This window comes from Diceros bicornis, chromosome 34 (genome assembly GCF_020826845.1).
Source record: "Diceros bicornis minor isolate mBicDic1 chromosome 34, mDicBic1.mat.cur, whole genome shotgun sequence".
NCBI classification, from domain to species: Eukaryota; Metazoa; Chordata; class Mammalia; order Perissodactyla; family Rhinocerotidae; genus Diceros; species Diceros bicornis.
This window is the reverse complement of record NC_080773.1, coordinates 25,787,504-25,856,120: the sequence shown is the minus strand read 5'-3', so window position 1 is coordinate 25,856,120 and position 68,617 is coordinate 25,787,504. Positions and strand designations below refer to the sequence as shown.

The window sequence follows — 68,617 nt, the reverse complement described above, 5'->3', positions numbered from 1 at the left end:
ATTTTTTTTGCAGTTGAGTGCCTTGAGTGTTTGTAAAATTTTTATTATGGAAAATTTCAAACACATAAAAAAGTAGTCAAAATAATGTAATGACCCTAGCATGGAACCATCACTCAACTTCAATGATCTTGCTACATCCATATTCCCACCCATTCTCCCCTAACCAGATTATTTGGAAGCAAATTCCAGATATATCTTTTTTTTTTTATTTTATTTATTTATTTTTCCCCCAAAGCCCCAGTAGATAGTTGTATGTCGTAGTTGCACATCCTTATAGTTGCTGTATGTGGGACGCGGCTTCAGCATGGCCAGAGAAGCGGTGCATGGGTGCACGCCCGGGATCCGAACCCGGGCCGCCAGCAGCGGAGCGCGCGCACTTAACCACTAAGCCACGGGGCCGGCCCCAGATATATCATTTTATTGCAAAGATTTCAACTTTTACCTCTAAAAGAAAGGACTCCTTTAAAAATTTATAATAGCATCGTCACACCTAAAAAATAACAATAATTCTTCAACACATACAAAATAAATTCTGTCAGTGTTTACATTTCCAATTGTCTTACAAATATTATAATGATTTGGGGGGAGACTCAACTCCTCTGAATCACTTTTTGACTCGGAATCATTCACGTCCATATACTTCTATACAATACCATCTCCCGGGCCACCTAGACAGAGCTGGGCAAACTTTTCCTGTAAAGTGCTGGAAAGCAAATATTTCTGGCTTCGTGGGCCACTCGAGTTGTGTGGCAAGGGCGCGACTCTGCGCTGTGAAGATCAGTTCCATAGACAACAGGTGAATGATTGCGGAGGGCCGTGTGCCAATAAAACTTTATTTATGGACACAGAGTTTTGAATTTCATGTAATTTTCATGCACCATGAACATTATTCTTTTGATTTTTTTCAATCATGTAAAAACTTCAAAACCACTCAACACACAGGCTGTACAAAAACAGGCAGTGGGCTATGGTTTTCCAACCCTTAGACTAGACCCTCATCTAGCTTTGGTGAGGTGGTGTTTCTTTAAGGACGACATGTGAAAATTAAAAATCATTACCACTGGCCTCTTGAGCCAGCTTTGCAATTCACGCACTGGCGTATTATTGATTTCTGATTCTAGAGCATTTCTGAACACAGCTTATTGACCACCAATCCCCCCACCCCCTACACACACCCAGTTGGTCCTCAGGGGCTCAGAGTGCCCCACTCTGTCTGCAGAGTTTTCTTCTAGGCTGCGACACCCCTTCTGCAGATATTCATTGCTCGCCAGCAGCAACTGTGGGGTGCCAGCCCTTGGAAGATGCCCTCCAGTTTCAGAGAGATCAAAATGTGGGAAAATGTGCTTCTAAGAATTGATAGAACGTGTTACCTTTATGATGCCCTCCTTTATCAGATCCAGTTCCTTTGTTTAGGGGGCACACTGGGGGCAGCTGGTAAGATGATAATTGTTCTCACCAGGCTGTGTTCTGGCTGGATACTGGGGTTGCTTCGTGCCATGGTGAAATCCTAAATACTATATTCAAGTGGGTAGGCTTGCTTTGTACAATTGGTTTTGAGAAGTATTTCCCCCTGCTGCTGTATATTCTTCCACCTTCTAAAAATTGTAGTACTCATGCCGAGACTGTGACATTTTTTTACGCAATTCCTTCTTGGCACCAATTTAAGTTGTCACCCCCCCTCCCCCCTACGTGTTTTGCTGTTATAAATAGCGCTGCAAATAACACCTTTGGGGATAAAGCTTTTTTCTATGTTTAGGATTATTTCTTTGGATTTCCAGAAATGGCCCCCAAAGAAGAAAAGATCTTGACTTTGTTATCCAAAAGGATGTAAGGAATACAACAGGGCAGGAGAGAATCTGATCCAGCCTCACCCACCAGCTCTGGGTCTCCTCGTTAAAATTTTCCCCCTGGTTATTGACTGATTGGAGTGATTTTGATTTCTTGTGCGATGGGATATCCTCCTGGAATGGTTGGTGACTCACTATAGTCCATCTTTCATGACCTGTCTCTTCGTGTCTTTTGCCCACTTGCCTCCTGAAATCCAAGGGTTTTGTTCCCTTTTCTGTCACTTGACATGATAAGATTATTAACGCTATTTCTGTCACATGAGGTACAACTTTTTTTTCAAGTCTATTTCTTCCCTGTTAATTTTAGTATGAGTTGTTTTTTATACACAGAGCTTTTAAATTTAAGGTTGTCAAATCTGTATCCTTAATATAAGAAAAACGGAAAAAATCGACTCCAAGTATTTTTTAAATTAAGGCATTATTTGCATACAGCGCAATTCACCCTCATAGGTACAGTTCTAGGGTTTTGACAAACGCATACGTGGTGTAACAACCACCCCAGCCAAGACACAGAAAGGTTCCAACACCCCAAAGTGCCCTTGCACCCCTTCATACTTTAAGTATTTTAAAACACAGGAAAGCTAAAAGAATAACATGATGAATAGGAAATTCTTTTCTCCTAGCCATTCTGTGTTTTTGTTGACTTGAAAAGCCTCAAAACAAGTTTACTCAGGAATAGCCAAAAGAATTGCAATTCCAGATGTGCATGCTGTGGAAAACCATAGGCAAATCCCACACACAAAGGGAGCTGCTTTTATAGAGGAAAAGGGGGAGTGGGGAGGGGCTGTTCTAAAGGAAAGTCCATTGGGGGACAGTAACAGTTCAGGGCGGCAATGGCTTCTCATTGGCTGAGCTGCGCATTTCTCATTGGCTGAGCTGTGGTGTTTCTTATTGGCCGAGCTGTCGCATTTCTCAGTGGCTGAGCTGTGGTGTTTCTTATTGGCTGAGCTGTAGTGTTTCTCATTGGCTGAACTGAAGCATTTCTCATTGGCTGAGCTGTGGCATTTCTCATTGGCTGGGCTGTTGCCAGGTAGGGAGAGAAATCTTCCTTCAGTTGTAACTAGTTTTACTTCCCGTCGAAGATGCGAGTACGTCTCTTCCCGTTTGGTGTAATTGACGGTGTATGATACTTTGTGAGAGCTCCCCCTACAGGCCTTCCCGACCCCAATTTAGTTAAGGTTTCTTTTATTAATTTCCACATTTTTAAATACTGAACCCAAATATAGATGGTCTCTAGTAGATGTGGTAAAAACTATGCTGTTATTGACACTATTAAGCAGACCAACATATGCATAACAGGAGTACCATCAGGAGAGGAGAGACAGAAAGGAATAGGAAAAAAATTGAATAAATAATGGCTGAAAACTTCCCAAGTTTATTACACTAACCTACACATCTAGGAAGCTCAATAAACTCAAATCGGGTAAATGTAAGGAGACCCACCATCACATACATCCTAGTAAAAATGTTGAAAGTCAAAGATGAGGAGAAAATCTTGAAAACACAAAGAGAAAAATGACTTGTCACATACAAAGAAACTCCAATAAGATTAATAGCTGACTTCTCAGCAGAAATGATGGAGGCCAGAAGGTGGTGGTACAGCACATTCGAAGTATGTACTCAAAGAATAAAACTGTCAACCAAAACTCCTATACACAGCAAAGCTATCTGTCAAAAGGGAAGGCAAAATAAAGACATTCCCACATAAACGAAAACTGGGAGAATTTGTTGCTAGCAGACCTGCTTTACAAGAAACACCAAAAGTTCTTCAGGCTGAAAGCAAATTGATTCCAGACGGTAATGGAAAAAAATAGTAAAGGTAATTATGTAACTATAAAAGAAGTATAAATGCATAGTTTTTCTCCTGTTTTCTCTTAACTGATTTTAAAAGCAACTGTATAAAATAAGATGTATATAATGTATTGTTGGGCCTATAACATATAAAAATGTAATATTTGTAGTATAGTTGCCCATAACAACACAAAGGAGGTGAGTGGGAGGAAAACTACATTGGGCTAAGGAAATGACTACAGATGGTAAAGCATTAATGGTAACAATGTACTGTTGGGCTGTAACATTAATATATATAAAATAATAATACTAAAAAAGAGAGAAATGGGAAAAAAGCTATGTAGGAGTAACCATTCTATATCTCACTGGAATTAAGCTACTATAAATCTGAAGCTTAATCTGATCAATTAAAATGTATATGGTAAGCCCCAAAGTAACAACTAAAAAAAAATAGAATATGTAGAGAACACAACTCAATAATAAAAAGACAAATAACCCAATTTTTAAATGGGCAAAGGATCTGAATAGACATTTCCCAAAGAAGATACGCAAATGGACAAAAAGCACCTGAAAATATTAACATCATTAGTCATCAGAGATATGCCATTCAAAACCACAACGGAGCACCGCTTCACATCCACTAGGATGGCTAGAATAAAACAAGTCAGATAGTAACAAGTGTTGGCGAGGATGTGGAGAAATCAGAACCCTCATACACTGCTGGCGGGAATGTAAAATGGTGCAGCCACATTAGAAAACAGCCTGGCAGTTCCTCAGACAGTTAAGCATAGAGGCACCATATGATCCAACAATTCCACTCCTAGGTGTATATCCAAGAGACAAGAATACAAACGTACACAGTGAAACTCATAGACTTGTTCATAGCAGCATTATTCATAAAAGCCAAAAGGTAGGAGCAACCCAAATGTCCGTCAACTGACGAATGATAAACAAAATGTAGTATATCCATACAATGAAATGTTATTCAGCCACAAAAAGGAATGAGGACTAATACACACCACAACTTGAATGAACCTCGAAAACATTGTGCTAAACCAAGTCAGTCGCAAAAGACTACATATTTATATGATTCCATTCATATGAAGTGTCCATAATAGGCAAATCTATACAGACAGAAAATAGATTAGTGATTTTTTAGGGCTGGGAGCAGATGGGGAGGTAGGGAGGTGATAGCTAAAACGTACAGGGTTTTTTTTTTGAGATGATGAAAATGTTCTAAAATTGACTGTGGCAATGGTTGCACGTATCTAAATACACTAAGAACCACTGAATTGTACATTTTGTGTGAACTGTATGGTATGTGGCTCTCAAGAAAGCTGTTCAAATAATCCAAGTAGAAATTTGCTTGAAATTGTATTAAATCTATAAATTATTTGGCGGTATTGACATCTGTATAACATTTAATCACCCTAACCAAGAGCATAGTGTGTCTTTGCTTTTATTTTATTTATTTATGTGTGTGTGTGTGTGTGTGAGGAGGATCAGCCCTGAGCTAACATCCATGCCAATCCTCCTCTTTTTGCTGAGGAAGACTGGCCCTGAGCTAACATCTGTGCCCATCTTCCTCCACTTTATATGGGATGCCGCCACAGCATGGCCTGACAAGTGATGCGTCGGTGTGCGCCCGGGATCCGAACCCGGGCCGCTGGCAGCGGAGTGCACACACTTAACCGCTACACCACAGGGCTGGCCCCTGTGTCTTTGCTTTTATTCAGAACATCTTTAGGGTCTTTTATTAGGCTTTAAGTTTTCTCCACAGAATCTTATGTTTTCGTATTTGCTAGGTCTGAGTTAATTGCTAGATTTTTGTTGGGATTGCGAGTGGTATTTTTAATTACATTTTGTTTGTTTATTGTTGGTGTAGAGAAATGGAATTGATTTTTGCAGGTTAATCTTGTAACTGGGGGCCTTGCTGATATCTTTTATTATTTGTTCTCAGAGTTTGTTAATTCTGTTTGTTTTACTGGGTATATAATTATATCATATTCAGATAATGACAGCTTTCTCTATTCTCTTCTAGTCTTCTCACCTCTTCTTTTTTTTTCTTTTTTTCATATAGCATTAGTCAGGACTTATGTACAGTACTATGTTAAGCAACAGCCATGATGAGGATATCCTAATGTTCTTAATATTAATAGGAAAACATCCAAAATTTCTATAGTGTTTGCTGGAAGCTTTAAGAGACTAAGAAAAGTCCATTCCCCCACCCCCCAGTTTACTAAGTGTTTTAATTTTTAATCATAAATAAATATAAAACCTTATCAAATTATTTTTCCACATTGATTGAAATCGTTACATTTTCTTCCTTGGTCTATTAATACGGTGAATTATATTGAAAGATTCTTTTTTTTTTAAATTTTGAACCATCCTTGCATTAGTAGAATAAATCCTACTTAATCGTGATGAATTATGATACAATATTGGATTTCATACGCTGTTATTTGAGTTAGGATTTTTACACCCGCATTCACAAGTGAAATGGACGTAAAGTTTTATTTTCTTGTATATGTTCCTTTTCTGGTGTTGGAATCAACACTGCATTAGCTTCCAAAACTGAGCTACGCAGATTGTACATGATTTCTATTTTCTGGAATAATGTGCATAAGATAAGAATTAAGCATTCTTGAATGTTTGGCATTACTCACCTAAAAAAAGATCTGTGCCTGTGGGTTGTTTTATTGTTGTTTTTTGTGTGTTTGTTTGTTTGTTTTTGAGAGAGAAAGAGAGGGGAGATCTTTGACTATGACATCAAATACTTTAGCACTTATTGATTTATTCACGTTCTCTATTTTTGTCTAATTTTTAGCGTTTTATATTTTTTTAGTATTTTGACCACTTCGTCTAGGTTTTTAAATGTTAGCCCCTAGTTAGTCACAGTATTATTTCATTACTTGTTATAATTCTGCCCTGGCTATATGTATTCACTTTTACACCTTGTATTTTTTTTGCAGTCTACCTCTTTTTTCTTATTCAGTTTTGTCAAAAGTCCGTCCATCTTAGGAACTTTTTCAAAAATTAAGATAGCTTTTGGTTTTCTTCATCTTCTTTCTCCTCCCATTCATTTCTTTGATTTCTGCCCATATTTTTTATCATTTATTTTGCTCTTCTTTCTGTGGATTTGCTTTATTGCTATTTTCCAACCATTTGAGTTAGATGCTTAGCTCATTCTAGAAAAAAATTGTTTTGGGGGGCCGGCCCAGCGGCACAAGTGGTTAAGTGTGCGCGCTCTGCTGCGGTGGCCCAGGGTTCACCGGTTTGGATCCCGGGTGTGCACCGATGCACGGCTTGTCAAGCCATGCTGTGGCGGCGTCCCATATAAAGTAGAGGAAGATGGACACGGATGTTAGCCCAGGGCCAGTCTTCCTCAGCAAAAAAAAAAAAGAGGAGGATTGGCATCGGATGTTAGTTCAGCGCTGGTCTTCCTCACAAAAAAAATATATATTTTTTGGATAAAGTTTTTATCAACTGCTTTTTCTCCATCTGTGAAGATTGTCATCTGGTTTTCCTCCATTGATCCGTTAATGTGGTGAATTAACTAACAGATTCTTCTAAGGCTAAACAACCTTACATATCTGGTGTAACCTCATCAGGAATTATATTTTTATGTATTGTTGAAGGCAGATGGTAATATTTTGCTTAAGAGTTTTTGATTCATGAGAGAAATAGAATGTGATTTTGCTTGCTTATTCTGTTCTTGACTAATTTTTGTATTAACATTGTAGCAACCTCATAAAATGAGTTGGGGAGTGTTACTTCTTTTCTAATCTCTGGGAGAGTTTATACAAAACTATATATGTTTGTGAAATTTTGTATAAAGCAATGATTACTGAGACAGTATGGTCTTGGTGCAGGCTTAGACAAATTAACTAATGTGCAGAATAGAGAGCTCTGAAAAAGACCCACAAATCCTAAAATATGACAGAACAGGGGCCACAGAGAACTTGGAAAATAATAAATATTCAACAAATGCTGTTGAAATAATTGATCATCCTTATAAGGAAAAATGAAATTGGATTTCTACATTACACTTCACAAAAATCAACCTCAGATGGATTGAAGGGAATGCAAAACTTTTAGAAGATAATGAAGGAGAATGTCCTTATCACCTTGGGGCAGGGAATAATTTCTTAAATGAGTCCCCCAAAGTACCAAGCATAATCATTCAGAAATTTGACATTAAAATTAACAACTTCTGATCAACAGACAATATCAAGAAAATAAAAGAACAAGCCACAGATTTGCAATGCATAACTGACAAAGGATTAGTATGCAGAATATATAAAGACTACCAATTAGTAAGAGAGAGACACCCCAAATAAATTTTTTTAATGTATTTAAAATTTTATATATAAAATATATGTAAAAGCTTACAACAGGTATTTTACGGAGAGGGGCATGAAAACACCAAATAAGCAGATGAAAAGATGCCCAGCCTCATTAGTAACTGAAGATATGCAACTTAAGACCACAGTGAGATAACATGTTCCACCTACCAGACCGGCAAAAATTTTATATCTGATGGTATTGAGTGTTGATGAGGATGTAGGGAATTGGAAGACAAGCATAGACCGGTGGTACCGTAATGGGTAGAACCACGTAAGGAAACATTTTATCCCATTCTCCCTGGCTAAGCAGTTGAACGCCTGGGTACAGATCCTAGAAAAACTTTTGCACATGTGTGGCAATGGGGAAAGTACAAACACCTTCATGGTAGCATTGTTCACAATAGCAGAAAATGGAACACAAGTGCCCACTTGTAAAATGCACAAATTTCAGCCAGAACAGAGTGAATGCATTGTGGTATCTCTCCCAGAGAATACCATACCACAGTGAAAATGCATGAACTATAGCTGTGGGCACCAACATAAACAAATCTATGTAATGTAAGTTTGCCTTTAAAAAGCAAGTTGCAACCTGCACATGGATGTTTATAACAACTTTATTCATAATTGCCAAAACTTGAAAGCAACCAAGATGTCCTTCGGCAGGTGAATGGATAAACTGTGGTACATCCAGACAATGGAATTTTATTCAGTGCTAAAAAGAAATGAACTATCAAGCCATGAAAAGACTTGGAGAGAGGCCAGACCAGTGGCATAATGGTTAAGTGCGTGCGCTTCACTTTGGTGGCCTGGGGTTCGTGGCTTTGGATCCTGGGCACGGACCGATGCACTGCTTATCAAGCCATGCTGTGGCGGCATCCCATATAAAGTAGAGGAAGATGGGCACGGATGTTAGCCCAGGGCCAGTCTTCCTCAGCAAAAAGAGGAGGACTGGCAACAGATGTTAGCTCAGGGCTAACTTCCTCAAAAAAAAAAAAAAAGAAAGAAAGAAAAGACATGGAGGAACTTTAAATGTGTATTACTAAGTGAAAGAAGCCAACCTGCAAAGGCTATCTATTGTGTGATTCCAACTTTATGACATTATGGAGAAAGCAAAACTATGCAGACATTAAAAAAATTAGTGGTTGCCAGGGGCTGGGGAGGGAGGGATGAACAGGGGGAGCACAGGGGATTTTTAGGGCAATAAAAATACTCTGTATGATGCTATAATTATGGATACATGTCATTATGCATTTGTCCAAATCCATACAGTGTACAACACTGTCAACTTAAAAAGCAAATTTGCTTGTTATTTTACCCTCAAAACGAGTTTATTGGGGAATAGCCAAAAGAATTGCAATTCAGGATGTGCGTGCTATGGCAAATCAAAGGCGAATCCAGAGAACAAAGGAGGGGAGCTGCTTTTATAGAGAAAAAGGGGGAGTGGGGAGGGGCTGTTCTAAAGGAAAGTCCATTGGGGGAAAGTGACAGTTCAGGGTGGAAACAGCTTCTCATTGGCTGAGCTGTGGCATTTCTCATTGGCTGAGCTGTGGCGTTTCTGATTGGCTGAGCTGTGGCGTTTCTCATTGGCTGAGCTGCGGCGTTTCTCATTGGTTGAGCTGTGGCATTTCTCATTGGCTGAGCTGTGGCGTTTCTCATTGGCTGGGCTGTTGCAGGTGGGGAGAGAAATCTTCCTCCAGTAGTAAAGTATTTTTGCTTCCTGTCCAAGATGCCAGCATCTGTCTCTTCCTATTTGGTCTAATTGACAGTATATGATCACGTGTGAGAGCTCCCCCACAGGCCTTCCCAACTCCAACTTAGTTGAGGTTTCTTTTATTAATTTCCGCAACACCAAGAGTGAACCCTAGTGTAAACTTTAGGTGATAATGATGTGTCAACGTAGGTTCATCAACCCTAGCAAATGTATCACTCTGTGGGGCACGTTGACAATGGGGGAGGCTGTGCATGTGTGGGGGCAGCAGGCTATGGGAAATCTCTGGACCTTCCTCTTAACTTTGTTGTGAACCTAAAATTGCTCTAAAAAGATAAAGACTTTAATAATAATAATAATAATAATAAACCGCCAGCTGCAGATACATACAGCAAGAAATGGTTATGGGCTGAATTGTGCCACTCCTATTTACATGTTGAAGCCCTAACCCCCAGTACCTTAGAAGGTGACCATATTTGGAAACAGGGCCTTTAAAGAGGTGATTAAGTTAAAATGAGGCCCTTACGGTGGGCCCTAATCCAAGCTGATTGGCGTCCTTACAAGAAGGGGACATTGAGACACAGACAGACACCAGGAATGCCCAAGCACAGAAGTCAGACCATGCGAGGACACAGAGAGAAGGCGGCCGTCTGCACGCCAAGGAGGGAGGCCTCAGAAGGGACCAGCCCTGCCAACCCCTTCGTGTTAGACTTCCAGCCTCCGGAACTGCGAGAAATAAATTTCTGCTGTTTACGCCCCCCAGTCTGTGGTACTTGGTTACAGCAGCCCTAGCAAACGAATACAGATATCATTGCTGTAAAGCTGAAAAACAAGCAAAACTAAATAACATGTTGTCTAAGGGCACACACAAACGTGCTAAAGTAATAATAGAAATCAAGCGAGGGATTAACACAATTCAGGATAGTGGTTACAGGTGAGGGGATAAGCGATGGGGGAAGAAAGAATAACTTAACAATAACGTCCTATTATTAAACAGAGTGGTGGGTTAATCGGGGGTCTTTTATGCCTCAGTATTGACACATAAATTATTTTACATGTATCGGATATTACAAAATTGCCAAAAAGATTGTTTTTAAGGCAAAAGTGGTATTCCACTTCCCGCCACCTCTGTCACCCAACTCCACCCCAGCTGTGGCTTCCTGCCCGAAAGGCTGCCAGGAGCTGTCACTGCTCAGGGTCAGAACCTCGCGTCCAGCTGTGTTTGGAACAGGTGGAAAGAGAGATTGAGAGGGGAACTACCTCCCCAGAGGAATTTCCAAAACCCATGCTCACACTGCCATCTGGCCTGGCTCACGCAAACCACCTGTACTTTGAAAAGAAGGTACTTGCTGCTGGAAAAGAGGCTGGCGTTTTAGAGGAGGTGAGGACTTGGGGCTGGAGCAGAGGACAAGTTGTGCAAAAGAATGAATGAAGAACATGGGGCTGGCACGGGAAAAACCTGCAGAAGTCATGTTTAAGGTGAACCACCGACAACAGAAAAAAGAAAACAAAATAAGCCATTCCATGCTTTGCACACTTCTCTCAACTGACCCTAAAAAGGAAGGACACACCTCACCTCATGTGTTCTGGTGGGGAATCAAATCATCATGACGAGACATCAGGCAAACTCAAGTGAGGAATTTCTATTTTAATAAAGGGATAGGGGGTGTTCTTCCAAAATGTCAGTATCATAAATATGGAAATATTCCAGATTCAAGGGGACATGACGTCTATATGCAGTACCTGACCCCTGAATGAATCCCGAACTGGAGGAGGAAAGTGCTAAGAAGGACGTTATTTGGGTCAACTGACAAAATTGGAATATCACCAATAAATTAAAGTATTATGTAAATGTTACATTTACGGAGGTTGATTACTGTGGTTACGTAAGAGAGTGTCTCTATTCTTAAGAAATACACACCGAAGCATGTAGGGGTAAATGTGTGTAACTCGCCCGTAAATGCTTCAGAAAATATATGGATATATTGAGAAACAAAAACTAGCTGTGACTATAAAAATCTGCCTCGCCATCTATCTATGGACACAGATAAAGCCAGCTGCAAAGTTAACAGAAACATTTCTCCCAGGGATACGCTGCAGCTGTCAAGTGTTCTAACCACCCTCTGTTGTGAACAACAACTGCTATCTCACTGAGAAACTTTGTTCTCTAAAATCCTATGCTTTTGGATACTTTGCTGTTTGAAAGTATATCCACAAAAATGAAACATCCTACTCTTGCCCACAAGATCTAAGTCACTTTGACAAAGACAAGTAGCCCCAATTTCCAGCCCTGATGCAGAGCCTTAGATAGGGTTTCTGGGCAGAAGTTGCCACACTCATCTTAACTTTGTAGTTTCCAAGGAAACAGGAGCTGAGTCCACTTTGCGGTCCAGACCTGCTGTTGACTCATTGATGCATCCATGCTTTGCTCTGAAGCCACCGAAACACAGTTTCACTTAAATTTCACCCAAATTCCTCTCTTCCCCTAAATCCTATAACTCGATCACAGTTCCTCCTCTGGAATATGGTCGTCTTCATTGCAATGGGTCAGTAAACCTGACTTCAGTTTGTCCCTGGTGATTGGATTAGGATGGACAGGTGGGTGATGAAAGGATGGACAGATACATCACGATAAAGCTAAAGCAGGGGGGTAAACTATTAACAATAGGATACATCTGAGTAAAGTGTATACACAAATACAATATTTGTATTTGTGCAGGTTATCTATAAGTTTGAAATTATTTCCAAATAAAAAGTTCTGCTGTTTTTTTTTTAAAGAAGAAGCTAAGTTGATTTGGACCAGTGTTTAGCAAACTTTCTGTAGGCAAATGAAGAATTTTTATGTTGTATTTTATATTGTAATTCAGTACCTACTCAAGACACTCAAATATTCAGAACTATGTCTTACCATTTTCTACGCATTCTGATATTTTCTATGAATTTATTTCACTTTTTAAAAAATGGTTATGATCCACCGTGGAATTCACCCATATTTTGAAAAACTTCTCGGAAAGATCTGAGAGCCTGTCACAGCCTAAGCGAAGGTTCGGCTCTGCGGCTTCAGGGTTTCCTATCCGTACACGCGTGACCAGACTACATTTCCCAAAGTGCCTCGGGGGAGGAGGGGTCTGAACTCTGATTGGAGACTGCCGAGCTCTGATCATACCTCAGGGGGCGCGTCCTAAGGCTTGCTGGGAAGTGTAGGCGAGCCCCACATGGAAGGAGGGGGCGGGGCTTGCAAGGGAACCTACGTAAGGCACCCGATGGCTGCTGGGAAACGTGGTTCTGGGAATGCAGCAGTGGGCCTGCCGCTCGGCCTCCTGGGATTTGTAGTTCCGGCAAGCCGTGCGGCCTCTGGTTCCTCCTCCGGCTGGGTTATCTCAGGTCTCGCGCCCTTCCTCCACCACTTCCCTGGGATCCCTTAATGCCTCGATACCAACCAGTTGCTCAGGCCTTCTCTGGTCCGCGGCTCTGAACTCTCAAGCCGCAGGTGCTCCGCAGAGAGCCGGGGAGGGGAGGCATTGGCAAACACCCAATGGGGAGACCTGGGAGGGCTTCTTGGAGGAAGGGACACGGTTCCCAAAGACAGAACTGAGTCACGAGTCAGCCCCGAATGCAGTGCACAGGCTAACTGATACGATGCATAAACAGTCATTGCAAATGCCATCCACTCCCCAAGTCGACCTCTCTGTGCGCCCACAACGCTTTGTCCCTGGGCTGATGAGGAAAGCCCCCAACCCTGTGGGAGCCCAGGGAGGCAACCAACCCAGGCCTGGGGGAGGCCAGGGAGGAAGAGAAGCAGTTAGAGATCCGACTCATCTCAGGGTCCCCAGCATGGCCCCACGCAAGCACCTTCATTCATCCAAAGGGCTCCCATGTGCCAGGGGATGCTGGGGACGCGGAGCTAGCCAGCCCCAGCCCTGCCCTGCAAGGGTCCCTCCCTCCGGCTGATCAGGGCCGGGTGAGAAGAGAAGTCTGGCTCAAGTTTGCCCAGCAGGTAAGCGGCCGAGGTAGAGCTAGAACTCAGGCCCTCTAGCTCCAGAATCGAGGCGGGTGTAACCATTGAACTGCCCCGCCCACTTACTTTCCAGAATGTGAGGTCTGTGGCGGTGGACCCCTCCGGCATTAACAGATACCCATCAATGTCTGCCAAATCTGCCCTCTGCCGTCCTGCTGCCCCGCCCCCACCCTGGGAACAAGCTCAGAGGGGTAAGAATTTTAAGATCTTCAGTCCCGTCTTTGAAGCCCCCCTAAACTAAGGCAGCCCCCCACCCCCCAGCCTCCCATTCTGTACCTCCGAGGGAGGCTATGGGGCTGAGAAGCGACTCCTGAAGGGAACGGGCGCATCGTGCTCTCCCCTCCTGGACATGACAGGGTGGCTCCTTCCTCCCACTGGTGGATCCATCGGTGACACTTTAGGCAGATGTGCAGTGGCTGGGGGAGGGGGAGGGGCAGGGATGTAAGGACAGATGGGGTGACACTCCGGTTCCTGGGCTTCATGAGGGTGTCAGGGTCAGGACCATGTGGCCAGTATTGGGGGACACCGGGGTGATTCCAAAAGAGGACCTCCCGCAAAGAGTGCTGTCCACAATGCTGAGGCCTGGGCTGGCCATCTCCTGGGCGTCCTCACTGCCCCAGGGAATAAAGGCACGAAAAATGGTGGGGAAGGAAAGGTATCGTGTGGCTCATGTTCCACCGTTTCCTAAACGCTCACTTCTCTGGGCTCACCTGAACATCCCAAGGGCCATGCAAGGTAGGGCTGATTGTGCCCATGTTCAGATGAGGAAACTGAGGCTCAGAGCGGGTAAGGGACTGTCTCATGGCCTCACAGGCAGGCAGTAGAGGAGGGAACATTGGCAGGGGGTCTACGCTTCCAGGCTGGGTAGGTCCTCAAGTTTGTGTCTCCACACATGCCCCAGGGGTGGGGGAAGGGGAAGGGAGTGGGGCAGGGCCTGATGTTATGGTACCATTTGGTGAAACAAGTTTGAAACACACTAAACAAAATTAAATGGGGTCTTTCCTTCAGAACTTGTCAAGGTCTTTAGCTCCTTTGGTTTCCCAGATCTCTCTGAGCAGGACCAAGGCCTGGGACAATGACTGACAGCTCCTGGGTCCCAAAGGCTGTGAGGCGGGCACGATGGGGGTGGAGGCGTCAGCAGCGTGTGCACGCATGTACTCCGGGCACCCGTGCGCAGGAGCGGAAGACCGTGTGTACATATGCACGTGTTCTCCATCACTCTTGATTCTGGAGTTCAAATCATAACTGTAAAAGCGGGGCAGGACAAGCATCCAAAAGCCACGGTCTGCTCTTCCCGCGGAGAGAGAAAGGCCCAAAGTGCCCCCATTGCCTGCGCAAGTCAGAACCCACAAGGCTTTATTGGCGCCGGACCTAGTCTGGTGCCCGCCGCTTCCAGAAAAGACACAGGCAAGGAAGGAGTCCCGGCCCCGCAGGAGCCCCCCTCACCCCCGGGATCGCCCAGCCAGGGGGACACACTTCCATGCACGCGCAGGGAGGGAGGGAAGGGAAGGGCGTTCTCGCAGGGCGCACGGCGCAGGCAAAGGGCAGGTGGCGGGATGGAGAGGCGGAAACCGGCCCCGCTAGAAGGGGAACTCGCAGACGTAGTAGAGGCGCCGCTCGCAGTCGTGGTCCCACCAGGAGCCGTCGTCCGAGGCCTGCGCCACGCAGTTTTCGAGCGCGCCCCCGTTGGGCTGGTTGGGGCTGAGCGGATGCGGCGCGGCGCTGGGCCCGGCGCCGGGCTCGGGGCGGGGCGTGCGGTGCCAGGCGAAGAAGGACACGCGCTGGCCGTTCTCGAAGAGGTACAGGCCTTCGGAGCGCCGGTCGTGCACGCCCAGCCACACGGGCCAGTTGTAGGGAGCCAGCGTCGCGCGCAGGTACCGGGTGAGCGTCTCCATCTGCTGGCGGTCGGCCGGCTGCGCCAGGCTCCCGCCCCGCGCCGCGCACCGCGCCTGCGCCGCCGCCTGCGCCTCGAAGTCGCGCGAGAGCAGGAAGCACTTGTGGCCCAGGCGCACTCCCTTCAGGCAGCCTGTGGGCGGGGAGGGGCGTGGTCAGAGCCTCGGGGGCGTGGTCAGAACCACAGGGAGCCAAGAGGCGGGGCGTCAGGGCCGCCGGGGGCGGGGCCAGACTGTCGGGACCGGACTGTAGGGGGCGTGGCGCCGCCAGAGTGGGGTCCGCTCCACCGCGGGGAGGGGATCGTGCCTCCCCCACTGCCCTCCTGCTCACGGTATCCACCTTCCCTGTCAGCCAACACGCCCCGAATCTCCAGGAACCCCCTCGCCCCTGACACCCAGGATCCTCACCTCTCCGGGCGCCTCCTCCCACCGTCCCCACACCCGCGTCGTCCCGCTCTCCCCGCCCGCCCGGCGCGGTGCGGACTCACCCTCCAAGCGGCCGTGCTCGCGCTCGGCGCGGCTCTGCGCCTCCTGCAGGGCTTGCACCGCGTCGCGGGTGTCGCCCGCCGCCTCCCGCAGCTGCCGCAGCCCCCGGGTCAGCTCGACCACGCGGGTGTCCAGCACATGCAGACGGACGTGCAGCTGGTGCAGGCCCGCGTCCAGGCCGGCCAGGCGGCCCACTGCGGACGGACAGGGCGCGCGTTGGACCGGGACCCTGGGGGCGGAGCCGGGAGACCCGAGGACCTGGGAGAGACGGGGACCTAGGGCTTCTGGGGGCGGAGTTGGGGTGGGGGGCACTCGGGACTCCTGGAAGGTAGGAGCCGGTGGCCCCGGGGCTTTTAGGAGGCAAGGCCGGGACTCGGGGCTCTTGGGGGTACGGAGCCTCCGGGCTGGGCAGTGGGCAATTGTGAAAATGACCGCGGAGGCCTGGGGGCAGGGCGGAGCTCACGATTACTCACGGATGTAAGTGACCGCGTCCTCAGGGGTGGGAGAGGGGCTGGGGCTGTAGGAGGGGGTTGGCGTTGCTTCCTCCTCCTCTGCCTCCTCCAGACCATCCTCATCAGCCCCCCAGACCCCTTCGCCTTCAGGGGTTCTCTCAGGATTTTCGTCCCCCCTCCCAGCAGGCAGTCTCAGGGCCTCCTGTATATGCTGAGGCAGAGGCAGAGAAGGGATGGTCAGAGCCAGCCTGTCAGCCCCATTCTGACTCCCCAGACGCTCAGCCAACCCCTCTCCAGCTGTAAGCTGGCTCTCTGGCCCTGAATCCCTTCTTTGAACCCATCACCCTCATCCTCTGAGTGTATCCCATCACCGCTCCCCTCGCCCATTTTCCTGACCCTGGAATACCCCCTCCCAAGCCCACAGTTTCCCCTCAGCGTCCCAGCAGGCCCCAACTCACCTTCAGCATCAGGGCCTCCCTCTCCCGCTCCTCCTCCTGGGCGCCTCCCCAGCCCCCCTCCCACTCCCTGTCAGCTCCCCGAGCACCATGGCTGAAGCCCAGGAGCTGGGGGACCACCAGGGCCCCCAGGAGCCAGGCTGCTTGCATCAGGCTGGGCTCACAGCACCCAAGGCTGCAGACAGGATGTCTCTGGGGAGGGGGGTGTCTCTAGGGACTGGCGTGTGCCCCCCACCCCGAGTGCGGATCACTAGCCCCCTGGTCCCTGCCTCTCGCAGCTTCTCGCAGAGGGAGAGTGTCCCTCTCCTCCCAACTCTGGTCTCTCTTCGTTGGTCTCTGCTCCCCTGTGTGTCTCTCTCCGCCTCTCTTGGCTCCCCGGAGGCCCTGCCTCTGTGGCCGGAAACCTCCAACGTTCCAAAGCCTGGATCCCGCCTTGGGTCTCCCCACACACCCCCCTCTTCCCACGTTCCAGAACTCACTTCCGCCCTGCTCTTTCCTTCTGCGGTGGCCAAAAGCTCCAATGGTGGGGAAGAGAATGGAGCCAGCTCTCCAAGGGATCCTGGGGACACAGCCTTTGCCCAGGAACCCCCTCAGGGAGTTGTTGGGGCTTGGCCCTATTCCACTCTCCTCCCACTTGCCACTCCTCGGGAGGGAGGTGACCACAGTGTCTCTCTCAGATTGTTATTATCCTGTGGCCACCATCGCCCACACACCCTGCTGGAGGAGTCCCTCCCACCAGTCTCAGGCTCTAAGGGCGTCTCCTGCCCCCAGAGGTCCCATCCCTCCCTCCAAGCCCTTGCCTGGACATGCGTGTCTGTCTATGGGGACACGTATGAAGCGCATGTGTGTGGCTGTGTGTGCAGCCCTGGGAGGTGGGGCTCCAAGATTCATTTGCCTACTTTCCTGGAAGCCTCCTGCAGGCCAGGCTCTGGGTGGGGCAAAGCTGGGGATTGCAGCTGCTCACAGACAAGCAGACAGACAGTCTCACAGGGTGAGCGGCTGGGCCAGAGGGGAGGGGGGAGGATGGGTGGGTGGGGGGTCAGGGAAGCTTTCTCCAGAAGGAGGAGTAGACAGACACCAAGCTGGGTTCGTAGAGAGCTCTGAGCATCCATCGAGGTGCCTGGACCCCTGTAGTCACCTCCTCCTGGCTCTCCCCCTCTTTCCCCGGAGCCCCTCCAATCCCGTGGCTTGCCGCAGCCAGAGCCACGCTTCCAAACCATAAATCAGGTCTTGTCACTCCCACTACCCTGTTTCCCATCATATGCAGGAGAGAAGCCAAGCTCTGTCCTCAGCCAGGCCTGGCCTGGCAGCGGGGGGTGGGCAGGGTGGGCCCTCTGCACCTCTGCAAGCTCGTCGCCCCATCCCCTCACCCCCCAGCTCCAGCCACACTGGTCTCTTCACTCTTTCCTGGATGCTAAGCTCCTTCCCACCTCATTTTGCACTAGCCTTTCCCTCCTTCTAGAAGACTCTTCCCCCAGCTCCTTCTCATCCTTGAGGTCTCAGCTCAGAGAGGCCTTCCATGACGGTCTTATCTGAAGAAAGTGTCCTTCCAAGTTTCTTTATTAAAACACTGCATTGTATCTTTTTGGTATAATCAAGACTGGCATTGTCTTGTTCATTTCTATACTTGTTTGTCGTCTGTCTCCTGCCAAGGGAGGCAAGGATTCTTGTTCACGGTGGTATCCCCAGAGCTAGAATGGGGCCGACCCAGCACACAGTAGGTGCTCAGTCAATCTGTTGTGTGAGGGAAGAAGTAGCCATTCCTGGAGGGGTAACGGCTTCGCCCAAAGACTGAAGGCTTGACGGCTGTGTTTAGGTGGTACCCTGAGTTCCCTGAGGCAGGGGCGTAGGGGCAAGGGTAGAGGTGGTGAGGGCAGTGGGAGAGAGGCTGCAGAGGCAAGGGAAGCGGGAGGCCAGGCCATGCCTGCTCTATGCCAGACCAGTGAGTCATGCAGGGCTTCCCCAGCCTCGGTCCGGCCAGTTGTGCCAACAAGCATGAAGCTCACCAGGCCGCGATTGCAGGGCCCACTCTTCAAGGGGGGAAATCAGGGCTCAGAGAGGGGACAGTGCAGCCTGCTGGATGTCACCAGCGTGGCGCCAGCTTCTGGCTCTAAGGAAGAGCAGAGCATCTGCCCTCAGCCTCTGGGAGCCCAAGGGGGGCCTTGGAAATCAACGCATCCAGCCTTCCGTTTTCCAAGAAAGCAGAGGGCAGTGTGACCTTGGGTGGGCTGCCTGCCACCTCAGAGCCCTGGCCCCTCAGCTGCCCTTTAGGGGCCTAGAGACCGCTCTCTAGTGGGTAGAGGCCCCGAGAGATAATGCACAGGCCGGGAAAGGCCTTGTAGACTGTAGAGAGGTGCACAGCCTCTCTCGCTGCTGGCACCAACACGGGCAGCTGTGCTCCCCCCGGGCCCAGCTGTTCACCACCTGGGCTGGTGGGTGTGCATCCAGAGGGGGGCCTTCCGAGGCTGGGCCAGCACCTGCTCCAGCTCACACTGTGGAAGCCCAGAGAGCCCACAGCTGGAGATGCACCCAGAGGCTGCCTAGAACTGCCCTCTGCGGGTGCCCGTGCTCCGGCTGGCGGCCCCACAGGCACTGGTGTAGCTGGAAGAAGGGTAGGGGCCTGGGCCATAGGGACGCTCTCCCTGCTGCCCTACGGGATTTGCCCTGTCTCTGTGGGTGTGTCCCGGGCACCAGTGAGCTGAGCTGTGAGGAGAAGGTTGGGCATGTCTGCATGTGATGAACGAGAATATGCAACTATGGTGTGCCCAGGAGTGAACAAGAGTAGTGTGAAGACTTTGAGCCAGCCGACTTGTCCCTGATCCTTGGCACCACGTCTTTAGAGCTGGGTGACCTTGGGCAAGTTACTTAGCCTCTCTGTGCCTCGGTTTCCCTCTCTGGAAAAAGGGGATGGTGAAAGTCCCTAGCTCATAGGGTTGGCGTGAGACGTGGATGAGTTAATCCAGAACATAGCCTGGCACACAGGAAGTGTTCAAGAAATGTCAGCTGTGATTATCATGGAGGGGAGCTATGGCGCCGTGCCGTGCATCTAAATAGGCGCGTGCACACCTGTGCGATGGATGGCGAGGGGGGTGCGTGAGAGGGGGACGCATGCATACATCTCCCTATAGTTGCGTGTCTCTGTTTCAGGCTTGCGTGTGAGCTGAAGATCCGAGCATGCACACTCTGGTTCACGCCCGTGTGTGTGGTGGGTAAACGCGTGTGCCGCGCTGCGTGGATGCTCCGGCACACGGGCGTGCTATGTCCCTGTTGTAGCTGAATGTGTCTGTGGTAATGTACACTCAGGTAGGTTGGGTCTGGGCGGTCACGCCCTGCAGACTGTGTCTGTGTGGGCATGTCTGCACGTGCAGGACCAGCTAGATTATGCACCTGTGCCTTGGGGGAAGGTGTGTGTGTGTGTGTCTGGGGGACAGGACAGGAATCTATAGCTCTCACAATCCAATTTGGGGGTGTGGAGTCTCGCAACGAATATTTATTGCGCCCCGCTGTGTGCAGAGGGGCTGCGGAGCCCTCTGGGAAGGGGCGGTCCTGGGGTGTGCAGTGGGGGGGTACCCTCAGGGGGGCGGGGCCCCATCGTCGGGGTTTGGGGGCAAGCAGGGGTGGAGTCAGGGTTCGGCGAGCTGGCGGCGGAGAGGAGTGGGGGGAGGGCAGGGGGAGGGGGCGGAGCCGGAGTCGGGGGGGATGGGCGAGGTTTGGGGGCGCGGGGAGGGGCTCTGTCTCCTCCGCCGGCTCCCGGAGGGAGGGGAGAGGGCGGAGGGAGGGGAGGGAGGGAGAGAGGGAGGGAGGGAGAGAGACAGGGTGAGGGAGAGACGGCGAGAGCGAGGGAGCGAGAAGGGAGGCAGAGGAGGCGCGGAGCGGGCGGCGGCCGCGGCCTGAGGAAGAGGAGGAGGAAGAGCGGGCGGAGACGCGGCGCCGGGAGCCGGCCGGACCGAGCCGGGGGCGGGCTAGCCAGGAGGGGCGCGGCGGCCGCGGCGGACGGGGGGGCGCTCTGCGGATGGCCAGGCCCGGCCCGCGGGGGGGGTGAGGTCCTCGGCCCCCCCGCCCTCCCCCCGGCCCCCGCCCGCCGCCTCCCCGGGCCCGCTCGCCCTCCGGGGCGGTGGGGCATGGCCTGAGGGTCCCCCGTCTCCGGGGGGGTGGGGGGTGGGGGGGAGGGGGGAGGGGCCGCGGGCGCCGCCGACCGGGACTCAGCAGCCCCGCCAGGCAGGTAAGGGGGCCGAGAACCGGGGGCTTTGGGGTCGCCGCGGGGCCGGGGCGGCGGGAGGGGGCGGGGGCGCCCCGGACGTCCTTGGCCGCGCGCCGGGCTCCCGGGCCGGGCGTGCGGTGGGGGTTGGGGGTGAGGTGGGGAGCGTTGCCCTGGGCGACGCCAAATTGGGTTACGCCCCGGTCCCCGGTGCCCCGTCCCAGATCGCGGACCGGATGCGAGGATGCGCCCCCCATCGCCCGCCAGCAGAGACCCCAGCCCCAACCCGCCTCCCCGCGCTCCTGGGCCAAGGGCTCGGTCGCTGTCCCCGCCTCCTGGCCCTGCCCGGCCACTCCCCCGCCTCGCCCGCCCTGGCCCACCTGGGCCCCTCGACCCCTCCTGCGGCCCCGCCTCTCGAGGCCCCTCCCCCAGGTCACCCTGGTGCCCACCCCCCTCCAGGGGGCTCTGGGCTTTGGCCTCCTTCGCCCCCTTCGACCCCCTCTAGCTCCTGCTTCTCCTTCCAGGCGCCTCCAGCCGCTTCCCGCCCCCTTCACAAGCTCCCCCCCTCCGCACCCGGTCTGCTCTCCCTTCCCCGCCGGCCGGCGCGCCCCCTCGGTTCCCGCCCCCGAGTGCGCTCCCGGGTGCCCCCGCCCCCTCTCCCCGGCCCGGGGCTCTCCCCCACCAGTTCCCCGGCCCCAGCGGGGCTCCCTCTCCCCGCCCCTCCCCGCCTCTCTCCGCCTCCATTCATTCTCCCGGGCCCCGCTCGCGGCCACGCCAGCCGCCCCCCGTCCCCCCGCTGCCTCCCAGGGCACCCCCTCTCTCCCCTTCTCCCCCCCCCCCCCGCCGACTCCTCAGCCCGTCTCGGTACCAGCTGCGTGCCAGCTATTCTTAGCCGTGGAGCGTTTGATTCATGCCGCCCCGGCGGAGTGTGCCCGCTCCCTCCCTCGGGGCCTGAGGGGGAGGGGTCAGAGCCGGTCCTGGGGGTTGGGGGCAGCCGCACGCGCGGGGGGACCCGGGCCAGCTTCGCTTTTATCCCCACTGGCCACCCCATTAGTGCCCGGTTGAGACTGGGGGTCAGCCAGGGTCAGCCGAGGGGGAGTGACCCCGGGGTCCCGGCTCCGGAGGTGGGATGTCGAGTCGCGTGGGTAGAGGCCGGGGTCTCCGCCCGGGCAAGGTGGGGCGGCGCTGCTGGGTACTGGAGGGGGAGGGGGCTTCGAAGCCCGGGTCACTCGTGGGGGAGGGGCTGGCCGGCCCGTGCTTAGATGCCGGCTCGCCCACAGCTCTTGGAACTCTCCTCCCCACACACACATTTTGTTTTCCCTCCCCCCACCCCCCAGCCCATCCCCACTCCCCCAAAGTCAGCAGTACCCTCCACTGCTTCCCATCTCCATGGCAACGGTGCAGGAGCCGGGCCTGGTGTGGGGGGGGAGGGACCAGACCAGACATTCTGGTTTCTGGTGCTGGGGTGGGAATGGGGGAGAAGATGAGGGAGGCCGACCCCTTTTGGGACCCACTCTTGTAAGGCCACCCCAGGGGTGAGAATAGTGGGGGTCTGGATATGATCTCCCACCCCAGTCCCCCAGACCCTCACCCCACTTCTTAGCCTCTCTCCCAGCCCCCCCGTCTCCCTCAGTACCAGGCAATGGGCTCCACCCACCCTGCAGTGGCCACAGGTCATCAGCAGCCACCCCACACTGGCCCAGGCCACCACACCACTGCCACCGGACAGCCCTCCCAGGCCGGCCTCCCCACTCAGCCACACACCCTCTCAAGATGCCCCGAGCAACCTGCAGAGGCCACCTCTTGTAGTTCCCTCGGGGGCACCCCGTGCATGATGCTCTGCCCCATGACACCCCCATCTCGGTGCCCCTGGGACACCGATTCCCCAGCAGCCCTCTGCACACATTGTCAGCCACACTTCGGTGAAGTCACTGGCTCCACCCGCTCCCAGGCACCACGCTGCCTCCGGCTCCTGCCGCCCCAGGCTCGCACATGGCACCTCCATCTCCCCCTTACTACATCTCAGCCTCTCACCCCCAGCCATCCAAGGGGAGGAAGGGAGGGCCTCCGGTGAAGGGCCAGGCTGGGGCAGGAGGGCAGGATGCTGGTGGGTCGTCCACCTGTGTGTCCTCGGCTAATTTTAGCTGCATCTTCCGTGGCCTGGCAAAGTGGGCCAGTAGCTCCCGCGGTGATTCTGTGGTTTCTGGGACACCGCCACGCTGGGTCAGCGGCAAAGTGGGGCGCAGGAGGGGTGGGGGGTGGCGAGCAGGGCCAAGGGCAGGGAAGGAGACGTGCTGGCAGCATGGCAGGGATGGGGGTGTGTGTGCACGTGCAGAGGCGGCAGGAGTGTCTGGGGGTGTGTCAAGCCTCCTTCCTGCCTACCACGGGTGTGTCGGAAGGCTACCCTTGTCCGCTGAGTGGTGCCTGTGGCCTCCGAGGGATCCCGGGCTCCTAGTCTGACAGCCGCCCTCGGCCCCCCGCAGCCGCCTGTGATGCTGCCGTCCCCCATCGCCCCGTGGCCCCACGATGACCCACAGCCCCGCGTCAAGCGAGGACGAAGAACGCCACAGTGCCAGCGAGTGTCCCGAGGGGGGCTCAGAGTCCGACAGCTCCCCAGACGGGCCCGGGAGAGGCCCCCAGGGGACCCGGGGCCGGGGCAGCAGGGCACCTGGTAGCCTGGCCTCCATCCGAGGCCCCCAGGGCCGCTCCATGTCTGTGCCGGACGACGCCCACTTCAGCATGATGGTCTTCAGGATTGGCATCCCGGACCTGCACCAGACAGTGAGTGACCGCCTGCTGGCTGATGGGGGACAGGGGCCCGAGCCGGCTCGAGGAGGCCTCTGGTGCTGAGTGTCCTCTCGCTGGGCCCCCATTGCCAGGCCCCCACTTGCTTCCCCAAGTCGCCCTCCTGTCCCCAGAATCACCCCCACCCACTTCCCAAACCACCTCAGGCCCCTCACTGTCGCCTCCCCCACCAGAAATGCCTGCGCTTCAACCCGGATGCCACCATCTGGACGGCCAAGCAGCAGGTGCTCTGTGCCCTGAGCGAGAGCCTGCAGGACGTGCTCAACTATGGCCTGTTCCAGCCGGCCACCTCGGGCCGCGACGCCAACTTCCTGGAGGAAGAGCGGCTGCTGCGGGAGTACCCCCAGTCCTTCGAGAAGGGGGTGCCCTACCTGGAGGTGAGGCCAGGGCCTTCCCAGCGCCTTCCCGGGGGAGAGAAGGCATGTCCCACGACACCTCTGCCCTCTCCCCGTTTCTCTCCCAGCCAAGACCTTAGCAGGAGGGAAAGCCCGTGGGCTCTTCGAGATCTCGGGGCATCTCAGAATCAGAAAGAGTCAGAGAGGCCTGAGTTCAAATTCCAGTCTGTTCTGCCTCTGACCAGTGGAGTGGCCTTGGGCAAGTCACTTCCCTGCCCCAAGCTTCTCGGAGTCCCGATTACTGTAGGTGTTCTAGAACATTCCTGAGGGGTCCAGACTCCGACTCCTTCGTGTGAGGGGTTGCAGTCTGCACACCCCACAGCGGCCCGGCATCCCTCTGCCCACCCAGCCGAGGCTCCAGGGCTGTTCACACCCTGACCCTGAGCTGACCCCTGGCTCAGAAGAGGGTCCAACCAGCTCCCCAGGCCCCTGACTTGGAGTCTCTGTCTCTCCTCTCACCTCGCCCCTGGCCTCAGTTCCGATACAAGACCCGAGTTTACAAACAGACCAACCTGGATGAGAAGCAGCTGGCCAAGTTACACACGAAGGTGAGAGACCCTGCTGGCAATTACCCCCTAGAGCACCCGCCACACCCTGAGACCCGGAGCCCCCTCCCCAACCGCTTCCTCTCCCCACCTCTTCCCCACAGCCCTCCACATCATTGCACAACTCTTCTATTCCGCTGCCGGGGTCTCCCACTTAACTCAAGATGCCATGTCGCATTTGGAACAGCCCCAGTGCTCCCCCAGTGTCCCCATCATAACCGCTTCTTAACTTCCCTCTTTGCCCCTCGTTGCTCTGCCCAGGCCCACACAACTTCCACCTGGATCCCCTTTCTTCCTCCTTAGACTCTCCCGTCTCATCTCCTGGGTCCAGTATCCGCTCAGGCCCCTTCCCCCTCCCCTGCTGGGCCTGGACTCTGACATCCAGTGTCCCTCTGCCCAGGGGCTGTTTCCTAGACACCGCACAGTCCCCTGTCCCATAGCCTAAATCTCTACTGGATCCAAGGATGTACCCCTCCGCAGCCATATCTTTCCTCCTGGTGCCTTGCCCTCCGACCCTCGGACCCTGTGTCCCCTGTGTCTCCTCTGGTCCCCTAAGAGCTGGGTGGAAGCCAGGGGGCTGCTTTGGTCAGAGGTGATGTGAAGGATTCTTGACACTTGCCAAAAAGCCCCCTAGACCCTCCTCATGCCCAGCCCGCCGCCCCGCCGTGCATTTGTCTTTGTCCTCCCCCAAATATTCCGTCCCTCCAGACCTGCGCCGTCCACTGCAGGAGCCACCCGCCACACGGGGCCCCTGCGCCCTTGCAGCGTGGCCTGTCTGAACTGAGTCACGCTGTGAGTGTGAAATGTACACCGGACTTCGAAGACTCGGTACCCTCCAAAAAGTAAATTATCTTATTAATAAACTTCATACGAATTACCTGCTGATACGGTAATATTGTGGATATGTTAGGTTAAAAAGACGTGTCGTTCCAGTGAATTTCAATACAATCAACGCTTCCCTTTCCTTTTTACGTAAAGGTGGTTGCTAGAGACTTTCCCGTGTGTGTGGCTCGCTGTGTATTTCCGCTGGACAGCGCTGCTCCGCATCCCGGCTTTTCTCCCTTGGTTCCTGACCGGCCTGTCTTCTCTCTTTTGTCCGTGGCTCAGACGGGGTTGAAGAAGTTTCTGGAATACGTGCAGCTTGGGACGTCCGACAAGGTGGCACGGCTGCTGGACAAGGGGCTGGACCCCAATTATCACGACTCGGATTCAGGAGGTAGGGAGGGCGTCGGGGGCTTTGGGAGAGCTGGGGAGCCTCGGGCGTGGGGGGCGCTGTGTGTGACCGGCCTTTCGCGCCCCTCAGAGACCCCCCTGACGCTGGCTGCCCAGACAGAAGGCTCCGTAGAGGTGATTCGAACCCTGTGCCTGGGCGGGGCCCACATCGACTTCCGGGCCCGGGATGGCATGACAGCGCTGCACAAGGCCGCGTGTGCCCGTCACTGCCTGGCTCTCACGGTGAGGTGCCAGCCCCGCCCCGGGACCCTCTCCCAGAGACGTGAGCTTAGAGACACCCCCAAATTGTTGTGTTTCCTGCACAGACTACACTGGGCAAATTGCCCCAGACCCTCCCTCCTCCTCCCCTCCATTGTCACTCCTTCCATCGAACCCAAGACCCTCCTCAGACCCCCAGGTGCCCCCACCCTCCCTGGCTCACATCAGCTACAGCTGATGGTCACAGGGACCCTTCCCCTACACCCAGGTAGATCATGTTACTCTCTCCATACCCAGAACTTCTCCATTCCCTCTGACCCAGTGGACACCAACCCTACCTCTGTCTCCTTGTGGTGTAGAACCTCCTCGTGTCCCTTAAAATACAGAGTGAGCTCCTTGCTATGCCCCCAGATAAAGATCCTCCTCCATACACACCCTGAAAACACAGCCCATCCACGTACCCTTCCTAACCTAGCAATTATCTCCCCCAAGTACACTCCCTCTTCTCTCACAGGCAAATACAGCCCTCTCCCCTGTACAGTGTCTAAAATGCGCCTTCCCCAAGAGACAAACCCCATAGACCCACAAAATACATCCACAGAGTCGGCTCGCACAGTCTTATTTTAAAACACCCTTCCTCTCCCCCTGAGCAAGAGCACTTGATCCCTCTTCATTCACAGGTCAGGATAGATTGCCCCCAAAGATACGTAGTTGTTGATAAACATCCCAACTCACAGATGCTCCAGCTTAACAGAGCCTCCCTCCCCTTCTCCAGCTCTTTCTTGAAGAACCCTAAATGCAGACAAACACCAACACTGGACATCTGCCTCATGCCCCTGGAATCAACAGCCTCCCTATATCCCCCCAATGCACTCCCCTCTCCCAGACCTGGGTCCTGTCACCCCCAAACCCCAGCCTCCAGACCTGCGCTGTCTAATCCAGTAGCCACTAGCTACATGGCGCTGTTTAGATTTAAATTAATTAAAATGAACTAAAATTAAAAATCCTGTTCCTTGGGCTCACTAGCCACATTCAAGCTCTTGGTAGCCCACCTATGCTGCCATAGTGGATGGCACAGTTGGAGACTGTTTCCATCATGGCGAATGTTCTGTCGGACAGCGCTGCTGCAGGCCGTCCTCACACAGGGTCACCTCCAACACTCTCTCCTAATAATGCTCGAAGCCGCCAGCCTTCGTGCCCAGAGCTGTTCCTTGAGTGAGACCACTCCCTGCAACCGAGCCTCGGGCCCCAGTGGCCCAACTCGCCTTCAACCGTCTTGCCCTACCCAGGCCTCCTTCTGTACCCCATTCTTGGGATCCTGGTCTTAATAACACCTCCCACTTGGCCAGGGGCCCCCCTGCATCCAGACGCCATTGTCTTATTTGTGCCCCCCAACTATCCTGCTGACTAGGGGTGGCACTGGGTTCCTTCAGTGGCTCCTCCAAAGTCAACCATAGGGGAGGGATGGGCAGGATGTCAGAGTGGGAGCATCCTCTGGAGGCATCTTCCCAATCCCCTCATTGTTCACAGGGATGGGAGAGGCCCCAGAGGAGAAGAGCCAGCCTCAAGGTCGCACAAGGGCATCATGGCGGAACGGGGACTGGGATGGGCCAGTGTGGATCACCCAGGACCGACCCTTCAGGATGAGCCGGCACTCCTGTGACTGTCATCTGTCTTTTCTCCCTTCCTAGGCACTCCTGGACCTTGGGGGCTCCCCCAACTACAAGGACCGCCGGGGCCTGACCCCTCTGTTCCATACGGCTATGGTGGGGGGCGACCCCCGCTGCTGTGAGCTGCTCCTGTACAACAGGGCCCAGCTGGGCATAGCCGACGAGAACGGCTGGCAGGAGATCCACCAGGTGCTCTCGACTCGGCCAGGAGGGGCTGCGGGTGGGGAGTGGGGGTGTCTGGGCCTTGAGGGGGCAGGAATCAGGGACCCTTTCCGAGGGGCTGGGGGTCCACACAGAGGGTAGGGGTGGGAGTAGCATGGTCCCCAAAGAGGAACAGGTGAGGGTGCAGACATGGGACCCTAAGGGGGCATGGGGTGGGGACTGGACATCTTGATCCCTGAGATGGGTGGGGATGGCCTCTTGAGCCTCTCAAGGGGCCAGGCCAGATATCCGGGCTTTGGAATGACAACCTGGGCCCCCATGCAGGATCGGGGACTGGAAGGAGAAGGGAGGAGGATGCGGGGCTTCCTGGACTCCAGGTGGTCGGGAGGGTCTGATCTGGCCTCCTCGGCTCCCTGTCCCCCCAGGCCTGCCAGCGGGGCCACTCTCAACATCTGGAACATCTGCTCTTCTACGGGGCTGAGCCCGGAGCCCAGAACGCCTCAGGGAACACGGCCCTGCACATCTGCGCCCTCTATAATAAGGTCTGCCCCACAGCGCCCGCCCAGGCCTGCCTCCGGGCTCCGGCCTCCCAGCCTCCCTGCGCCCTCTGCTCCTTCACTGTTTCATTCATTCATTCATTCATTCATTCACTCATCAAATATTTACTGAGAATGTTCCCTGTGTCAGGCCCAGAGCTGTGTGTTGAGGATCAAGTAGTGAGCGAGATGTCCAGTCCCTCCCTCAGGGGACAGACACCCATGCCGTTAGAATCCAGTGTTCAGAGTGAAGTCACAGGGAATTTAGGTCCCAGTGGGACCCCAGATCTGGGCTTGGGCTTGGTGCTGGGGTGGAAGTGGCTCTCTAGAGGACATGCCACCTGTGCAGAGGTGAGCAGGAGTCAGCCAAGTAGAAGAGCGGAGAAAGACGTTCCAGGCAGAGGGCACAGCCTGTGCAAAAAAACCAGAGGGGAGACAGTCAGGACTGTTATGGGAAGGGAAAGGAGCCCCGGGGGGCCTATTTCCCATTCAGTGCCCAGTGGAGTACCTACTGTGTGCCCGGGCACATGGGTACAGAGGGAAGGCCAAACCGCAGCCCCGAAGGCAACAAGAGTGTGTGGCAAGTTTTAGCAATTCAGGGCTGGGTGATGGTCCCCACTTTGAGGGTTCCGAGTAGAGCTGAGCAGGAAAGAGCTGGGAGGGGGTCTCATGTACACGCTCCACCGTGCTGTGGTGGCTGGTTGTGGCTTTCAGCCTGATGACCCCGGTCTCTTTGTCACCCATGCACCAGGCAGTCCTGGGCAGGTCAGCCCCTCGGAGCTTCAGTCTCCCCGTCTGTTTCCCAAGGCTCCCTGTGCTTGGAGGGTTGCCTCGCAGACTTAGGAGGACAGGGCCTGGCACGCTGCTGCTGGTCCGACAGCCCCTTCTCCCCTCCTCCAGGAAGTCTTCCAAGACAGCCGCAGCCCCTTCTGCCTCATCAGAACTTGCCGTGCCGGGGACGTGGCAGGTAGCCACGTGCCGCCTTGTGGCAGCACGCAGTCTGTCTGCTCTGCCGAGGGAGAACTCGGTGTTTGTCAGATCCAACCACCACGATGCTGTCACTTCCCTCCCCGGTGCTTCTGTCTCGCCTGTTCCCTGACATGGGCCTCGTGCCCGGGTCCCCTGACTCCACGGCCTGTGTGCATGGCCTGTGGGCAGACCAGGGCCCCCCCAAACAAGCCCCGTCTCCTCTCCAAGGCTCTGTCCTCTTCCCGAAATGAGAACAATGTCAGCTGATGGAAGGAGATGAAAGATCATATGTATTAAGTGCTCATACCTAGAAGGCAGCTATAATAATTATTATCATTATCACTATTGGTTAGGAGACAGAAGCCATGCCATTAATTTGAACAGGGAAATTATAGTATAAAGAATTACATAGCGGGAACAATTACTCTTAGATGAGCCAGTCATTTCTCCTCCTTGAACTTGCCCTTTCTCATCTGTGAAATGGGTTAATAACACCTACCCTGCAAAGGATCCAGTGGGTGAATGTTTTGCTTGCTCCTGGCATGCTGCTTCATGAAGAGATGCTTGACAAATGAGAGTTCTTTTTGTACTTCTCTCTCCTTGTCTTCCCTCCCAGACTTGGAGCTTCCCAAGGGCCAGAGCTGGGTCTGAGAGATTTCCTCCATCTCTGCTCCCCACGCCTCCTGGCCTGGCCGTGTAGCCCCTGGTGGGGAAGGTCAGGTCCATGTCTAGGCTGTGAGCTCCTCGAGGGTGCTGGCTAAGTCTGATCCATGGCTCTGTCCCGGGGCCTCGGCACATAGCAGGCCTAGATGCATCTTTGTTGAACGAGTGAGTGAGTGAATGAATGATGGGTCGGCCACCTAGAATTTTCCCCAAGATTGCACAGCGCCCGGCTCAGAACATTCAACAGGTGTTTGCTTCAAGACAGATTGAACGGCCTGACACATGAATGAATGACTTGAGCACATGAGTGTTGAAGGATTCTACTCCACACCCTCCATCCTCGTCCTTTCCGTGCATGTTTCTTGAGCACCTACTGTGCGCCTGGATGGGAGATGAATCAGACACGGCAGGCGCCTGCCCTCGGGAGGGCGGGGGGGAGTTCGCAGTCTGGCGGAGAGGCAGACGTGTAAACAAATAATTGCAATTCCGTGAGATAAGTGCTGAGACATCAGTAAATACGCGGTTCTCGAGGAGTCAGGTGAGGAGCTGGTTGCGCTGGTGGAGATGCTGTGGTTCTGTGCTAGGCAGGGCGGCGGTGGGGGCATGCAGATATGCAAAGACACACACGGCGGTAGTTAACAGTCTAGTTGAGGAGACAGCATGTGCACACACAGACACACACACACACACACTCACAAACACACCCAGAAAACTTGAGCTCTCTTTGCCGTTCCAGTGACTGGCATGAGCAGTCCGAGTTGTGCATTCACGAGAGATGGATGAGCACTAGGGTTAGAAGGCTGGGTTGGAATCCTACCTGCCGCACTCGCTGTGTGACCTCGGGCATGGATTTGCCCTCTCTGAGCCTGTTCTGTCGGATGGACCCATACAAGCATCCTTGGTGGGTTCATCATGTGGAGAGCGTGAGACCAAGGAGGTGCTTGGGAAGGCTGGTTAAATTAGCATCTAGGGGGCTGGTCCCATGGCTTAGCCGTTAAGTGCGCACGCTCCGCTACTGGCGGCCTGGGTTCGGATCCCGGGCGAGCACCAACGCACCGCTTCTCCAGTCATGCTGAGGCCGCGTCCCACATACAGCAACTAGAAGGATGTGCAGCTATGACATACAACTATCTACTGGGGCTTTAGGGGAGAAAAAAAAAAGGAGGAGGATTGGCAATAGATGTTAGCTCAGAGCCGGTCTTCCTCAGCAAAAAGAGGAGGATTAGCACGGATGTTAGCTCAGGGCTGATCTTCCTCACAAAAAAAAAAAAATTAGCATCTAAGGGAGCTGGAGCGAGTCGAGCTGGGGGCCGGTTGGGTTTGGCCAGGCCGAGACAATGGGGGAGGACGTTTCCTCATCCAGCAACTGTGTATTGAATGGCGCTCGGCACCCTTCCAGGTGGTGGTGGCCCATACAAAGCCAGGGCCCTGTGAAACTGACAATGTAGCGGGGGAGAGATGCAAAAGAGACGAGTAAAATAGAAATGCAATTTCAGGGAGACAGCGTTTTGAAGGAAATGAGCTGATACTGGTTTAGAAGAATGCCTGGCACATGGCAGGCATCAGATAAATAAAAATGAATAAATAAAAATTAAGCAGGGAACAGGACAGAGGGTTATTTTCGACAGGGTGGTCAGAGAAGCACTCTCCAAAGAGGTGGCATTTGAGCAAACACCTGAATGATGGGAGAAAGCGAGCCATGCAGAGATCTAGGGGCAGAGAATTCCACGCAGAGGGGGCAGCAGGTGCAAAGGCCCTGGGGCAGCAGCGTGCCTGTCAGAGGAAGCGGGAGGCCAGTGTGGCTGGAGTATGCAGAGCGAGGGAAGGTGGTAGAAGATGAAGTGAATGAGGCTGGGCGTGGCAGGGCAGGCAGATCAGGGGGAGCCTCCTGGGCCATTGCAAGGACATTCGGTTTGATCCAAAGAGTGAGAGGGTGTGACATGCTGTGATTGACACTGGTAAGGAATTGATCTGGATGTGGATAGTGTCTGAATCCCCTCTGCCCCCTTCCTTCTGGGTCTAGCAGAGGGTATGATGAAGAGTAGATTCTGGAGTCACACAGACCTGGTTTGAATCCGAGCGCCGACAGTCACCAGCCACATGACCCTGAGTTCCCTGAAGCCTTAGTTTGCTCATCTGTAAAATGGGGGCAGCAGTTTCCATCTCACGGAATTGTTGGGCGACTCAGCGAGCTTCCGCCTCTAACATGCTGGCACGCAGCATAATAAGCCCTCCATGAGGTTTAGATGGGTGGCTGTCAACTAGGACGCTTCCACCCCCCGGGGGACACTTGGCAGTGTCTGCAGACATTCTTGGTTGTCACGACTGGGGAGGGGGGTGCTACTGGCATGTAGTGGTAGAGCCCAGAGAGGTTGCTCAGCCTCCCACGATGCACAGGACGGCCCCCACAACAAAGAATCATCCGGCCCCAAAAGTCAGTAGTGCAGAGAAAGCCGGGCTTAGATTAGCGCCAGCCAATAGAGTATAACACGAGTCACACATGTGGTTTTAAATGTCCCAGGAGCCACATTAAACAAAAAGGAGAAAAGAAATCGGTGATACCAATTTAGTAGCGTATTTTACTTAACCTGTTGTATCCAAAAATATTATCATTTAAATATATAATCAATCTAAAAATGATTAGCGATATTTAAATTATTTTTTTCATGCTCAGTCCGTGAAATCGGTGTGTACCTTACACGCACAGCCCTTCTCAGTTTGGACTGGCCACGTTTAAAGGGCTCACAAGCCACACGTGGTGCGTGGCTGCCGTCCAGGTTGGGACCAGATTGTTCCCGAAGTTCTTAGCACTGTGCCTGTGTCCACTCGTCACCTTAATTGTGTGTTTCCTTTCATTCACCCTGTGTCACCGACCGTCGCCCTCAGGAGACCTGCGCTAGGATCCTCCTCTATCGAGGGGCCAATAAAGATGTGAAGAATAACAACGGACAGACCCCCTTCCAGGTCTGGGGGAGATGAAGAACACAGAGGGGATAAGGGAATGGGACATTCGGGAGTGCTGGGGACAGGCCGATGGTCGGGGAGAGGAGGGAGGGCGGGGATGCTGGGGTGAAGGTTTGGGGGGTTGGAGGCGGGGGAGCAGCCAGCCAGGACCGTACGGTGCTTCTACCCCCTCCTCTCTCGGCTGCCTGGGCCACCCCACCTCCCTGTACCCCTCCCTCCAGGTGGCAGTGATCGCTGGGAATTTTGAACTGGGAGAGCTGATCCGAAACCATCGAGAACAGGACGTGGGTGAGCCAGTGGGGGCTGGGGCCAAGGGAAGAACCTGGGGTGCTTGGGGGTGCATGGTGGCATGGGGAATTGGCAGACCTGATTTGGGGGCCAAGATGGGATCAAAAAAAAAAACCCTGCCGGACTGTGAGCATCTGAGGAGTGGGAGGGGCGTGACTCCAGGCCCCCCACTTTTTCTCATCTCTGTCTTTTTCCCCTCACGCTTCTCCCCCACCATCTCTTCCCCCCCACTCCCGTCTCTGTCTCCTCCGCTCCCTCTGCCCCTCCGCCACTGTGTCCTCTCAGTGCCCTTTCAGGAGTCCCCCAAGTACGCGGCCCGGCGACGGGGACCCCCGGGCGCAGGGCTGACGGTGCCCCCCGCACTGCTGCGGGCCAACAGTGACACGAGCATGGCCCTGCCCGACTGGATGGTGTTCGCCGCCCCGGGGACCTCGTCCGCCGGGGCCCCCGGCCCTACCTCAGGGCCTCAGGGCCAGTCACAGCCCTCGGCCCCCCCAAAGCTCAGCAGTGGGACCCTCCGCAGTGCCAGCAGCCCCCGTGGCGCCCGGGCCCGCTCCCCGTCCCGTGGGAGGCACCCCGAGGAGGCCAAGAGGCAGCCCCGTGGACGGCCCAGGTAGGGGAGGGCTCAGCCCTGGTCCCGTAGACCCCAACCCACCCGAGTCCCCTCCTCAGAGCACAGCTCCACCCTAGGTCAGCCCAGCCATCCCTCTGGTCCCCCATCCATCCAAGTTCTTTGTCCCACCCTTGGGCCTCCACATCTCTCTCCCGACCCCTGAGGAAGGGAGGGCATCGTGAATCACAGTCTCACACCCACCCCCAAATGCGCCTGAGTTTAGCTGAGCACCTGTTCCATGCCAGGGGCCTGGGGGTACCCCCCCAAAATGTCAGTTCCAGCCCCTGAGGACAAACAGAAAGACAGGGTGAGGTGAGAGGAAGCTGACAGGGTGGGGGCAGGCGAGGGACTTGGGTGGGGTGTCCAAGCTTGGAGATGAGGCTGGAGGAGGGGAGGGTGGGAGGGGGAGCAGAGAGGTCACTCAGAGCAGAGGGAAGGATGGACAGGGGGAATCCTCCTGTCCAAAAGAGGCCAGGCTGGCTAGAGGAAGGCGAGAAGGCAGGCTGTGGCCGGCCAGCATGCCCTGAGGACGTGGGAGGGAGGAAGATGGTGGCGGGCTGGGAATGGCGGGCAGGGGAGTTGGACCCGACCCAGGAGAAAGCTGGGAGTCGCTGAAGGCTCGTGAGCTGAGGGATGACACAGTCGGAGCTCAGCTTCAGGAAGCTGAATCAGGCTGAGCGTGCAGGACCGTGGGAGGGGGCAGAGCCGGAAGCCAGGAGGCAAAGGAGGGGGCTGGGGGGGCAGCAGCGGGCAGACATAGGGAGCCCCCAGATGCCCTCTTCGCCCCACCAGGACATCAGAGCTGGGAAACATACTCAACCCCCCTCCCCCATCCTGATGCGCCATCTCCCCTCCTCCAAGGACCCCTGTTCTACCAGAGGTGCCCTCTCCCTCTGCTCTCCCCTGCCTCTCACACCCTCTGTATATGCAGCTCCAGTGGGACGCCCCGGGACGGGCCGGCCGGGGGCACCGGGGGCTCGGGGGGCCCTGGGGGCTCCCTGGGCAGCCGAGGGAGGCGCAGGAAGCTGTACTCAGCGGTACCCGGACGCTCCTTCATGGCCGTGAAGTCATACCAGGCCCAAGCCGAGGGGGAGATCTCTCTGAGCAAGGGCGAGAAGATCAAAGGTAACGGGCAAGGCCGGGGGGGCTGTGGGCGAGGGTCAGGCAGGTGAGCTAAACACACAGGGAGGGGACCATCAGTGACAATGTGCTCTGCCCCTTCTGCCTTCAAGCAGCATAAAGTGTAGCTGCGATGATGCTCAAGAGACAGTGTTGAGGGGAAATGAGCATTAGTGGGACTCTGACACCAGGCCGGGCACCATTGGCGCGCTCCCCCGCGTGGCCTCAGATGCCCTTCCAGGAGGGTGTCATGAGCCCATCACACAGTTGAAGGAGCAGAGCCTCACACAGGGGCAGCGACTTGCTCGAGGTCCCCAGTCCCAGCTCACGGTCTTTATGGAGCGTGAGGCCAAGGGCCTTGACCTCCCCTCCTGCCTCGGCCAGGTGTTCTCATCTGAGAAATGGGGTGGTGGTGCCTACTCGGATGAGATGGTGGGTGGGGAAAGCAGGGTCCGTGCCGAGGGCTCCCCAGACGGCAGCCGCTGTTACTGGGGTTCGCCTCTCTTCATTTTTCCCGTCTTCATCTGGAAAACGGTGCCAGTAGCCCCCGTGTGCAGACACCGCAGGGCTGTGGACGTGTGTTCTTGGAGAGAATGGTGCTTTGGAGACGGGAAGCCCGCCACCAGTGTTGTCGTTAATACAAGGTGGGGGAGCAACTCTCTCCCCACTCTAGGCTGCGGAGGAGTTGAGTGGTGTAGCCGAGTCGTGTAGGTTGAGAGCCAGGCTGTCCGGGTTCAAATCCTGTCTCCACCACTTCCTAACTGGGCGACCTCAGGCATGTGACTTGTCTGGGCCTCAGTTTCCTCATCTATAAAATGGGACCCTTGTGAGGATTAAAGGAATCAGCTCACAGGAAGCGCTTAGAACAGTGCTTCACACAGAATAAGCGCCAGCCATCATTATCGTGAGCGGCCCCCACGATGGGCACTTAGAGGAGAGAGACTCCGGCTTCCCGGGGCCTCCCACAGGAGACAGAGTCTGAGAGGGGCCTTGAAGGGAGTGAGGGATTGGAGCACCAGGAGGGTTGTGTAACCGCATCCGTCTTGTAGTCTGTCTCCCCATAGCCTGGGTTCCTGAAGGCATTGGTTTCTGGGTCACCAGGGCCAGTTTAACGACCCAGCACACAGAATGCACATCTGCTGAGTGGGTGAATGAATGAATGAACGACCAAATGCAGGAGCTAACTGTGGGGGCTGGGGGCAGTGTGCCTGGAAAAAGAGTATGTGTGTGTGTGTGTGTGTGTGCGTGCATGTGCGTGCATGGGGGTGGTGACGGGTCTGTGCTTTGGAGGGTGAGAAAGAAGAAAAGGAGGCTAAGGCCGGGGTGAGGGACCTTCCGTGCAGGCACAGGGACCCTGGGCTACGGGATCTTCCACGTGTCTTTCTGAACTTCAAGCCCAGTTTTCACATCCTTCTCTTTCATTAAAAGACACTTAATTGCCTCAAGGCACACCCACCTCCACGATGTCACTGTCGCCACAGCCCGGTGAGGTGGCAGGCTCCCTCTGCTCTCGGCATCAGAGCCCAGTGCCTTTGCGGGGCCTGCCACCCCCTCCCCTGCCCCCACCCCCCCCATCCTCATCTCCTGCCACTCTTTCCTTTGCCCACCGTGTTCCAGGGGCCTCGTCCTTCTCTCCACTCCTCACATGCCCCGAGCCTCTTTCTACACCAGGCTCTTTGCACATGCTGTTCCTTCTGCCTGGAAAACTTTCCTCCCTCTCTTTGCCTCCTCAGCTCCTCTGCTCCTTTAAGTCTCAGCCTATATGTCACGTCCTCCGGGACGCCTTCCTGGTCCCCCTTTGCCATCGACTTTATATACTCCCATCTGGCCTCTATCCAAACACCCTGTGCTTTTCCCTTTGAGTCATGACCTCAGTCTCCCATCCTGCGGTCACCTGTAGAGTTCCGCCTCTAACCGCCACCAGCCTGGAAGCTCCCTGAGGGCAGGAACCGCACTTGTTCTGTCCGACAGCTCTGCCCGCTGTCTAGCCTGGTGTCCGACTCAGTAAATATTTGTTCAGTGAATGAATGATTGATTCCAAGACCATTGGGCCAGGCACGGTAGAGCAGCCAAGAGCCCAGACCCCCGACACCCCCTCTCCTCCTCTTCCCTGACCTTGAGCGTCTCCTCGATGTGGTTCCCCCGAGTCCTCTCCGGGCAGCTGGTTTGAGCAGGGAAAAGCATCAGATGGCCCCGACTCGCATCCTAGCATGGCTTGAGTCATCTCAGAGAAAGGGACTTCTCTTCTTTAGTTTCAGCTTTTCATCTGTAAAAAGGGAAAACGGTTGTTACCTCTCGGGGTAGGTGTGAGGATGGAGCGAGGGAAGATGTGAAGGGCCGAGTGGGGACAGAGCCATGGAACATGCTGGAGAGATGGCTGACTGTGTGTTTGTTGCTGCTGCTGTGGCCCTCCTCAGAAGCAGCAGCAACAAACAGAGGGAGCAAGACATTAGTGACTAAAGGCATTCGCTCTGGAAACAGACAGAGCTGTGTTCAAATCCAGCCTCTGTCAGCTACAAGTCGCATAACCTTGAGTAAATGACCTCAGCTCTCAGAGCCTGTTTCCCCACCAGTAAAATGGGGACAATAAAAGCGCCCCCTCTAAGGGTTCTGGCCCGCAGTGAGAGCTGGACAAACTTAGCTGTCCCTGCCGTGCATCGCTGTCCTTCAGCGGCTACGCAGCTGACTGGGCACATGCAGGCCGTCAGTAAATGAGTGCTGGATGGCTAAGGGGTGGGGAGGCAGGAACGGGCCTCCAGACGAGCGATTCTGATCTCTTCTCCCTTCTAGAGCCAGGAGAGCCAAGAAAGGCAGAGGGAGGGGTCTGGGAGCAAATGACAAAAGGTTAAGCGGCAAGGAGACCGTGGGAGGCGGCAGGGGCGGTAATGGGGTGTAGAACTTGACCCAGGAGCCTAGGAGGGTTTAGGGCAATTACAGAACAACTGAAAGGTGACTGGTCACCAGGGGAGATGAGGACCAGTTGTGGACCGGGCCCTAAACTGTGTGGCCCATGTCATGGGACACAGCCCTTTTCCCCAGCGCCTCTTGATGTCCCCATTGGATCCAGAAAGCTAGAAGGCAGGAGTGACAGGATGTATTCTCCTGCCACACCCTCGCCCCTTCTGTGGACATTTATGAAGGATGCCCTTGGGTCAGGCCCTGTGCTCGGGGCAGGGAGCTGTAGAAGGACCGTGCATCGAGTGTGTTGCGGGCGGGAGGAGGGGGCACAGCATGGAAACATAGAAATTCTCTGTCCCTGCTCCCCACCCAGTGCTTAGCATCGGGGAAGGCGGCTTCTGGGAAGGCCAGGTCAAAGGTCGCATCGGCTGGTTTCCTTCTGACTGTCTGGAAGAGGTGGCAAACCGTTCCCAGGAGGCAAAGCAAGGTAATGAGGACTTCCCAGTTGTCCCCGATTTACCCTGGGGTTCTCATGTCCCTTCCTTTCCCCCTCCCAAGGTGGGTGGGGTGCTGGGAGGTAGGTGGGAAGCCTGGGACCAGGAGCCCTGGGGGTGGGCTCTTGGTTTCCAGAATGAAGGTCCAAGTGGTCCCTTGTCCCCCCACAGAAAGCCGCAGTGACAAGGCAAAGAGACTCTTCCGGCATTATACCGTGGGCTCCTATGACAGCTTTGATACCCCAAGGTAAATGTCCTTACATCCTCGGGCACCCCCCACCCCAACCTCCTTAAATATTTCCACCACCTCTATGCCCATTTCTCGTCTGTTCCCTCTGAAGTTTGATCCAGGGGTTGGGAAAGGCAGAGTTAGCTCCAAACCACACAGCCCAATCCCAAACTAGCCCTGGGAGCCATTGAGATGGCCTGGCTTTGGGGCAGCCTGAGACCCAGGGGGTGGATGGGGCAGGGTGGGGGTGCCTGGGGGTCCGGGCTGTGTGTATGGCTGGCTGGAGGCTCTTGTCTCCTTCATGTGCCCCATCTCTGTGCAGTCATGTGCAAGGGAAGTGTGTGCATCCTGTGCCTGGGCATGGGGGGGGTGGGCATAGCCAGGCCGGCAGGGTGGGGGTGGGGAGAGGGGTGCACTGACACCTTTCCCCTCCCTGGCTGCTGACTCACTTGCTTCGGAAGCTTGATGGATGGGATTGGCCCAGGGAGGTGAGAGGGGAGGGGAAGGGAGGGGTCAGGAATGGGAAGGAAGGGGGTGCCTGGGGGTGTATGGATGTGCGCGTGTGCACAACCAGCGCTGAAGTTTCCCCGTGCGTGAACATCTTACGCAGGCGAGCGTGCTTGTACAGATCTCCCTGTGTGCTCTTGCCCGTGTGTCTCTGTCGGTGTGCATGACACGTGTCTGTGTGCATGTGTGGCTGGAGGCCCCTAGATGGATAGCCCTGTGCATACGCCCGTGATGGCGAGAGGGTCTGTCCTGCTCTGCAGAGACGGGTGCATTTGTGGCCGATCGTGCAGCTGGCTCTGCCCATCTATGTTTCCGTGAATGTGTGTCTGAGAATGAGGGCAAGGGATCCAGAGATGTCAGTGTGTACCACGTAGGGACAGGCGGCTCTCTGCGCACGTCTGTCCCTCTCTGTGCATGTCACTGTGCGTGCCCATTCGCACATAAAATTGTGTGCGTGCCTTTGCATCCGTCTGATTGATCTGGAATTCAGGACCTGGGGTGTCAGGGGAGGGGAGGGCAGAAGAGGGGATGACTCCAGGGCTTGGGCTTCCAGAAGGGCAAGGCTGTGGGGGAGGGATGGCCATAACCGGGCATCTGAAAGATGACCCCCTCCCCTGACGCTCCCCCCATCCAGGGAAGGGTCTCCTTGTTCGTAGCATCCTTCCATTAAATGTGTCCAAATCTATGTGTCTGTGTTCTGGCCAGTGGAGATGGAGTGGGGGTGGGGGTGGGGGTGGGGGGAGAAATGACAATGTGGGGAGGAGGGTGGGACTGGGGTGCCCCCCCTGCACCCCGAGTGTCCGAGGCGCTTGACCACTGTGCGTGTTCACCTGGCACGTCTCCGGCTCTGGGTAGCGGGTGAGTATCGAGGTCCCCCCCACCCCGAATCTCCCCACCAGCCTTGGCTTCTTGTCTCTTGTCACTGTCTCTCTGTGTCTCTCCTTGGCTTTGGTCTGGGGGTGACTTGCTCTACCAGCTGGATGGGGGTGGTCCCTCTCGCCCTCAGCTTCTTCCTTCTCCCTCTGTCCTATCAAGCGCATCTCCTCCCCTTCCCCTCTCCACTCCTTGTATCTGCTGCCATGTGCTGCTCTGTGAGTGGTGTCTCCTCTCCTCCTCCTGCCTCCCCCCTGCTCTCCTTGAGCCTGTCTGCGGTGGCCTGCCTCGTGCACCCTGCATCCCGCTGGAGCTGTGCGGTCCCCTCCTGGCCTGTGCCGCCCTCTCTCCCCTCTCCCTGGGGTTCTGTGGCTCTCCTGTGAGCTGTGGCGTGTCTATGTCCCTCTGCCTCGGCTTCTTTGCGGGGAGGGGTGTCTCTCACTGCTCTGGGGCCCAGCCTGAACGTCTGGCCTTCCCTTCCAGACTGCGTTGGGGTGCGTTGTGTGTCGGTTTGCAGTGGGGGGCTGCGCGTCCCCTCCTGGGGCCTCTCTCACCGTGGTGTCCCTGCCCGGGAAGTGGGGCTCAGTCGGTCCGCGCGCGTCCCTGCACGCGGTGGCGAGGCATCTTGTGCGATGGTGTGCGTCCCGCTCCCCGCTCTCCCTCGCTCTGCACCTGCGCGGGAGGGCTCTGGAAGGGGGGAGGGGGGCTAAGGGGGGGGCCAGACCGGAAGTGCCTCCCCTTCTCCTCCCCCCTCCGCGCCTCGCCCCTCCCCCCTCTCCCGCCAAGGGGGGCCCGCGTTCCCCTCCCGGCCCCCTCCCCCCCGCCCGGCGCAGGACGCCAAGGGTTAAGCCTCCCGCCCGCCGCCGCCTCCGGAGCTGTCCGCGGTGCTGAAGCCGGCGCCGTCCGCGGCCCTCGCGCTCCCGCCGCGGCCCGACCCCGCGCCCCGCGCCCCCGCGCCCCCCGGCATGTGAGCCCCCGGCCCTGCCCTCCCTCCCGCGGGAGGGTGCGCGCCCCCTCCCCCTCCCCCCTCCCGGCGCGGGTCAGCATGAGGCGGGGCCTGGGGGCCCGGACACGGGGGTTCGGCCGAGCGGGGACGGGGACGGGGACGCGGCGGCGGCGGCGGCGGCGGGGGCGGCCGGCACCGGGACCGGGGCCGGGGCCGGGGCCGTGGCGGCGATGGCTTTGTCTGCGGTCGGCGGCGGCGGCGGGGGTCTCGGGGCCGGCCCCGGGGGGGGCTCCCTGCCGCAGCCGCCCCCCGCGCTCTCCTCCAGCTGGCCGGCCCTGGGGCCCCGGCGGCGCAGCGTCTGGTACATCTACAGGTAACGGAGCGCGCCGCCCCTCTCCTCCGCGGCCCGGCCGGGAGGCCCCGGCCCGCTGTGACGACCCTCCCCCGCCGCTGACCCCCCACCCCAGGGACTCCTCCCCCTCCCCCAAGCCGCCCCCCTCCGCCCCCCTCCCCTAACCTCTCTGCGCTAAACCCTTTGGGACCCCTCTTCTCAACCCTTCTCCTCTCATCCCCCTCCCTGGGCCTCTGTCCCTGAGCCCCCCCCACAGCGCACACACGCACTCCTCAGGCCCTTCCAGGCCCCCCTCAGCTCTTCCTCCGAGACTTTCCCCCAGTCAGGCCCTCCAAACGGCCCCCAGTGGCCCTTCCTGCCGCCCTTAGCGCCCCCCACCACGTGGAGCCCTCCTGGTGGGGACTACAGTGGCTTCCCCTCAGGCGCAGACACCCCAGGCCCCTGTTCCTCTGATCCCGTATCCCCACACCCCTCCGCGAGTTGGGGAGTGCCCCCATTCATACCCCTCTCTCCCATTCACAGTCATCCCCCCCTCCATCACACACACATCCCGCCCCCGGCCTCCCCTCCCCTCCTCTTTTTCCGCTGCGTGTCACTGTTCGACTGTGTGTGTGTCAGTGTGGCTGTGTGGATGTGCGTGCGTGTGTGTGTGACTGCCTGCAGCCGAGTGCGTGTGTGTGTGTGTGTGTGTGTGTGTGAGACAGAAAGGAGAGAGAGATGGTGGGCTCTCAGCCCACCCCCCAGCTGTGTCCATCTGTGTGTCCCTGTTTGACGGCGTCTGTCTCTGTGTGTGACTTGGAGCAACAGAGAGGCTGTCTGGGGACTGTGTGTGTGTGTGTTTGTGTGTGTGTGTGTGCGTGTGATGGAGTGGGTCTGTCCCAGAGACTGCGGCTGTGTTTCCCAACACCCACACTCCCATGCCAGGCCTGTCCCCTCCCCCACAGACCCCCTTCACCAGTCCCCTGTGTGTGTCTCTGTCCCCATGTGCCCCTCTCCCTGCCCCCGGGGGGTCTGTGCCTGTCTGGGGCACGTGTGCTGAGCTACGGTGGAGCTTCTGCATGGGGAGCTGCATCTGCTTGTGTGTGCCACTTCTCAGCATGGGAGGGGGCCGGTTTCCCTGCATGGGGGCCTCTGTGCAGTCCGTGGAGAGGCCCACGGAGATCGGTACACGGGGAGGGGCTGAGTCCCGGAGGGGGCGCCATGTACTGTAGCAGGCCCTGGGCTGTGGGATCCTGGGTGTGTGAGAGGGACCTTTGGGGTGGGGGTGGGGGGAGTGGACGCTGCTGCAGTCTCTGTGTGTGGGATCCGGTGAACAAGAGCTGGCCGCTGAGCTCCCGAGGCCGCTCAGGGTCGCCGAGGGATGGCCTGGGGGAGAGCATTGTGCGTGCACCTGCAGGGCAGCTAGTCAGCAATACGGAGCGTGAATGGGGTGCCGCGTGGGTAGCGGATACCGGGGCAGGGGGTGGGGTTAGACGGTCTGGGAGGAGGGTGGCCGGATGAGAATGGAACAAGGGAGAGTGGGGGACACTGAAGTAGGGGGAAATGGAGCACAGAGGGTGCGTGGAGTGTGCGGAGCAATGGGGTAAGGAGGGAATGCAGGAAACGGGAGAGGATTTGCGGGTGGGGATTCAGGCTGCACAGAGAGAACAGGAGAGGGTGCAGGGAATGTAAATGAAATGCAGCTGCAAGTAAAAGAAGGCAGGAGGGTGTGTGATGGAGTGAGTGGAGGATGCAAAGTAGGAAGAGGCTTCCACGGGTGAACATGGAGGGGACCGGGGAGTCTGAAGGGAACCTAGTGTGCTGTAGGGGATGCAGTGGGGTTACAGAGGTGCACAAGGATGTGCGAGGGATGAGGCCAAGGGACGGGGGAGAAGTCACGGAAGTCTGAGGAGGGCACTTTGCGAAAGGGGATGAGGGCCCTGCAAGCAAAGTGGGAGGTGGAAGGACAGCCCCATGGGGTGCGATGAGAGCTTGCAGATGGACAGAGGGCTGGAGGGGGTGGGTTAGGGCGATGTGGAGCTTTCAGATGAGCAGGGAGCAAGGTGCAGGGAGGGCAGGGGCACCCACAGGGGCGGGGGAGAGGGAGTATAGAGTTGTAAGAAGCTGTGGGGGCAAGAGGACAGTTGGGAAGTTTGAGGAGAATGTGGTGGGCTGAGGGAGGCTCCACATCTAGCCAGGGGACAGTCACAGGAGTGGGGAGAGACAGGAGCATGTCCAGGATGGGGATGCTCGAGAGGGAGGGACTGAGGAGGTGCTGCGATGATCGGGGGGTGTTTGGAAGTTATTGGGGTGTATGGGTTACCTGTGGGGATTCAAATCTTGGCTTTGACACTTTTCTAGCTGGTGTGATCTTGAGCAAGTTATTTCTCCATGCCTCAGTTTCCTCATCTATAAAATGGGAACAATAACAGTCCACCGCTCCCAGGGGTGTTGTGAAGACTAAATGAATAAATAAATGTAGAGTGCTTGCAAGGCATCTGGCATCCAGCAATGGTTCGATAAATGTTCCTCGCCGTTGTTAGGCTGTTGGTGTAGCCTGGGGTAAATTTCAGGCACTGAAGGGGCGTGCTCATGGTGAACTGGGGGCAGGTGTGTACGTGCTCAAGGTATTTCAGTGCTGTGGAGTGAGTGGAGAAGATTACTACTGTTTTTACCCAGGTATTTTCTTGGGTATTGTTTAAGAATATTACTGTGTCACCTTAGGCAAGTTGCTTGACCTTTCTGTGCCTCGTTCCTCACCTGTAAAGTAGAAATAGTACTCAGATCTACTTCAGAGGCTGGCTGTGAGAGACAGTTGAGTTATTTCCCTCTGAAGGGTTTCAAAGTGCTGCCTCTTGGCATATTATAGATCTCGACGTTTTATTGAATTATATTGGGGGGCGGGGTATTTGGAGGAGGCTTGTGTATGGAGTGAGAGGATAAGGTGGGGGTAAAAGAGATTCCAGGGGCATGGGAAAGATGGGGAAAGGTAGGAGTTTGTGGGATGAATGGAGGAACGGGAGATGCTGCAGAGCAGGAACAGAGGGGAGCTGGAGGGCACTGCTGGCCGCGGGGCCCTGGAGATATGGAAGGGAATGGGGGCAGCAAGGGCGTGAATGCTCGGAGGAGGGTGTCAGGGTATGTGATGGGAACAAAGGGGGGGACAAGGGTGTCACAGAGTACATGGTCAAGAACAGGCAGCTCTGACCTCTGAACCCATTTCTGTTGGTCTGTCCACTCACTGTTCAAGCCTCTCGACCTCCTTCCTTGCCCTCCCCCCCACCCCGTCCAATCCCGTCCCTCCTTCTCCTCCCGCACCCCCTCTGCCGAGGTGGCAATCCCAGGGTTGCATGTAAGATCAGGAGGACATGGTGGGCCTGGTGTGGCGTGTTTACTGGACCAGGGTGACCTCTGAGCAGGGGCGGTTGCCGGGGTGTGTCTGCGTGCACACGCATGCTGTGGAGCGCACCGACTCGCTGGGAGGGGATGGGGGCGAGGCTGGCGTGCACGCGCATGTGCAGAATGCCGTGGCTGTGGTGCAAATGTACAGCTTTGACAGTGGAAGTCATGGGGGTCATGGGAGTATACGGGGTGCCCCTGGGGTGGGGGGTGGTACTGAAATCCAGTGGGAGCACATTAGGTATTATTGGCGTGTGCTGGGATGTGCTCAGGGGGCGTGTTATGGGAATAGACCGAGATCAGAGTGAGGAGGAGTTATTATTGGAGCATACTGGAATGTGGGGGGGGTGTCACTGAAATATACTGGAGTATTCATGGAGGGCTGTTGTGCCGAATCTGTGGGGGTAGGTAATTGGAGTGCGCGGGAGCAGGCTTGGCTATTATTGGAGTGTGTTGGGGCCGGCAGATATTATTGGGATGTGCTGAGGGGGTCTGCGTGTGCTCCGGACGGGTTTCGGATGCTGGGGGCGTAGCAGGATGCATTCTGGGTGGCTCCAGGGGCTTCTCGGGTATTCTGAGGGGAGTGGGTTTGGAGCCAGGGTGTTGGGCGTTCCTGTTGTAAACTGGAACGGAATGGATGTGTGATCCTGAGGCACACAGTGGTGACGTCAAGGGCTTGGAGCTGTGTCGAGATACACAGAATGCGTTTGAGTTTAACTGAACTTTTTACTGGGCATGTAAGCATCACCTAAATGTGTTGGCAGGCTCTGGTGACCTTACTGGGGACCATCCACACATTCACGGCTAGTTTGCATTTTACTAGAATCTACGACTGCACGAAACATTTGAGATATACCGGGGAACGCATAAGTCAGTGCTGTCCGCTAGAATTTTCTGTGGCTGTGGAAATGTTCTGTCCCTGTGCTGTCCGGCATGGTAGCCACTAGCCGCGTGTGGCTACTGGGCACTTTGAAATGTGGCTAGTGGGATGGAGGAATAGGATTTTTCAGTTTAATTTTTAATTAATTGGCATATAAATAGCCACAGCCAGCTAGCGGCCACTATTTTGGACAGTGCCGAGTTAGCAACGTTACAAGATGCTCGGGGGCCTGGGGAGCGGTTACTGTAGTATACATAGAGTCGAGGAGTTGGAGAGGTGTCCTGGAGACACATGTATGGTCTCCACTGAATAAGCTGACCAGAGACAGTGAAGAGATCCTATTGAGCACAAACTGTGTGCCCAGAACAGTGCTGAGTGGTACACATACTGAACTCCCAGAGCGCCCCCGTCGGGTAGGGCCTGTTATGGTCCCTCATCATAGATGAGAAAACCGAGCCCCAAAAGGTTCAAGTCGTGGGCTCAAGGTCACAGACAGGAAGTGGCTAGCAGAGACTGAAGCCCGGCTGTCTGGGGAGCTGGCGGCTTATCTCGCCATCCCTCGCACCGTGCCTGGTGCACAGTGGGCTTGGTGGCGGCTTGCTGAATGGATGGGTGGATGGATGCGCGGACGGGTGAATGAGGAAAGAGTGAGTGGGAGACCAGGCACTCTGGGCTCTGAGGGGGAGGCCTGTCAGGGCTGCTGCAAGCATACGCACAGAGTGGGGGAGGAAGATCCTAGGGGGTGGCATGAATGGTTCTGGAGCAGGGGCCTGGGGCACCGGGTTGCCGGGTGGGGCACGGGCTCCGCGTCTCATGATCCCTTCTCCACCCGCCCCCGCCCCCCGCCCCTCCCACCCTCCCCGCCAGCGATTACATCATTAAGGAGAAGACAGTCTTGCTGCAGAAGAAAGACAGTGAGGGGTTCGGGTTCGTGCTCCGGGGGGCCAAGGGTGAGTGCCGGCCGGGGAGGGGATGGGAGAAGGGCTCTCTGACCCAGGGGGAGGGACCCCAGCCCACCCACCACCCCACCCCGGGGGTGCTGGTCCCTCAGCTCCCGTGAGGCCTCCTGACTTGGGTCTGAGCCCCATCCCCTGCTCGGCCTCTCCACCCCCTCCCCTCCGACCCCGCCGGCTCCTCCTCATCTGCAGCGCAGACCCCCATCGAGGAGTTCACCCCCACCCCAGCCTTCCCGGCGTTGCAGTACCTGGAGTCGGTGGACGAGGGTGGTGTGGCGTGGCGAGCAGGACTGCGAATGGGAGACTTCCTCATCGAGGTGAGTCCTGGCCCCCAGCCCCGGGTTCACCTTCCACAGACGCCCCTGTCTCCCCTGGGACCCTGGCAACAAATCCCCAGGCCGCTCGTGATCCACACCAGGATCTGGCTGCCCAAGTCCAGATTCTCCTTGGGCACCAGGCTTCTCAGCCCCCAGCCTACCCCCAAGCCAGCCTCTGCTTTCTTCAGCAGTCTCAAAAGATGATAGAGGTGTCCCCCAGCATGCACACACACATACACACAGTGCTGGAGAACAAGGAGGGAGAGAGAGGTGAATAGGGTGGCCTCAGCCCCTTCCCCATCCCTGGGGCCAGGAGAGTTATAGGAATGGTGAGGTCCTTGCAAGAGGAGGGGGTGGTAGGGAGGGTCAGAGGGAGAGAAGAGTGACCAACAGTGCCACAGACGGGGCAATGCAGGGGGCCCCTTCACTGGGGACTCTGAAGCTGAAAGCACCCTCCCCTCACCTGCTCGGTGTGGTTGGGGTCTCTGTGCCACAGGTGAACGGGCAGAATGTGGTGAAGGTCGGCCACCGACAGGTGGTGAACATGATCCGCCAAGGGGGCAACACACTGATGGTCAAGGTGGTGATGGTTACCAGGCACCCGGACATGGATGAGGCTGTCCACAAGAAAGGTGCTCCTCCCCTACTTGTGTGGCCAGGCTTGGGCGCCCGACTGCCGCCAGACCAAGACCCCCAAGGGCCCTGATGGCCGGTGCCCACCACCAGCCTTCCCTTCCCCGAGTCTGCTTGTTCATGACCCTTCTGGGGAGACACTGAGGCAGGGTCGGCTTAGAATGCTGGTGGCCGCCGTTCTCTGAGCTCTGGGAGCACTGTGCTGGTGAAGGGGGCGTTGCGGGGCTTCTCCCCGTGGTATTGATGCCTGACCCCCACCATCACCTTTTCAGCACCCCAGCAAGCTAAGCGGCTCCCGCCCCCAACCATCTCCCTGCGTTCCAAGTCTATGACCTCAGAGCTGGAGGAGATGGGTGAGCCTCTGGGGCTGCTGGGGTGCCTGGGCGGGAGAGGGGCAGAAGGGGGCTGGACCGTCCCTTGAGTTCGTTAGTGTTGTTAGTGACCAGGGGTCCTCGTCCTCGTCCCCCAGTCCATGGGTCAGACTCTCTGTGGCCTGCGTGTGTCGCTGGGAAGGGGCGTCTGAGAGTCGACTTTCCTCTGTCCTCTTGTATCTGTTTCTCTGTCGGGGGTCTCCCTCCGGGTCTGTACGTCCCTCTCTGGCGGTCCCTGTTTCCCTTCTAGCCCCTCTGCATCTGTCCCCCTTCACGCCCACTCCCATTCTCCATCTCGCCCTCCACCAGCTCCCTGCACCCCACTCACAGAAAGGAAGGCGAGCCCCTCCCTCCAGACAGGCCCCGTGGACCTGGGGGGTCCGGCTGCCCCAGGCAGGGGGCGGGGCGGGCAGCTGGCCCCGCCCACCCCGGGGCCCTGGGGGAGGGGGGCGTTCCAGAGAGGGGGCCCCTCGCCTCCCCCTGAAGTCCTAACTCTTGGCTCCTCTACTGCCTCTCCCCCGGGCTAGTCTCCCCCTGGAAGAAGAAGAGTGGTGAGTGGGCACAGGACTGGCGGGAGGGCCCCGTCCCGACCCCGCCGGCGGACTCGCCCCTCCGCGCCCCCGCCCCTCACGGCCCCACTCGCGCTTGCGCAGCCCGCTGGCCACGCCCACTGGCCGAGCCCGCTCCGCCACGCCCCCAGGGCGCCCTTGGGCTTCATCCGCATCCTTTGCCCACAGAGTACGACCAGCAGCCGGCGCCGGTGCCCAGCATGGAGAAAAAGCGGACCGTGTATCAGATGGCTCTCAGTAAGATGCCCCAGCCCTGCTCCCCGGGCTGCCCAGGGCCCCCGGCCCCACGCCCCTTCCATCCACCTCCCCGTCGTCTTCATCCCCCAGCCTTGCCCCAGTCTGAGCTCCCACCTCTGTCCTCAGCCTCTCTCCCCTCCCTCTGCCTCCCCTCCACCTTCCCTCCCAGGGAGCCTGTCCTATTCGCCGCCCTCACCCCTTCCCATCGCTGGGTCCCGCTTGCTGGGCTAGAGATGGTGTCCCCACCGAGGGCAGTGGTCCACCGGGATGGAGACAGGGGGGCCCAGTTCTGGTTCATGCAAGGTGCTGTGTGGGCTCCGGGCAGCTCTGTCTGTGTGCAAAGCCAAAGCAAACTTCATTTCCCTGTCTCCCCACCCCTCTTCCGCCTCCCCCTAGACAAACTGGATGAAATTTTGGCGGCAGCTCAGCAGACCATCAGTGCAAGTGAGAGTCCTGCGCCTGGTGGCCTTGCGTCCCTGGGCAAACACCGGCCCAAAGGCTTCTTTGCCACTGAGGTAGGCGGCCTGGTCTGGGGAATGGGGGCGTTGCCGGGGGTGGGCGGGCGGGCTAGTGGGAGAAGCTTGGGGGTACACAGGGGTGCACGCGCCGACCTGGAACCTTGATGGCTCTTCCTGCGAACCCTTCCCGACCCCCATGTGTCTCATTCCGGTTCTGGAAGGGCACCACACTTCCTGGAGTCCACTCCTTTCTCCCCACTCCCCACAGGGGGCCTCCTGTCCTTTCTGCTAACCCTCTTCCTCTTCATTCTCCTGCCAAATCCAGTCTCTCTCCATCCTTGCTCTTCACGCCTGCTCCCTCTCTTGGCCCACCTCTCTCTGTCCTACTGCAAGGGTCTCAGGGAAGGTAAGACGATGTCATGGATGGAGATCCCTGGCACAGGCCCAGCGCCTAGTAACAGGTCCTCAACAAGTGGTAGCTGTTAAAATATTAATTATTCTTTGTCTCCGCTCTGCCTACTGTTCCCTACGACAGAGGTTGACCTGGAGCGGGTGTTGGGCATATTTTGGACACTACGTTTTACATGGGTTATCTCATTCCTGCCTTAGGATCATCCTGTGAGGTAGCACAGTTGTTAGCCCATTTACAGAGGGGAAACTGAGGCTCAGAGAGGAAGTCAGGATTTCAACCCAGGCAGTCAGGTGACTGGATCTGTGGTCCAGCCACGGCCCTGGCTCTTCTGGTGGGGCCCTGCTGGTCGCTCCCTGACTGTCCTCCCCACTGGGCTGTGCCCCTTCGTGGGAACACATCCGCCACCAGGCCTGCCATTCCCCCCCCTCCTCTCCAGCCCTCTTCTCCAGAGGTCACACAGAGGTCACACCTGCCCTACCTCTCTTAGTACTTCCTTCTCTGCCCAGGCCCTGCCCTCTGACTACCCTCCAAACCCCTCTTCTCACAGGTCATACCCACCACCTGGTAGCCAAGGAGGCATTTACTCTAAAAAACTGGGTTCTTGGCTTTTGGGGGGCCATGGACCCCTTTATGAGGCTGGGATGGTCCTCAGAATAATGCTTATCAAGGCATAAAATAAAATAACATCAGATAACAAAAGAAGCCAGTTACACTGAAATACAGTTACCAAAATATTTTTTAAGAGCAGAATTTGTGATATGGTAACATTGGGGCCTTTCGGTCAACACATCGGCCAGAGGATCTGGAGGTGGATTTCGCTACTCCAGCTTCAAAGGCACGAGGAGTATATGCACTAGCTCGAGAAATCCACAACCCCTGTGATGGCACACGGACGTGTCGGTGATTTCCACTGGGGACACAGTCACAGGTCTTGCTAAGACTGCCTTGGCTTGTTGCCTACATCCCTAATTGAGGAAATGTTGCATTTTGGTTGGAAAATAATGAAAATAAAAATGTAGTGTTCCCCACCCTCCCCGGCCAAGCATGGTGGCCCCTGAAGTCTATCCACAGCCCCCTAAGGGTCAGACCACCTACACGAGAGAGTCTGGTACTTTTACAAGAACCAGATGCAGGTGGCAAGTTTTGTACCTGCACTCCTAGAATTTCTTTCCGATTTAGAGGCAAAGGGCCCACGGCCACCTCTCTGGGCTCTAGAATCAAAAGTGCATGGGCGGTAGGGCCGGCCAGGCCTGCCTGCAAATCCCGACTTCCTCTAACTTAACTGTGTCACCTGGACCACGCTGGTTAATTTTTCTGCATCTCAGTTTGCTGCTCTGTACAATGGGGCTAACGCCAATCTTGCTGGTTCTTACGAGGATTGAGTGAGATCAACTCCTAGCCCAGCGGGCTCTCGCCAAAGAGTGAGCCCCCCCAGGCGTAAAATAACAAACTGGAGACCCCACCGTGACTCACCAGTGGGGCCAACGGGTGCCTCGGAGACCCCACCACAGCGTATCAGGCTCAGGGAGGAGTCTCTGATAACAGATTAGGGCAAGCCCTGTTTTTATTTATTCAGCAAATGCATGGAGTACCCACCAGGTGCCAGGCAGCCGCGGTACCAGGCCCTCCCTGCGTGAACCGCGGTCACAGGACAGACAAGATCCTGGCTGTCACAGAACTGACCATCTGAGCTCCAAAGACACCCCCAGATGGACCCGGCACAGGCCAATAATAACACCAGCTGCCCGCCCATCCCCAGCTCCTAGATAGGACTCGTAGGCACTCACCTAAGGTCTTGCGAGGGGCCACCCTTTCCTCCTGGTCCTGGAGGGCCTCTTCTTTTCTTCTCTCCCTTCTGGAGTCTGTCCCTGGGCCTTCCCCATCCATTCCTTGCATGTTGGGGGCACTGTCTTCTCCCACCTTCCCACCAGCTATTCTGATCTTTCTCACACTGAGTCAACGCAGAGGGCCCTACCGGACGTTTCTGCGCCTCCATGGCCTCTCTCGCTGTGTGGTCTTGTTTTTCTCTGTGTCTCCATCTCCCATCCATCTCAGCTTCTCTCCTCTCTTCCCTCTCCCCCTCGGACCCCTCTGCACCTAGACCAGGAGGGCAAGCAGGCAGTATGGGGGCTGCCCCGAGGCGTCTTTTCTCAGGCCTGTGCAACAGTCAACCAGAGCAAAATATTGTAGAAGGCGCCACTGTTTGAAAACTTAAGAATTGGGAGATTTCAACCATCCCTGAAAGACACACCCCTGCATAAACCCTAAGGGGGTGGGGAGACCCTCTCATGCCAATATTGGGGGCACAGACCCTGGGCAGTTCCACTGAGGAGGCACCTCCTGGCTCTGTCTCCTCCTAGGGGTCTGTCATCCGTCCATCCATCTGTCCTCCCCTTTGGGTGGCTACTGTCTCTGCTACCTGGTCACTGACCCCCGGGGATCCCCTGTCCCGCCCCCCCATCTCTGTATGGGTGCTGGTTTCAGCCTTTCTCTAGACTCACTTTCTCCCTCTGATTATTTGTACCACACCCTCTTGGTCGCATTCTCTGCCTCTGTCTCTCCCTCTGGGGCCAGCCCTGGCCCTCTCATTTCAGAGCCGCCTGGGCCGGCCTTTCTCTCCTGTCTGGTTGGTCCCTCTTTCTCCCCGTTGCTGTCTCGTTTCCTCTCCTGTCTCTCAGTCTTTGCCTCTCTCCCCTCTGGACCTCCGTCTCTGTCTCTGCCTACCCATCTCTGTCTCCCGCATCTCTCTTTCTCCCCATCTCTTTCTCTGTCTCTCCGTCTGTCTCCCCCTCCACTCTCTCCCCCCTACCCCCTTTCTGGGGCTGTCTTCCTGGTGCAAATTTCCCAGCCCACTGTCAGCCTCCAGCGTGTGCACAGCATCAGGGCACACCCTCAGCATTGAGGCACCAGACCCACAGCCAACCTGAGAGGTGGCACGGGAGGCTGGACCTCGGGCCGACGGGCTGGGGAGGAGTCTGCCCGGCAGCCGGTGACGTCACTTTCACCTGGCGCGCTCTGATTGGCTGCTCCTCCGCGCGGGAGAGGATGCTCGCCCTTTGTGGCTGGAGGTCAGCCTGTCCCACCTTGAGTCAGTCCGCCGACGCCTCCTCAGACGCTGTTATGGCTCCTCCGTCAGTCTGATAGCCCCTCGGCCACTCTGACGCCGCTTAGGTCACGCTAACCCGTTATTTGAGCCCGCCTCTTCCACTTCGAAGTGTCTTCTGTCAGTGTGCCAGCCTGACGCCACCCCTTCACTGTGCCCCCTGTTCAGTCGGGGACACCCTTCCTCTGTCCCTCTGACCCCCATCCTGTCTCTCTGACCCCTCTTTTGTCCCTCTGACCCCTCCCCCATCACTCTGACTCCTCTCCAGTTACTCTAACCCCTCCCCATCACTCTGACCCCCACCCTGTCACTTTGACCCCTGCCCTGTCACTGTGACCCCTGCCCCATCACTGTGACCCCTCCTCTGTCACTTTGACCCTTCTCCTGTCTCTCTGACTCCTCCCCAGTCACTCTGACCCCTCCTCTGTCACTCTGACCCCTCCCCCATCACTGTGACCCCTCCTCTGTCATTTTGATCCCTCTTCTGTCTCTCTGACCCCTCCCCAGTCACTCTGACTCCTCCTCTGTCACTCTGGTCCCTGCCCTGTCCCTCTGACACCCCTCCGATCACTCTGACTCCTCCTTAATCATTCTGCCCCCTCCCCTGTCACTCTGACGCCTCAAAATCACTCTGACCCCCATCCTGTCATTCTGACCCCCTTCCTGTCACTCTGACCCCCGCCCTGTCACTCTGACACCCCTCCTGTCACTCTGACCCCCCTCCTGTCACTCTGACCCCTGCCCTGTCACTCTGACACCCCTCCCGTCACTCTGACCCCCCTCCCGTCACTCTGACCCCCCTCCAGTCACTCTGACCCCCCTCCTGTCACTCTGACCCTGCTCCTGTCACTCTCATTTCCCTCCAGTCACTCTGACCCCCCTCCTGTCACTCTGACCCCTACCCTGTCACTCTGACCCTGCTCCTGTCATTCTGACCCCCCTCCTGTCACTCTGACCCCTACCCTGTCACTCTGACCCCCCTCCAGTCACTCTGACCCCCCTCCTGTCACTCTGACCCCTGCCCTGTCACTCTGACCCCCCTCCCGTCACTCTGACCCTGATCCTGTCACTCTCATTCCCCTCCAGTCACTCTGACCCCCCTCCTGTCACTCTGACCCCCCTCCTGTCACTCTGACCCCCCTCCTGTCACTCTGACCCCCCTCCTGTCACTCTGACCCCCCTCCTGTCACTCTGACCCCCCTCCTGTCACTCTGACCCCTGCCCAGTCACTCTGACCCCCTTCCTGTCACTCTGACCCCTGCCCAGTCACTCTGACCCCCTGCCCTGTCACTCTGACCCCCTGCCCTGTCACTCTGACCCCCCTCCCGTCACTCTGACCCCCCTCCAGTCACTCTGACCCCCCTCCTGTCACTCTGACCCCCCTCCTGTCACTCTGACCCCTGCCCTGTCACTCTGACCCCCCTCCCGTCACTCTGACACCCCTCCCGTCACTCTGACCCCCCTCCAGTCACTCTGACCCCTGCCCTGTCACTCTGACCCCCCTCCTGTCACTCTGACCCCCCTCCAGTCACTCTGACCCCCCTCCTGTCACTCTGACCCTGCTCCTGTCACTCTCATTTCCCTCCAGTCACTCTGACCCCCCTCCTGTCACTCTGACCCCTACCCTGTCACTCTGACCCTGCTCCTGTCATTCTGACCCCCCTCCTGTCACTCTGACCCCTACCCTGTCACTCTGACCCCCCTCCCGTCACTCTGACCCTGATCCTGTCACTCTCATTCCCCTCCAGTCACTCTGACCCCCCTCCTGTCACTCTGACCCCCCTCCTGTCACTCTGACCCCCCTCCAGTCACTCTGACCCCTGCCCAGTCACTCTGACCCCCTTCCTGTCACTCTGACCCCTGCCCAGTCACTCTGACCCCCTGCCCTGTCACTCTGACCCCCCTCCAGTCACTCTGACCCCCCTCCTGTCACTCTGACCCCTGCCCTGTCACTCTGACCCTGCTGCTGTCACTCTGACCCCCCTCCTGTCACTCTGACCCTGCTCCTGTCACTCTCATTCCCCTCCCGTCACTCTGACCCCCCTCCTGTCACTCTGACCCCCCTCCTGTCACTCTGACCCCCCTCCTGTCACTCTCATTCCCCTCCCGTCACTCTGACCCCCCTCCTGTCACTCTCACCCCCCTCCTGTCACTCTCACCCCCCTCCTGTCACTCTGACCCTGCTCCTGTCACTCTCACCCCCCTCCTGTCACTCTCACCCCCCTCCTGTCACTCTGACCCTGCTCCTGTCACTCTCACCCCCCTCCTGTCACTCTCACCCCCCTCCTGTCACTCTCACCCCCCTCCTATCCCTCTGACCGCGCCCGGCCCTCTGACCCCGCCCCCCGCCCCCAGGCCTCATGCAGGATGCTCTGGCACCTTCCCTCCCCCCCCCAGTTTCCTCGCCTGCCCTCCCCAGCCTGGACTCTGTACTCGCCGCCCCCTCCAGCCTGCTCCGCCCCTCTCTGGCCCCTGTCCCTCCTGACTGCACACACGCCCTCCTCTTGGCTCTCCGCACCCGCCTTTCTTCTCCTCTCCTAGTGGACCTTAGGATTTTCCAGCTGCTCCCATCTGTTTCCTCCAACGGCCCCGTAACCTCCTCTTACTCACCGGCTGACCTGGGACACGACCCTTCCCCTCTGATCACAGCCTCTGTCACTGTCATCAGAGTGGGTGTAAGCAACCCTCACGCACGCATCTGCTCGAGGGTCAGTGAGGACTTACACGGGAAGCAGGCCGCAAAGAGGCGGGCACGAAAGTGTCTCCCTTCACTGCCCGCTCCCCTCTCTCTGCACCAAACACAGTCTCTCCGTCTTTTGAGGGGTTCGGCTCGCTGATGCCACACAGATCTTCACCAGCTGCAGGACGGGACGGGAAGCCCACAGGGTGTTTGGGGCTTGGGGAGAAGGGCTTAAGGAGAATGTGGCGGGAAAACGTTCAGCAAAGTCAAGAGGAGTTGGGCAGGCTGAGCATGACTCTCGGAGGAGAGCAGGAGGGGAAGGCCGTCAGAGCGGGCAGGCTTTCAGGAGACCCTGCCTGACGCCTTCTCGGGGCCGCCCCACTGCTGTTTCATGGAGATGTTAGAGGAACAGGACTGGGGTTTTGCCTTCAGGGTGCTCCCCTCATCTTGTCAGAGCGTCTTGTATCACCTCCAATAGTTCTTCATTCTGCCAGAATTTATTGAGCATCTGCTCTGCCCTGGACTGCTGTTCGGCCCTGGGGATGTAGGAATGAACCAGTCCCACAAAGTCATTCCCTTAGAGAATTTACATTTTGGAGGGAGGGGATTTTGCAGAATTAGGTTCTTCTGTATGTAAGAGAAATCTCCAAATAGCAGTGGCTTGAACAAGATAAAGTTTATATCTCTTTCATGTTAAAGAAATCTAGAGTAGGGAGTCCCAGGCAAGTGTGGCAGCCTCTGTGGTCATGAAGACCTTCTTGAAGATCCTTCAAGAAGATCCTTCTTGCTTTCTGCCCCACCATTCTGGACTTGCTTCCAACCACAAAGTCACCTCATAGTCCAATATGGCTGCTGGAGCTCTAGCTATTACACCAGCATTCCAGGTAGTGGGAACAAGGAAGAGTGGAAAGGCAGAAAGGCAAAAGAGGGTGCATTGCTGCTTCTTGGGTTACTAATGAGGCCTCTCAGAAGTAACACACAACACTTCCACTTATGCATCTCGGCCAGCCTTTGTCCTGTGGCCACACCTAGCTGCAAGGGAGGCTGGGAAATGCAGTCTCTGAATAGGTGCCAAATAAGATTGGGGTTTTCTTACGAAGGAAGAAGAGTAGAATGGGTATTGGGTAGGCTACATGTCCATGGAGACAGACAATAAACAAGCCAAGAAATAATTATAATGACTCTAAACTGGGTAAGTGGAGGGAGTTATAATGCAGAGTAACAGAAGGAAGCCTATCCAGGGAAGAGCCATCTGAAACTACCAGATCCCATCCAACATCACCCTCCTACCGCCTGTCTGACCTCCTCCCCCACCCCTAGCCCCTCGCTCACCCACTCCAGTCACACTGGCCTCCTGACTATTCCTGGAGCACACCAGGCTCACTTCTACCTCAGGACCTTTGCACTTGCTGTTCCCTCTGCTTGGCATGCTCTTCCGCTGGACATATGCATGGCTCTCTCCTCCAGGAGTTGGCTCAAATGATACCTTCTCAGTGAGGCCTCCTTTGCCTGCCTTATTTTAATTACGCTCTCCCTCTCTCTCGTCCCTTACCTCCATCTGACCCATGGTGTATTTTACTAATTTATTTTGTTTATGGTCTGCCTGCCCTTCACGTGGGCAGGGACTTTTGTCTGTTTTGTTTCCAGCTGCATCTGCAGCATCTGGAACAGTCTTTGGCCTGGATCAGGTGCTCAGTACATATTTGTGGAATGAAAAGTGTTCTATGAAAGTCTAGAACAGCGCTGTCCAATAGAACTTTCTAGATGATGGAAATGTTCTACATCTGCCCTGTCCAACACGGGGAGCCACCAGCCGCATGTGACGACCGAATGCTTGAAATGTGGCCAATGCAATGGAGGGAGGCAATTTTAAATTTTAATTGATTTTAAGTAATTGAAATTTACACCTGAATGGCTAGTGGCTACTGTGTTGGGCAGTGCAGGCCTAGCGGAGGGGGTGGCCAGGCCAGGGTGAGGGGCTGGGATGACCGGGAGTTTTCCAAAGCAGAGCACGAGGAAAGGATGTTCCATGCAGAGGGAACAGCATATACTGAGAAACAGCACAGGGAATTCAGAGACTGGGGAGTGGTTAGAGCTAGGCGGTAGGAGGGGGCATGGTGGGAAGTGAGGGCCTCGAGGGCCACATCCCAAAGGTGGGACTTCACCCGGAGAGGCTTTCCTTTCACTGCACATCTGGTCTCAAAGATGGAGGGACCGGCCTGGTGGCGCAGCGGTTAAGTGCGCATTCTCTGCTTCAGCACCTGGGGTTCGCAGGTTCGGATCCCGGGCGTGCACCGACACACTGCTTGGCAAGCCATGCTGTGGGGGCGTCCCATATAAAGTGGAGGAAGATGGGCACAGATGTTAGCTCAGGGCCAATCTTCCTCAGGAAAAAAAAAATATGGAGAAGGGAGACATATGGGGTCACCTGGCGGAAGCAAGGAGTCAGGGCCGTACGGTGCCTGCTGCTGACTCATTTTCATTCAGTTCCTCATTCATTTGACGTGAGCTTGTAGAACATCAGGCCCCATTTGGGAACTGGGGACCCAGCTTGAACAAGACCGACAAAGTCGCTACCCTTTGGCCTTTGTGAGCCCCTCCCTCCTAAAAAAAAAAAAAGCTTAAAAATCTGTATTTTATGACTGTGTGGGTGCAAAGAGGAATATTATCCAGGTCGGATGATATCCTTTTTTTCCTTCTGATTTTAGCATCAATTAAAACATTTCCCCTAAAAGTATGGCAGGCCCTAGACACTGTACCCAGGGAGCCTGGGATGATATATGGTGCGTTCAGAGAGGGAGGGAGACAGACAGTGAGCAGGTAAGCCAGAGCATTTCAGACGGAGAGAAGGGCCAGGAAGAAAACAGGACGGGGAAACAGTAGACGGAGATGGCAGGGGACAGTCGAGTGGAGGACGTACAGATGGGAAGAACCTGTGAGCATCAGGGGGAAAACCACTGCAGAGGGAAGGCCAGGTCTTGCAAGTGTTCTAAAGCAGGGACGGACCTTGGGGCCCCGGAGGAGCAGGAGAAGGTGTCCGTGGTGGGACCCGCGTGAGCAAGTGGGAGATGCAGGCGCGGCTTGATCCTGCAGCGGGTCTCAGTCTGGGTTTCCTACAATCGAAGCCTGAGATAGGGGTTCCTGTGCCAGCGGTTTGCTAAGGGGGAAGGCAGGGTGGGCCGCGGGGGTCAGCTAACCTGGTCCCCGCTAGAGTCTGTCCCTCAGCATGATTCCCCCCGGGAGCTCTGGAGTGTGAATTGCACGACGGGGTTAATCCTGCCTTGGACCTCCGTGTCGTCAGTTTGTGGCTGCGAGCTGCTCCCAGAAGTGGGGGCACGTAACTGCTTGGGCACGTCAGCTCCTTTGGGGAAGGGTGATTCTTCCGAGCGAGGTGCAGCTGAGAGCCGCAGGCAGGTGACACCCACAGCAGCTGGGGATGGGCACAGCATCCCGGCCAAGGGCATCCGGGCGGGCGCCGGCAGTGTCTACTGCAGGGGACATTGTAGACCAGAGTTGAGAATTCGGATCCCCTCCTAACTGATAGGGGATGTGACTGTAGGATTTTAAGCAGGGCAAGAACAGGATCTGATTTATTTTTGAAAGATCCCTCTGACTCTTGTGTGGAGAGCAGACCAGAAAGGGGTGAGGGGACAAGGTGGGCAGCTGGGAGACAAGAGGCTACTGCAGCCGTCCAAGCAATCGATGAGAAAAGGGACCAGATGAGTGATCAGTATGGGAAGCAGAGCAAACAGGGTTGATTGATAACCTGCTTTCTTTTCCTTTCTCTCACCCCGCCGCCCGGACTCAGAAACCTTTCCCTCCCCCAGAATTCCCTTCCACCTCCTCCACGCCCCTCTCCCTTCCTGCCGAGGCTTGCAGAAGGGTGGGGGCCCTGACTGATCTTTCTTTGCTCTCTTTTCTCTCTCCTCCCCTGACGGCCGCCCCAAAGTCGAGCTTCGATCCCCACCACCGCTCCCAGCCAAGTTATGAACGTCCTTCTTACCTGCCTCCAGGACCTGGGCTTATGCTCCGGCAAAAATCTATCGGTATGTCCCCCGGAGGGGTGTGAGAGATGTTGGTGGGGGAGGGGAGGCTGGGAGGGTGACGGTTTACGGGGAGGGGACAAGGGATCCTGGATCCTACTTCCGTATGTGACCACAGTTCCATCCAGTTGGGCAAAGAGCTCAGGGTTGGTCGCTGGGCAAACCTGGGTTCGAATCATGACTCGTGTGCATCCCAGCTGTGTGACCTGGGGCAGGTGGCTTCCCGTCTCTGAGCCTCTGGCTCTGCGTCTAGAAAATGGGGACATGATTGCCCCTGCCTGGATGCAGTGAGTTGAAGCCCCCACCACAGACCTTGGTCCCTTCTCTCTTATACCTGACTCCATTCATTCATTCATTCATTCATTCATTCATTCTACAGATGTTTATTGTGCACCTTCCATATGCCAGGCATTGTCCTAGACTCCTGGGGATACATCCGTGAACAAAACAGACTAAAGGGTCCTGCCCTCATGGACCTTTCTTCCTAGTAGGGGAAGGCAGGCAACAGATTATAAGGAGACGAAACAAGAAAATTATATAGTATGTTAACAGTGGAAAGTGCCGTGGAAAAAAAAAAAGTAGAGTTAAAGAGAGAGATCAGGGACGATGGGGGGCACGCTTGAGCTAAAACTTGGAGAGGAGGCAGGGAGCCATGGGCATATCTGGAGGGAAGGCATTCCAGGCAGCGGGAACGGCCAGTGCAAAGGTCCTGAGGCAGGACTGAGCTGCCGTTCACTGAGATGGGGGAGACCGTGGGCGGGGAGGAGATGAGGAGGCGGGTTTGAGATGCCAGGGAGACGTCCACGAGGATGCCGCGTTTGGAGGTAGGAGCCTGGAGCTCAGGGGAGAGGATCGGGCCCCAGGGAAATGTGGGGTCTTCAGCTGAGGGGTGGTGAATGGAGCCTCCATGCTGGTTGAGATCAGCAAGGGAGACAGAGTGGTCGAGGGCGAAGAGGGTCAAAGACTGAGCCCTGATAGTCACAAGTAGGCAGAAGACTTCACTATTCCAACCCTCTCCAAGTCGTTCTGCCCGTTAGATCTAGCTTCTCCCCACTTCCAGCGTCCGCTGCCCACCGTCTGTGGCTCTACCCATATCTCTTCATTCACCGAATATCGCTTGCCTATCAATGGGCTCCCTCTTTTAAACGTTAGCCTCATCTGTCGGTGAGATCACAGGTTTGATGTGCTAATTACATTTCTCTTCTGCATAAACGTGAAAAGAAATCTCTAACTGTGCACATAAACATGCTATCTCTTCCCCGCTCAAGGCACTTTTGCTGACCCCAAGCCACCATTAGCATATACTGGGCGTTTGTGCAAGGTAGAACAAAAAAAAGCGCCCCCTCCTGGCCTGGGGAGGAAGTTCAGCTGAATTTCGCCACCCCCTCTCTTGCTCCCTCTGCTGTTCGCTGTTGTGCAGTGCACAAACCTGTTTGACGGTATCGAGCGGGACTGGGATTTATCACAGCTGGGGAAACTCTAATCTAAGCCATGTGAAGTTCTTAACAGATGCTGGGTGTCATTATTATTACTATTATTTCTTGGTATTGGAGTTCTATGGGATGGGGAGCAGGGAGACACCCCTCACCCCAGGCCCGGCTCCTGCATCCTCTGTGTCTTCCCAGGGGCTGCAGAAGATGAGAGACCCTACCTAGCACCCCCAGCCATGAAGTTCAGCCGCAGCCTGTCGGTGCCTGGTTCGGAGGACATCCCCCCGCCGCCCACCACGTCCCCCCCGGAGCCCCCCTACAGCACACCTCCGGCCCCCTCCTCCTCCGGCCGCCTCACCCCCTCCCCGCGGGGAGGACACTTCAACCCCAGCTCGGGTGGTCCCCTCCCCGCCTCTTCCCCTTCATCCTTTGACGGGCCCGCCCCTCCCGACACCCGCGTGGGGGGCCGAGAGAAGAGCCTGTACCACGGCGGGCCCCTGCCCCCTGCCCTCCACCACCCGCCCCACCACCACCACCACCACGCGCCGCCCCCGCAGCCCCACCACCACCACGCCCACCCGCCGCACCCCCCGGAGATGGAGACGGGCGGCTCCCCCGACGACCCCCCGCCGCGCTTGGCGCTGGGGCCGCAGCCCAGCCTGCGCGGCTGGCGCGGCGGCGGGCCCAGCGCGACCCCGGGGGCCCCGTCCCCGGCGCACCACGGCGGCGGGGGCGCGGGCGGCGGCCCCCCCCAGGCGCCGGCCCTGCGCTACTTCCAGCTGCCCCCCCGGGCGGCCAGTGCGGCCATGTACGTGCCCGCCCGCTCCGGCCGCGGGCGCAAGGGCCCGTTGGTCAAGCAGACCAAAGTGGAAGGCGAGCCCCAGAAGGGCGGCGGCCTCCCGCCCGCGCCCTCGCCCGCGCCCCCGGCGTCCCCGCAGCCGCCGCCGGCCGCCGCGCCCTCGGAGAAGAGCTCCATCCCCATCCCCACCATCATCATCAAGGCCCCGTCCACCAGCAGCAGCGGCCGCAGCAGCCAGGGCAGCAGCACCGAGGCCGAGCCCCCCGGCCAGCCCGAGGCCGCCGGCGGCTCCGCCGCGCCCAGCCCCGCCCCGGCCCTGTCGCCCGTGCCGCCGTCCCCGTCGCCCGTGCCCACCCCCGCGTCGCCCAGCGGCCCGGCCACCCTCGACTTCACCAGCCAGTTCGGGGCGGCCCTGGTGGGCGCGGCCCGCAGAGAGGGGGGCTGGCAGAACGAGGCGCGCCGGCGCTCCACGCTCTTCCTCTCCACCGACGCGGGGGACGACGAGGGCGGCGACGGCGCGCTGGGCGCGGGGGCGCCCCCGGGCCCCCGGCTGCGCCACTCCAAGTCCATCGACGAGGGCATGTTCTCCGCCGAGCCCTACCTGCGGCTGGAGCCTGCGGCCGCCGCGACTGGTGGCGGCTACGGGGGCTACGGAGCCGGGGGCCGCGCCTACGCGGCCGGCGCGGGCAGCAGCGCCTTCACCAGCTTCCTGCCGCCGCGCCCCCTGGTCCACCCGCTGACCGGCAAGGCCCTGGACCCCGCCTCCCCGCTCGGGCTGGCCCTGGCCGCCCGAGAGCGCGCGCTGAAGGAGTCCTCGGAGGGCGGTGGCGCCCCCCAGCCCCCTCCAAGGCCCCCATCGCCCCGCTACGAGGCCCCGCCGCCCACGCCGCACCACCACTCGCCCCACGCCCACCATGAGCCCGTGCTGCGTCTCTGGGGGGCTCCCCCACCCGACCCCGCCCGCCGGGAGCTGGGGTACCGGGCGGGGCTGGGCAGCCAGGAGAAGTCCCTCCCGGCCAGCCCGCCGGCTGCGCGACGCTCCTTGCTGCACCGCCTGCCCCCCACCGCCCCTGGGGTCGGGCCCCTCCTGCTGCAGCTGGGGCCCGAGCCCCCCGCCCCGCACCCCGGGGTGAGCAAGGCCTGGAGGGCCGGGGCCCCCGAGGAGCCCGAGCGCCTGCCCCTCCATGTGCGGTTCCTCGAGAACTGCCAGCCCCGGGCCACTGGGGCGGGTGGAAGGGGCCCCCCCTCGGAGGACGGGCCGGGGGTCCCGCCGCCCAGCCCACGCCGGTCCGTGCCCCCCTCGCCGACCTCTCCGCGGGGCAGTGAAGAAAACGGGCTGCCCCTCCTAGTCCTGCCGCCCCCCGCCCCCTCGGTGGATGTGGAAGATGGCGAATTCCTCTTCGTGGAACCACTGCCCCCGCCCCTGGAGTTCTCCAACAGCTTCGAGAAGCCCGAGTCACCCCTCACGCCGGGGCCCCCCCACCCGCTGCCGGACCCACCGACCCCGACCACCCCGTTGCCCCCTGTGCCAGCCCCTGCCGTCGCCGCCGCCCCGCCCACCCTGGACTCCACCGCCTCCAGCCTGACTTCCTATGACAGTGAGGTGGCCACGCTAACCCAGGGGGCCCCCGCCGCGTCTGGGGACCCCGCTCCGCCAGGTCCACCGGCCCCGGCCGCCCCGGCTCCCCCCGCGCCACAGCCTGGCCCAGACCCTCCGCCTGGCACGGATTCTGGTATTGAGGAGGTAGACAGTCGGAGTAGCAGTGACCACCCTCTGGAGACGATCAGCAGCGCGTCCACTCTGAGCAGCCTGTCTGCCGAAGGCGCTGGCCCCGCAGGGGGCGCTGGCCCCGGCGGTGGGGCCGGTGTGGCCAGTGGGCCGGAGCTTCTGGACACGTATGTGGCCTACCTGGACGGCCAGGCCTTCGGAGGGAGCGGTCCTCCAGGCCCCCCCTATCCCCCGCAGCTCATGACTCCTTCTAAGCTCCGGGGCCGGGCACTGGGGGCCAGCGGAGGCCTGCGGCCCAGCCCCAGCGGGGGACTCCGAGACCCTGTCACTCCCACCAGTCCCACTGTCTCCGTGACAGGGGCTGGAACTGATGGGCTGCTGGCCCTGAGTGGTTGCTCGGGACCCTCGACGGTGGGTGTGGCCGGGGGTCCGGTGGCTGTCGAGCCAGAAGGCCCACCAGTGCCCTTGCCGTCGGCGTCCTCCCTGCCTCGGAAGCTGCTGCCCTGGGAGGAAGGCCCAGGCCCACCGCCACCACCCCTGCCCGGGCCCCTGGCCCAGCCTCAGGCCTCAGCCTTGGCCACAGTAAAAGCCAGCATCATCAGTGAACTCAGCTCCAAGCTTCAGCAGTTTGGGGGTTCCTCGGCAGCTGGGGGCGCTCTGCCTTGGGCCCGGGGAGGCAGCGGGGCAAGCGGGGACAGCCACCACGGGGGACCCACCTACGTCCCCGAGAGGACCTCTTCCCTGCAGCGGCAGAGGTGAGCAGGGGCTAGCGGTTGGCAGTGGAGGCCAGAGGCGCGGGTGCTGTGGGTACCAGCATCCGCCTTCCCCATAGCTGTGTCCCTTTAGGGTGCCAGGTGGCAGAAAGAAAACAGACACCAGGCTGGTTTGCAGAAGTTTGTCCTCCAGGAAACATGGTTTTGAAGATACTTTAAACTTTCTGTTATCTCAGTAGCTTTGGTGGTGTCTTCCCATCACCATGGCAACCCACACCCCATGATGAAGAAAAAGAGTTATTAACAAAGGAGCCTGAAGCACAGCTTGCTGATGTCTGTCTCCTTGGTGGGGTGTCAGTTCTGACAGTCTCTGGAATCTCCGAGTCCCTTGAACCCACTGTGGCTGAAGATGAGATGCTCTAGGGCACAGAGGTTATGAGCCTGGTTCTGGAGCCGGGCTTCTTGGGGCCCCGTCCCAGCCCTGCACTTTCTAACTGGGCGGCCTTAGGCAAAGGAATCCACCTCTCTGTAGAAGGGGGACAGCATAGGACCCACCTGAAAGGGTTTTGGAGAGGATTAAATGTGGGCTGTTGTATGACATGGAGGAGGGGAGAGGCCTCTGATAAAAGCTCAGGGAGTATAGATAGGGAAATAGGAGAAGACGCAGAAGTTTCTCAAAGCAGCCAGCTAGCTGGGATCGCTGCGAAGTTCGAGCTCATTCAAGATCTTTTAGTCTTAAAGAAAGCAGACTCACGTTCCTGATTCAGACACACAGAGAGTGGGGAGAGCTTTTTTCATCCCCTTCATCTGCAGAGCTCGTTCTAATTCTGTTTGAGGGTCTCAAGTTCTTGTGGTTGATCTTCAAATGCGGTTTTATCAAGCCTTTGAGATCTTAAGGCAACTCCTTGATTATTCCTAAGTATTCTGGCTAGAGGAGAGGAGACTTAACTTAGTCCACAGATGCACCAGTTATTAATTGATCACCTGCTATATGCTGGGTGCCCTTCTGGGTGAGAGGGACCCCACAGTGGACGAGGCAGGCAAAACGCTGCCCTCAGAGATCTCATGGTCTAATGAGGTAGGAGTGAGGGCCAGACAGGAAACAAAATAATTGCAGTCATCCTAGGGGGAAAAATGCAATAATGGGATGGTTAGAGAAGGTCTCTCAAATAACCAGCAAGGTGAGCAGAGACTGGAGGAGGGTACGTGGGGGAAGAGTAAGCTAGGCAGAGGGAACAGTCAGTGCAAAGGCCCTGAGGCAGGACTGTTCTGGAGGGAGCTAAAGGGATGAGGGGAACCTTTTTCTCCCCTTGTTTCTTCTCTTTTTCATCTCCCTCTCCTCATCTCTCTCTCTCTCTCTTTGTTCCCTGCCCCCTTCCATCTCTCTCCCTGGAATGCTCACTCTCTTTTTGTTCCTCTCTCACCGTCTCCGTGTCTTCCACTCTGCTATGACTGGCCATAACCCGACAGGCAGTATAGAGTAGTGGTTAAGAGCTCAGACTTTGGTGCTATTTAACTGGGCTCTGCCACTTCCTGGCTGTGTGTCCTTAGGCAAGTTACTTAACCTCTCTGTGCTGCTGCTGATGATAATAATAGTAACCTGCATCAGGGCTGTCGTGGGGATTAAATTGAGATGCGATCATGTAAAGCACTCGGAACAATGCCTGGCACACGTGAGCATCAGTAAGTGGTGGCGATTAATATTATTATCACTTAATGTCTCTTTTTCTTTCATCTCTCTTGACTGTCACCCTCTCCCTGTCCTCTCATTTTTTCTCCCTTCATTTCTGTCCTCACATCCATCTGACCCCCCTCACTCCTCCTATCTCTTCCCATCTCTTTCCTCCATCTCTCCCCCCGGCCCCCGTCTCTCTTCCTCTCTCCCTATATCTTGACCTCTGCCTCTCTCTCATCCCGCCCTTGCCCCCCAAACCTCTCCCCCACCCCCGCCCCCTTGTCACATTCCAGACTCTCCGAAGACTCCCAGTCCTCGATCCTCTCCAGACCCGTCAGCAGCCTGTTCCAGAACTGGCCCAAACCGCCCTTGCCACCACTCCCCACGGGAACCGGGGTCTCCCCGTCAGCCGCTGCGGCCCCGGGGGCCACCTCACCCTCGGCCGCCTCCTCCACGTCCACCCGCCACCTCCAGGGCGTGGAGTTCGAGATGCGGCCGCCTCTGCTCCGCCGGGCCCCCAGCCCCTCGCTGCTGCCCGCCTCTGAACACAAGGTCAGCCCTGCGCCCCGGCCCTCGTCCCTGCCCATCCTGCCTTCCGGACCCCTCTATCCGGGCCTCTTTGACATCCGCGGCTCCCCCACCGGAGGGGCAGGAGGCTCGGCCGACCCCTTCGCCCCTGTCTTTGTGCCGCCGCACCCCGGGATGTCCGGGGGGCTTGGTGGAGCCGTGTCAGGGGCCTCCCGGTCCCTCTCACCGACCCGCCTGCTTTCGCTGCCCCCGGACAAGCCGTTCGGCGCTAAACCTCTGGGCTTCTGGACCAAGTTCGACGTGGCTGATTGGCTGGAGTGGCTGGGCTTGGCGGAGCACCGGGCCCGCTTCCTGGACCACGAGATCGACGGCTCCCACCTGCCCGCCTTGACCAAGGAGGATTATGTCGATCTGGGTGTGACCAGGGTGGGCCACCGCATGAACATCGACCGGGCTCTCAAATTTTTCCTGGAGAGGTGATGGCTGGCCTGGACGGACCAGCCCGTCCAAGGACCCTGGAGCCTGCTGGCCTCTTGACCTCTGACTCCTGACCTTGTCCTTCTCTCCCCTGGGCCAGGGACTCTGCTGAAACTGCGCCCTGCCCTGTCTCCCAAGGCCGGAGGTCACCAGGTGGCCTGATCCCGGCCAGACATTTGCACCTCACAGGAGGGGGCAGCTGACACCAGATTGTGTGTGTGTGAAGCGGGGAGCGGAGGGGGGGATGGAAGAAGTCACAGAGAGGGATGGCGAAGGAGGGAAGGGTCGATTCTGGGGAGGGGGGACAGCCAGAGCCATAGAGGGTCAGCCCTGAGCCTGAGTGGATGGGGGTCGTTCCCCAGGCCGCAGGGGAAGGGGGTGCCCTCAGATTCCACCATGTGCCGCCCCTCGACAACCTTTCCCCCCTCTCCAGGCCCCTCGCTCTCCCGCCTTCCCCTCTCCCCAGCACACACAGCAGCCCCTCGCCTCTTGCACGCTCCTTTGCACGCCTGCTCGCCTCTCTCCCCCCCGGGCTACAATTTTGCACAAATTTGCCCTCTGGCTGTCTTGCACACTCGGCCTTCGCTTCCAGGTTGGGAGGCCCTCTCAGCTCTGACACACGCTGTTTCTCTCGTACGCATTGCATTTCTCTGCCCACACTCCAGGCTCTTGCTGTCTCAAACTCTTGCTTGCACGCTCATTCCTTGGCGCCTTCCATGACACACCTCACTTCTGAAAATCTCTGGACCCTTGGTGCAGACACACTTGGGACACCCCTTCCCTCACCCACTCACGGACTCTGTGCACACGTATTTATTCTCTGCAACACGCTTCTCTTTCTGCAGCCCTTGCACACTTGCTGCCCCGCACCCCTCTCTCGCACTCTTGCCTCCGTCTTTAAGCACTTTCCCTTTTTATCCTTGACCTCCACATTCTTACTCTGCCCGCCTCTCCCTCTCGGTGACACTCCCACGCCCCTCCTTGCCCCGCCCCCTCTCGCACTGTCACTTATCGCGCATCTTGCACACCTACCTCCCAGGAACCGTTTCTCACTCAAATACTGCCGCTCTCCCCTTTGCCAGCTCCCACTCCCTTGTACCCTTCTTTTCCAAATCTTTGTCAGCTCCATTCTCGACTCTTGTGAACCCTCTTGCACACTCACTCTTGCACACACGTCCTCCCCAGCTCTCTTGAAGCCGTTTTCTTTCCCTTAACCATGTTCTTGCACACCGTGGCTTTGCTGCACCCTCGTTCTTGAATTTCTGCTTGTTCTTGTCAGCTCCCGGGTGACTTCTCCATCTCCCTTGGTGGACTGTTACCACCTCTTTCCTTTTGCACACTCGTCTCATTCCATACGTTCTTGGGCCATGTTATCGTTTCTTTTTCCGCACCTTTATTTTTTGTCCTGTGAAGGAACAGCTCCGCAGACATTTCCATTCTGCCTGTTCTCGCTCCTCTTCACGCTCTTTTCTCTTTCTGGCGAGAGGAGACCCTATGCACACTCCCTTCTTGCTCATCATCCTTCCACACTTCCTTGCTCACATCCTCCCTCCTCTCTCTCTTCCCAATCTTTCTGG

The 68,617-nt window shown here is 56.7% G+C and overlaps 2 protein-coding genes and 1 long non-coding RNA gene across 8 annotated transcripts; 1 reads left to right on the top strand and 2 right to left on the bottom strand.

The window, feature by feature from the left end:
* Positions 1 to 15,010: 15,010 nt before the first annotated feature.
* Positions 15,011 to 17,242, bottom strand: CLEC11A (C-type lectin domain containing 11A). Its single transcript, XM_058531004.1, has 4 exons — positions 16,999 to 17,242; positions 16,562 to 16,751; positions 16,091 to 16,282; positions 15,011 to 15,736 (listed from the first exon to the last, which is right to left on the bottom strand). Exons 1-4 carry the CDS (start codon positions 17,143 to 17,145, stop codon positions 15,291 to 15,293), a joined length of 975 nt encoding a protein of 324 aa, XP_058386987.1. The 5' UTR covers positions 17,146 to 17,242; the 3' UTR covers positions 15,011 to 15,290.
* Positions 17,243 to 20,983: 3,741 nt separating this feature from the next.
* Positions 20,984 to 67,323, top strand: SHANK1 (SH3 and multiple ankyrin repeat domains 1). 6 transcript variants are annotated; one of them, XR_009216728.1, is made up of 25 exons: positions 20,984 to 21,217; positions 23,677 to 23,974; positions 24,172 to 24,375; positions 24,870 to 24,941; positions 26,046 to 26,154; positions 26,242 to 26,393; positions 28,061 to 28,228; positions 28,627 to 28,743; positions 33,256 to 33,333; positions 33,555 to 33,621; positions 33,907 to 34,234; positions 35,166 to 35,359; positions 38,625 to 38,738; positions 38,917 to 38,992; positions 46,778 to 46,860; positions 47,059 to 47,183; positions 47,680 to 47,815; positions 48,089 to 48,169; positions 48,715 to 48,738; positions 48,925 to 48,993; positions 49,390 to 49,508; positions 59,596 to 59,692; positions 61,315 to 64,402; positions 65,831 to 66,043; positions 66,329 to 66,393. XR_009216728.1 is itself a non-coding variant. In XM_058529940.1 (24 exons), the coding sequence occupies exons 2-24, from the start codon at positions 23,720 to 23,722 to the stop codon at positions 67,041 to 67,043; spliced, it is 6,471 nt and encodes a 2,156-aa protein (XP_058385923.1). In that variant the 5' UTR covers positions 20,984 to 21,217; positions 23,677 to 23,719; the 3' UTR covers positions 67,044 to 67,323. The 6 variants fall into 6 exon arrangements, 5 of the variants coding, with proteins under 5 accessions (XP_058385923.1, XP_058385927.1, XP_058385926.1 ...); XM_058529940.1 differs by lacking the exon at positions 65,831 to 66,043 and having other exon boundaries at positions 66,329 to 67,323; XM_058529944.1 differs by lacking the exon at positions 66,329 to 66,393 and having other exon boundaries at positions 65,831 to 66,317.
* LOC131397205 (uncharacterized) lies at positions 36,078 to 40,973 on the bottom strand. Its single transcript, XR_009216729.1, has 3 exons — positions 40,909 to 40,973; positions 37,469 to 37,619; positions 36,078 to 36,161 (listed from the first exon to the last, which is right to left on the bottom strand). It is a non-coding gene; the product is annotated as an uncharacterized LOC131397205 (long non-coding RNA).
* Positions 67,324 to 68,617: the final 1,294 nt, after the last annotated feature.

What these genes read in the sequence shown, in the direction of transcription:
- CLEC11A (XM_058531004.1), bottom strand. Translation starts at nt 17,145, where the DNA reads ATGCAAGCAGCCTGGCTCCTGGGGGCCCTGGTGGTCCCCCAGCTCCTG. An exon ending in GGGAGGCCCTGATGCTGAAG is followed by an intron (nt 16,752 to 16,998) that starts GTGAGTTGGGGC and finishes CCTCTGCCTCAG; the next exon opens with CATATACAGGAGGCCCTGAG. An exon ending in CGAGCACGGCCGCTTGGAGG is followed by an intron (nt 15,737 to 16,090) that starts GTGAGTCCGCAC and finishes CCCCGCCCACAG; the next exon opens with GCTGCCTGAAGGGAGTGCGC.
- SHANK1 (XM_058529940.1), top strand. Translation starts at nt 23,720, where the DNA reads ATGACCCACAGCCCCGCGTCAAGCGAGGACGAAGAACGCCACAGTGCC. An exon ending in GTCACTGCCTGGCTCTCACG is followed by an intron (nt 26,394 to 28,060) that starts GTGAGGTGCCAG and finishes CTCCCTTCCTAG; the next exon opens with GCACTCCTGGACCTTGGGGG. An exon ending in CCCCTGGAAGAAGAAGAGTG is followed by an intron (nt 48,739 to 48,924) that starts GTGAGTGGGCAC and finishes CTTTGCCCACAG; the next exon opens with AGTACGACCAGCAGCCGGCG.